Source organism: Camelus bactrianus, chromosome 1 (assembly GCF_048773025.1).
Source record: "Camelus bactrianus isolate YW-2024 breed Bactrian camel chromosome 1, ASM4877302v1, whole genome shotgun sequence".
NCBI lineage: Eukaryota > Metazoa > Chordata > Mammalia > Artiodactyla > Camelidae > Camelus > Camelus bactrianus.
Window position 1 is genome coordinate 107,311,172 of NC_133539.1, and position 72,089 is coordinate 107,383,260.

At 42.5% G+C, this 72,089-nt stretch overlaps 1 non-coding gene across 1 annotated transcript; it reads left to right on the forward strand.

Moving 5' to 3' along the window:
- Positions 1 to 12,540: 12,540 nt before the first annotated feature.
- Positions 12,541 to 12,613, forward strand: TRNAV-GAC (transfer RNA valine (anticodon GAC)). Its single transcript has one exon. It is a non-coding gene; the product is annotated as a tRNA-Val (tRNA).
- Positions 12,614 to 72,089: the final 59,476 nt, after the last annotated feature.

A 72,089-nucleotide genomic window follows, 5' to 3' on the forward strand; every position in this document is an offset into this window, starting at 1 on the left:
CTCCCCTTTCTCCATGTTGACTCCTCTCAGCTGCACTTTAATGACTTCCCTGCAGAGACTCCAGTGCCCAAGCATAGGATAGCCAGGAACTAAGCACTTAAGGCTTCTTAAGTTCTGCCTCCAAGAGTACTGAAGGATCTCATCAGTCAGGACTTCCATAATTCCTTGCATTTTGAAAGAGGATCGTAGAGAGAGGACAATGTTTAACTCAAAAGAATGAATCACTAATGGTGGAAATCACGAGAACAAACAGACAATAAACAAATCAGAGAGAGAGAGAGATTTACATTAGCTCAACGGGAAAGGAAAGCTATTGAAATCATGGGCTTGGCTGAACTTGCCTGCCAGGAGTGAGAGGAGGAAGAGGAGTGAACCCAATACGAAGCCCCAGGGATATCACCTTCGAGTCAGTGGCTTGGGCTTTCAGGAGAGAGGCTGAGGGGGAGCAGACAGGAAGTCCAGATAATGGGGAATGACCAGAGTGAGATGGTGGGCTAGGAGAACAGTGGGAGCCTTTGCCTGCCAGGTGAGCAGCCTGGCATCACACCTAAAGGCAGCAAGTGGGCACCACTCTAGGGTCTCAGGCAAGAGGATATTGTGCAGAAGCCAGGGTCTGAGGATTCTTCCAGCAACTGTGGGCTTGATAAATGGTGGAGGAGAGAGACCAGGAACAGGAAAACCAGCCAGTAAACTGCAGCAACAATAGATACTATTTACTAAGTATTCGTTGTGTGTCAGGCACTGTGTTGTGTCATGTATTGTCTCATTTAAAAATCAGCCCAGATTTATGTTGGAAGTATTATTATTAGCCCCATTTTATAGATGAAGAAACTGGGAAACAGAGAGGTTAAGTTACTTGCCTAAAGCTACACAGCTAGTAAGTAGCAGGGCAAGGATCCGAACCCAGAGGCTGAGCCCCTGCACTGCGAACTGCTGTGAGGATGACGACCTTGACTGTGGAGGCCATTCTGGCTGTGGGAAGAAAGAGCATGCATGCGTCACTCTGGGTACAGCTGTGTTCCGGAGCATGAGGCGGCAAAGAAAAAAATGAAGACTGTGTCTCAGGAACGTTTCAGAGATGGCAAAGGGGCCAGGAGGGGAGAACTGGGTGGTGTCCCAGGACCACAGCCCTTGTGTGTCTGACAGTACAGCTGTCTTCTGCAACTCACCAGACTGCTGTGTTACCCTCGGCACAGGCTCCGCCGGACTCCGTGCAGCTGACGTATGAGGAGCGCTAGTTTCCTCTTACTGAGCATCTATTCATGCCAGGCGCTGGGCTAGCAGCTTAACATGGATTGTCTCATTCATTTCTCATGGCAAAACTAGCTTTACTTCTATTTTATAGATGAAACAACTGAGACTCTGGAAATTTATGAGACTTGCAGAAGGCATGCAACCCTGACGGCACCAAGATTCGAGCTTGGGAGATGCAATCAGCTCCAAGGCCATCCGCATTCTGTCCGCTCCTGGCTAAAGATGACATTTCACCTTCTAGTCTTTGGGTCCTTCTTTCTCCCACTCCCCAGAAGAGGCCCCCTCCTCACCAAGGAAGAAAGGCTGAGCTTTCCCTTACTCAGACATGTCATCAACACTGCTCCCCACCTCCCTCCCTTCTCCATGCCCCCATCAGAAAGAAAATAACCTATCAGTTCCTGGACCTGTAGGCTGATGGATGGTTTTCCTCAATCCATGGCCTTGTCTGGATATTTCCTCCCCTTTGATGGGCTCCCAGGGAGCTAGGTCACTTGGGAACAAGCACAAGTTGTGGAAGGTTGTGTTGCAGTCCTGGCCTCTCAGCTCAGGGCTGTACGATTACGAGCAAACCTTAATTTCCTCATTGGGTTGTTGGAAGAACCAAGTGAAATGATGCATGGGAAACACTTTGTGAACTGGAAAGCCCTATGTATCTATTCCACAACACCAACCCATCCTCCCCCCTCGGTCAGGATTGAGTCCAGAATAACTGTCCCCCGAGTTGCCTCCTCCACATTAGGGGAGATGGAACTGTGGACAGGGAGGCCTGGGCATCCATCAGGCCGGCCGTGAGCCAAACCGCCTGCCTGCCGAGTCAGGGCTGGAGTCGGGGCTGGGCAGGACGGCTCCCATTTGTACTACAAAGTACATCCCCATCTGTTACTTGGTTGCTTCACAACCACCTTAAAAGGCAGAGGCTTTATCCCTGCTAGTCCAAAGAGAAAACTGAGTCTTCAGAGAGGTGCGTAGTTGCCCCAGGTCACCTAGTCATGGCCTGGAGAGCTGGGCTCCAGCCCTGGTCTGGAGCCCCCTGGGCCACTGCTGCTTCTGGCATTTGAAAAGCGGCCTGGGGTCAAGCGCGCAGCCTCATCACAGCTTCATGGCTCAGCTGAGTGGGTGCAGTGGAAGGGGGCTATGACGGTGCACTGTAGCAGTTACTTATAAATGTACCATTTTCTATAAATTGTGGATAAATGTATAATCCTGAGTTCAGCAGACGTTCACTGTGATTCTGCAGTTTTTTTGTTTTCATCTCAAGAACATCTCAAACCTTTTGGAAGACTCTTGTAAACCCCTGTCGGCCCTAAACGTGGTGCAATTGAGCCTAATGGTTTAAAGTGCCTGCTCCCCGGCCAGCCGCCCACGCTGTTCCAGCTCAAGGTGTTCACCTATCTTCAGTTCACACCCCTTCCCTCAAGCCCAGATGTGGGATCGCCTTCCCCTTAGTGGACCAGGAAACCAGGGGTCCCCTGCAGGTGGAGAGGCAGCCAAGGGCTGTCACAGGGACCACTCACAGCCTCCGTTCCTTCAAGTCTTAGTCTAACAGCCACCTCCCTGAAGGCCTGCCTGGTAATGCCAAGCGGATCAAAGTGCCCCTTTTCTGTGTTCCCACAGCGCCCAGTAACGGGCTCCATCACTTTGCAGTGAGTGTCAGCTGCTTGTGTGATCCCCTCCAGACAGTGAACAGCTGAGGTCAGGGATGATGTCTGCGTCATCGCCACCTCCCCCCAGCACAGGACCAGCTGATAAATGCTTCCCGAGTGAGTGAGGGAACGAAACAACCAATGGATGAATGGAAGGGTATTTACCTCCCCTCCAGCTCTTCAATTCTTCTCTCCTCCTCCTCCTGTCAGAAAGGTGAGGGGGAGGGGTGCAATTAAGGCCAGAGAATTAATAAATTTTTAAAAAGCATTGATGAGGGTGGAGGGTGTAGTTCAGTGGTAGAGTGCATGCTTAGCATGCACAAGGTCCTGAGTTCAAGCCCCAGTACCTCCATTTAAAAAAATTAAACTTATTAAAATTTTAAAAATTAAAAAATGGAAAGCACTAACAGAAAGTTTGGGTTTTCTTTTATGGGCCCAGCTCTTAGGAGCCCCCAGATCGATGGCCCACAACATGGCCAGAGAAGTGAAACGTGTCAACGTCCTCTCTCCCCTCCACGATCCTCTGCACCTGTGAGGACAGAGGATCATCCTCTCTCTGGCCCTTACCAGGTCACCAATGTTTCTGCTGCAGTGACCAAGTGTATTCTAGGCAGCAGTTTCCATTCATCCATTTCCTTTGCTAACTGCAATTTTTTAACATACCTTGGGGCTTTCTCCTTGACCTACAAAGCAGCACCATGTGCTCGGTGTTCTCTGGGGAGAAGGCCCCCCGAACCTTTATTTGGAGAAGCGAGTGTGTGCCGGAGCTTGTCGTCCTCGGTGGGAAGTTTGATTCATCTCACCAGGGGACGGTTGGGGGCCATGCCAGCCGGGGCTTCTGCGTCTTCCTTTAATGAAGTGGCACCTATTTGGATGATAAGGAGCCACTGAAAATTGGGGACATCTTACAAATGCAAAATGCCCTTTATAGAGAAATGTATATCTCAACTTTAGAATGTGTCCTGTAATATTATTCTAATATAATAAGGATTCCTACAAGGAGTTTATAATAACTTGGGGAAATGTTTATGAAATAATGTTTAACTTTAAAAGCAGAATGTGAAATTATACATACAGTATGTCCTCAATTCTGTTTCTGGAAAAGTGTACACAGGAAGAAGAAAGGCCATTTTCTCTTTGAATCTTCACAAAAACCCTGCAGTATTATGTGGAATTATTAAATCCTTTGCCCAAAGCCATCCAGCTCTATGTGCTGCCCAAGGTCACAATGCATGAACAGAAGTTTGACGGTGCATGTGTATTTCATCCAGAAGGCAATCTGGGGAAGGGGGCGGGGTATGTGGGGCTCTGCTGGAAGGCACGTGGCAGAATTGCCCTTCCTTCCCACCATGGAGCCCGATGTGGCAAATGATTGGCTTTAGCCAATGACATGTGACTGAGGTGATGTATCCCTTCCAGATGGAAACTTGAAGAGCCAGGGTCCATCCCCTAATGCTCTCCTTTACTTTTGTCCTAAAGATTGGTAGTCCAAAAAAAAAAAAAAAAGGACACAAATGAACTACTTATTATTTATAACTTAGATGATTGATTTCCTGAATATGTGTAAGTCCTTTATGATTGGATTACTGCATTCTGTTGACTCTTATTTTGTGGTTGGCTTTATTCCTTGGATAACTGTGTAAGTTTAAAAAGCTAAAGCTCTAAACTGTTCTTAGAAACAATGAAGAGTACATATATGTCAATTAAAAAAAACTGATTTTCTATTTGCACTATTAAAAAATAAATAAATAAGTAAACAATGTTTTTTTAATGATTGGCAGTCGTCCAGAGAAAGGCTGTGCTGTCAGCTGGATCCTGGAAGGAGGACAACGTGAAGTAGAATTCATATCACCCCCAGCATCAGCAACAAATGGTCCTGAGTTGTTTCAAACCACAGGGATTTGGGGGATGATTGACACCACAACATGCCATGGGAAAGCCTGGCCTACTCTGCCGGATTCAAGGGCACTGAGCACTGAGGCCAGGTGACTTGAACGCTCGCACATGACTTCTTACCGTTTAAACGGGAGGTGGTGTGATGCCATAGAGGAGGTTGGGTCTCAGAACCAGACCTGAATTTCAATATGAGCCATTAACCTGGTTACACCTACTTTCACAGTTTGAAAGGAGGATAGTAATACACTCTACAAAGAGTTACTGTATTAAATACTGCAGTGCATACAAAGTGCCTGCTACTTAGAAAAAAATAAAAACTGGCTATTCTAAAATTTTTCTACATGATTGATTTTTATACTGATGCCCTGATCCTAATGCATTTGTCACTCAGGGTATGACTGTATATTTTTGATTCTTAATTTGTTCTCTCTACTGATGAACAAAATATTATGATGACTTTAGTTTTCCCTCTACCAAATAGTAATAAATACACAATGTCTAACATTAATGTTCATACATATCTAAGAGGAAAAGCCAGTGGTTATCATGATTTAAAAGCTTAATAAAAAATTAAGATTAAGATAAAATTAAGAGAAGGAAGATAACATAATTAAAAATACATTTAACAAATATACTAATTGATGTTCAATTGTACATAACATCAATCCAAAGAAATAACAGAAAAACATAGGGAAATAATAGAATTCTAACTTCCTTTGATGCCTGCTCTGCCATACACACAGTCCCTGAACCTCAGCACACTGCCAGTCTGAGAAAATTAAATACATACCAAAGACTTGGCTCTAATGCTGTATGAAATTTTAGAATATTATGCTGCTCTCTTGCTACTGTATACTACTTATATAATGAGTCTACTCTTTTTTATCTCATTCCATGCTCCACCCACACACAAAAAGAGAACATACATGGGTACGTTAGATTGTGGCTATAATATAATACATATGAATAAAAATCAGATCACAAAGTTGTAGAGATTTCTGTAGGAAGAAGGAAACTTTCATCTCCTTTCCAAGGCTAGGTCAGGTCTTTGCACATCCTTCTTAGGACTACCCCAAGAGAGTGGAGTCCACAGGACCCCCCCCGCCCCAGGGCGAGAGGCTCCTCAAGGAGCCAACTTACCATGCCCCATCCAGGAGACATGCCAACAGGAAGGTCAACTCTAGGCCGGCCAGCCTCCTCCCACCCCTACCCTGTGCTCCTGCTTTCTGAGCTAAGCTTTACAGAAACACAGCTTTTACTCTGCTCATTCAGTTCTTTTCTTCTGTCGTGGGGAGCTGCAAAGTTCTTCCACTCAACACTCCTTCCTTCTGTTCCTCCACACCCTTTTGGAACCTATTTCTATATAAAGGTTAGTTCCCCCATCTCCCAGGGAGCTAGTATTTGTAATGTTCATAGATATTGAAAATTATAAAACAGGTGATTTTTTTTCTTTTTTTCTTTATCTGCCAGAAAACTCAGAGCCAAACTTACAGCTCAATTGTGGAAACTGAGTTGGGTCTTTTAGCTCACATATCCACATCATGTTTCTAATTTATACATCCCTCACCCAAATTTCTAATGTGTATTTCACTATTTTATTATATGGGTTTTGAAATGTGTCCTCAACTCTTGCAAAATCCAGAAAGGAATAGAGATGATATGTAGCTAGCTAGCTAGCTAGGTAGACCAATAGATAAACAGATAGGTGTTAATAGATCAAAAGAAATTTCCTACTCACTGGTCACCTTCAGCAAAATTTCTTCACTAAGTGTCCCATGATCGTCCAGGTAGTGAACCCTTGTTTTCTTCATTTCTCTTCCTCCCTCTGGACTATGTTTTCTCCTTCAGGAATTCATAGTCTCAGAGAAGGAATATTGCCCTTCAAGGCAAAGAGGTGAGCATCCTGTTCAGGGTCACATTTGTAGCAATGGTCCAGGCAGGGCCAACTCAGCTTGCCTGGTTTCCAGCCCAGTGATCTTTTCACAACATTGCTCTGCTTTTTGTGTGGTTTAGAGCATGGAAAGCCCACATTAAAGGCAGTCCAAACTAGGCATGTCTTTTTTGAGTCCTGGTCTAACACCATCTCTGTTCTTTCCCAGGTAAGGGATTTCTCCTTTCCTTATCTTTTCCTTGAACATTTTTACCTTTTGCAGCACATTTCTCTCTCTTCCATTTTCAATCCTTTACTTGTAGTATTTCCTGTTAAAAAAAAAAGGGGGGGGGAAGGAATCAACAATACTCATAACTGTCCAGTTGGCCTGCTGCCATAGGTACTCAGTAAATGTTACTTCTCTCCCAGACACACTTTGACACATGTTAACGGCTCCTCTCCCTCCTTCTACATCCCCCTGACTTCCTGTACTTACACTGCTCTGGATACACTGACCTGTGAACTCTGCCAAATGAACCAGCAGAGACACAATAGGTAGATGTCAAGTTCATTCTGGGGAGAAAAATAGACACAAACAAGGCACCAGTCTGCCACATTGGGGTATCAAAAAGCATTCCCTGTTTCCAGTAAGTCTTTTCTTATCTTCAGCATATCTGACATCTGTTTTTGCATCGCTGGGGAAGTGAGGTCAATCTTCATCACTTGATTTTCATTGTAGAAACTTGATTTCAATGAGGTCCTAGGGAGGAAGTTGATCATTTGTAATGGACATTTGGAGTAACTTCTTCAACATCCACTCCTTCCGTGTGTCTTTTCTTCATGTGGGGATTCATGTGGCTCCAAAGAAGCCAACTCTCCTCTCTGGCTTCAAGGGCGGAGCACATGACTTAGCCTGAGCAAATCATCACCTCCCATCCACCTGGCCATACTGACTCATCAGGTGTGTGACCTGTGACCTCAGGGAGCCCAATCAGAATAAATTTCAGGACTTTGATTAGCATTTCTGAGTCCAGGGCTTTCTCTCCTCCTGTGGAAATAGGAAGTCTGAAACTCCTCCAGCCATCTTGCTACCACAAAGCAAACCCACTTGAGAATGAAGCCAAAATAAAGAGAATTGCAAAGAAATGAAGCCAGGGCCCTGATGACATCATGAAACCTTAGGTTCGATCTTACCTAAACCTAGCCTTTTTAGTTAAATCAATTAATACATTTTCTTTGTTGTTTACACTCATATGTTACTCGCAAATAAAAGCTTTTTAACTAATACACTGATGTTACCTTAAAATTTGTGTAAATTACCCTTGTTTTTTGATAGATAGTTGTGATTCATCTTTGCCACTTACACCCTGTCCAATGTGCTAAAAGCACCGGGCAGGTGGAGGCTATGGTGATGGGTACGTCTCTGGAAATGTGTTTTCCCAGATGATCCACACCAACAATCGTCATTATCCCCATCGTCACTGCGGATGCGGCCATCATATGTAAATCAAACTCAGATGACCAAAGTTTACAGCAACACTTAAAATTTAGTGTCTCAGAAGCATTTCATTTCAGCCCCATAAAAGTTATGGTGTGCTGATTAAATACTGACTGGAGGCTGAAAGAGTGCTTCCTTGAGGTTTATGGGCATGGAAAGGATGCATTCTGTTGCCACCTAATTTTTTTCAAAATATTGCTGCCCGATGACAGCCAAATGCATGTATTTCAGATGTTTTAAGGGAAAGAGGTGTCATACTTTTTATTTTTTATAATGGTATTTTCTGCCAATAATAAAATAGGAGGAAGAAGAAATGTTGATTAAAGAAGCCATATTCCTTTTCCAAAGAAAGCATTTGTTGTCTTCACTTTCCTCACTTCTATTTTTGAGGAGAATTCACTCCCTCTAGTAAAAATTTTTCATGTGGGAGTCTCTCAACTTCCCTTTTTGTAACTCCAGTCCAGAGCTTCCAGTATTTTATACTTAATTCCTTCCTTCTCTTTGATTCTCTAAGACAAAAGGCAAGGGCCAAAACTAAACAGATTTTCAAGAAAAAATGAAGAAGTAAAAAGATGTCTCATCATGGGAACAGGGTATGTCCATAAGCACCTGCCAGAGGGGCTGCTCCTTACACAGAAGGCAGGAGGGAGAGACCATGATGCCGTGAAGGACAAAAAATGGGTTTTGTGGGTAGGAGACTAAGAGGCTGCTGGGAGTTCCGGGTGTAGAGGACTAAGCGTGCACAGGGGCTTTTCAAAGGATTGCTGTGGCCAAGTAGCTCTTAAGGTTTTGAGCCGTCTTTTGATGCAATATTGCTCCAGAAGTATACCTGGGGTTTCTTCACTCTGTAAACAATAAATACCTCCTTTGATGATTTATTTCCAATGTTTTACTATGAGTATTTTCAAACATATAGAAAAGCTGAAAGAATTGTAAAGGGTACACCACATCTAGACTCTACAATGAACAGTTTGCTGTATTTGTTATCCACTTATCTACGTATTTATCCATTTATCAGTTCATCTTTTTTTTTTTTTTTGGTGCATTTCACAGTAAGTTGCGAACATCAGTATACTATACTCCTGAATACCTCCTCATGCCTATCATTAACTGGAGTTCAGGGTTTATTTACAATACTTTTTTTTTCTAGGTGAAATTTACATAGGGTGAATTGCATGAATTTTAAGTACACTTAAAATGTACGTGCCTGTCAAAGGAAAACCCCCATCAAGACACAGAACATTGTCATGGTGATTTCTTTCTAATGTGAACTTTCAGTAGTGTTAGTTCTCCACTGCATTCATTTATCCAACAAAGATTTTCTGAGCTCCCGTACAGTTCAGGTATTGTGCTAGGTGTTACAGAGGTAAACGAGACATAGCCCTCCACAGGAGCTGACAGTTTAAAGAAAGAGATGCTTATAGCATTTGAATTAATTCATTAATTAATTAAACTAGAGTTGCTGTGAAAATCTGTTGACACAGAGGAGGGGTCAGCCAGTGCACCTGACTTGAGGTCAAGAAGGGCTTCATGCTGGACATACTGAAAGATGAAAAGGAACACCAGACATCTGGGGCCAAGAGCACAAAGCAGCCTGAAGTCCATGGCCCCTCATGACACGACTGGGGTCCAGGGCGAGGGGAATGGAGTGAGGTTGGAGACACCAGAAGGGCAGGTTCAGGAGGACCTTGAATGTTGAGCCATTATCTAGAAAGAGACGGGAAGTTGAAGAGCAACCTGCCGGATACCTGCGCCAAACTGACCTTGGTCAAGTTCACTTCATGTTGACCTTGAGAGAGATGAAGAAAGGGACTAACATGTATGTGCTGGTGATATAGAGACAAACACTTTGGATTATGTGTTAAATTAGGGAAAATTCTAGTCCATAATCCAGGCTGCTGGACCCCAAGGGCCATGGAGGCTCCAGCTGGCTGCCTGATGGAACATTTTATTATCAGTATTTTCAAACATATTTAAATGTTGAAAGAATTGTAAAGGATGCACTCCATGTACCCGCCATCTAGACTCTACAATTAATAGTTTGCACGGCCAAGGAGCCCTGGAGACAGCCAAGCCCCCGGCTCCTCTTCCCCTCTCAGCACCAGAGCCTCATGGACTAAGGAGACCTGCAGAAGCCAAGCTGGGAAAAGCCGGATTCTAACATATTCTTTTTTAATGTAGCCAGTTGCATTACAATCATCTAATAATGATCATGGAACAGCTTGTTTAAAGTATTGTAAAAGGTCCTGCCAGACTCTGGTCAAGAGACGAATCTTGTGGCTAAAACCATTCAGTCGCTTTTGTTTATACTGAAATTGAATGATCGCATATCCACAACCTGCTGCAATCAGGCAGAGTATTCCTGTATGTGAAAACCCTGCTAAGTAGTATGAATAATCCAGGGTAAAGTGTCAAATTCTCTTTCAATAGAATGTGAAATAATTGTGCTGTTGTATGACAAGCAGTAAAATCCACAAGGACGATTGAATCAATGGCTGTAAAATGTAGAAGACAGCTGGTTTCAGACAAACAGATAGTCAGCATCTCTCCATTGGAAGGGATGTCTTTTAAATGCCTAACAGATTCTATTTGTGATCAAGTTTGAAGGTGCAAGTCACACAGTAAGCAACATCAACAAAATAAAAGGGCAGAGGAGTGGATGAGGAAAGGAAGAGAGGCTTAATGAGAAACAAAGAAGAAATAATTTCAGAAGAAGATATCACACCAATTTTTTCCTGATCTTTTCATAGAGCTAGAGTTTTACAAATCAGCTGGAACTATCTTGCTTAACCTGCCAAGAAGAAGAGTTACTCTTAAGGACTGAATGTGTCCCCCCCAGAATTCATACATTGATACCTAATCCCCAATGTGATGGTGGTATTAAGAGGTGGGGCCTTTTGGGGGGTAATTAGGTCATGAGGGTGGGGCTTCCGTGAAAGGAATTAGTGTCCTTATAAGAAGAGGTCAAAGAGCTAGCTCGCTCTTTTCCGTCACTTGACGCAATGAGAAGTTGGCGATCTGCAGCCCAGAAGGGGGCCCGGGCCGGAACCCAACCATGCTGGCACCCTCATCTTGGATGTCCAGCTTCCAGAATGGTGGCAAATAAATCTGTTCTTCATAAACTGCCCCGTCTGTAGTACTTTGCCAGAGGAGCCCTGAACTGAGATAGGACCAAAAAGAGTAAAAGTGCTGAGTTTTAGGACTTCATATCCTGCACAGTGGAAAGCTGTCCCATGGGAAGTTCTCTTCTCCCTTTTTCTCTCTGTCTCTTTTAATTTTGAGACTTGCACTGAGCCCTGATCAGAGGAACAACAGGTCTCTAGTTACTTGAAGAAATCTGAGGAGTTGCCTCATGTTTATACCTCATTAAGCCAGAGACCAATCTTCATCAAAGGCAAAATCCCAATACTCACTCCACCTTTTATTTTAACTCTAGGTTGTTAATTAGAAATAATTCTTAATTGACATAAGCACATTTATTGGCCCATGTGCAGGACACAGCTCCTCGCTCTACTTTTCTAGCCTTTGTGTTGACTTTATTTCTTTGGCTGGTCTTTCCAGGTTGAGGCTATAGCATCTCCAGCCTCATATTCTGTGGAGTAATGAAAAAATTTTTGTCCCCAATAATTCAAAAAAAAAAAATTCCCCATAACTGAGTTCCATTGGACTAGCTTAGCTGGCATGCTGATCCTCAAATGAACTGTGCTGATTGGCCAAGACTAGGTCATGTGATGGCCCTGTAGCTGGGGAGTGAGGCTGAGCACATGGCTTGACGTCGGGGAAAGTTTTCCCCAAAGAAAATAGAAGGGTTACTACCAAGATGGAAAGTGCAGTGTGGGAGAGAATGGATTGGAGGCTACCAAAGACAAAGGATGTTCACCAGGCTTTTGAAGACTCAAGTCTTGGAATGCTAGTAACAACAGAGCCCAAGAAACACGCAGACAGCACGTCTGCATCTCTGCTGGTCAAAGTGGGGAGGGAGAGCATGGGTCCCGGGCTCTGCACTGAGAACCACTGCTCTGCAGCTGCTTCTCCCCAACATCCATACAAAGTGACCAAAAGCCTCCCTGCTGGTCTTAGGAGCAGGACGCTGCTGGGAAAGTCAGAATGACAAAGTGCACCTGTGGAGTCTGCCCTTAAATTTTGTTTTCATTCCCTTCCAATAACTGTTCTTCCACAGATTCTCGCCCTGCTCACACTACCGTGCACCCTTCTCTTGCCTCTATTTACAAGTGTTCCAGTGATTCAGAAGCCAGCCCTGGAAAGTCCTCTGGCTATTAGTCCAGGAATCCCCGTTTTTTCAAATAGTAATTGTGTGGGGTAGTCATAGATGCTGTGCTCAGAAGGAATTCTGTGGTCCAAAATAGTGTGGGAGGTGGGGAGGGTATAGCTCAGCGGTAGAGTACGTGCTTGACATGCATGAGTTCCTGGGTTCAATCCCTAGTACCTCCACTAAGGGAGAAAAAGTGTGGAAAACACTGGGTTAAACAACGTTAAAAGATTTATTTAGTGCAAATCTTCTAGTCCTTAAAGTGTAGGTATGTATTATGAATCTATCAGAGGAAGCTTTGGTAAGGAGCATTTCCCACATTTACTTAAATAAGGGATTTTATTTCAAAAGACGTCAAGAGAAGTCATTGTTTCTACAGAACACATGTTGAGAAAAGCTGGTTTTGCCTCTCACCCCTTCACTTCCCAGATGAAAAACTCAATTCTCACAGAGTTTTAATGACCTGCTCCATCTGTAGCTGGTTAGCAGGAGGGCCACCAGACTCATCTCGCAATTCCAAGTGCCGAGACTTGTCCCTTGCACTGAATCTTTGCGGGGGACACCCTGTCCTTCCAGGGCCATCTCGCTCCCCATGAGAACACGCAGGGTCTGCTCTGTGTCTGGAGGCGGGGCTGGAGTCCCCAGGTGCCCCTACTTCTGAGGCAAGGCTGGTGGGCTGAACTGGTGTACTTTTCCACCAGCACCTCAAAGCTGAGGCAGCAGTGAAATCAGACAGCTGGGAAACAGGGCAACAGTTTAGTAAAGAGATTGCACAGTGCTCAGTACATAGGAAGTTCTCAAAGTTAATTAGAAATAATTCTTAATTGACATAAGCACATTTATTGGCCCATGTGCAGGACACAGCTCCTCACTCTACTTTTCTAGTCTTTGTGTTGACTTTATTTCTTTGGCTGGTCTTTCCATGTTGAGGCTATAGCATCTCCAGCCTCATATTCTGTGGAGTAATGAAAAAATTTTTGTCCCCAATAATTCAAAAAAAAAATTCCCCATAACTGAGTTCCATTGGACTAGCTTAGCTGGCATGCTGATCCTCAACTGGGAGCCCGGACCACAGACAACAGTAAATACTGTCTCAGGTTGGGATCCCCAGAGGTATGCACTCAAAAGGATTTGAGTGCTAATAGTTATTTGGGAAGTGACCCCAGGAAGCAGATAGGTAGGATGTGAAGAAGTCAGCATGAGGGGAAAGAAGCCAGTCCAGGGTGGCTTCGTGTGACGGTTACCAAAGTGGGCAAGGTTGTCTAGGGAAGCAGTATATAACACGTCTCAAAACGCCCTGCCCAGCGTGCAAGGAACTGGAGTATTTATCACCAACTCTCATCCATGGTTGGCTGGAGACTCTTACTGGGGATGTTAATGCCCCAGCACTCCTGGCCTCCAGGGGACCAAGAACGTTGCTGTGGTACCACGCCGGGTGCTGACAGCATCAGTCAAGCCCTGTGGGGGTGTCCCCGGCACAGGGCTGCGGTGGGAGTGTCCCCGGCACAGGGCTGCGGTGGGACACATTGTCTCGCTCAGCACCAGTGACCCGGCCCCAGCAAGTCCATTGTGGAGGCTCTGAGGATGCAGGCCGCACCCGGAAGGCAGTTCTTGTATAATCCTACCTCAGAAGTGACATCTCATCACTTCTGCAGGCTCATACTGGTTGGGAGCGAGTCAGTAGGTCCAGCTCACCCGCAGGGAGAGGAGATTACAGAAGGGCAAAAATAGCAGGACATGAAGGTCGTTGGGGGCTGTTTGAGAGGCTGCCTGCTACATTGCCCTCTGCCCCCCAGCAATTCCTGACCCTCCCCACATGCAAAACACACATCAGTTGTTCTCACCCACAGAAGCTTTAGGTTTTTCTCAGTTACAATCTTTTCTGCAAGCACTCGCTAACTCCATTGGGTGTTTGGCAAGAAAATCATCCACTTGAACTCTGGGCGCCTTCCATCATAGGCAGCACTGGGTTTTGGAAGTTTTGGGACTCAGATTCGTGGACACCCTTAGGAAACTGATGACAGGGATAATCCATCAAGGTAACATGAGAGTGAGAGGGGGTCATGGAACTTAACTGGCTTGGTAGGACGTGGTCAGACGGAGTGAAGGAGGTGTTATCTGAATTCCCTCTGGGAGCAGGAGCCAAGAGGGGCACTTTGAGGACCAGCGAGCTGGATGAAGGATGCAAGGCCATGCATGGATTGTGCCTGTGCAGTGTTCATTGGGCATATGAGTCATAATGTCCATCTTTCAGGTTTAGACAGATGGTAAAATATAGGGCTAACAGCTGGGACTAAGGTGACAAATCATCCAGATTTGCATCCCAGCACCAACCCCACAGTGTGATCTTGAGCTAGAAGCCCCACTTCATCGAGGTACCGTGAGGATTACATGAATAATGGCGGTAGGGGGCTCCGCACGATGCCTGGCACCTGAGGAAAGAGAAACCATACCAGTTACTGTCGTTTTCACGCATTCTCTCTGCGACTTTAGGTGTGGCCCTGACTTCACTCTTCATTCACATGCTGCAATCAATTGTTAGGGAAGCTGCCAGACGGCAGTGCTGCTCCCGCGGCTGACTCAAACTTCTAGCCTCCCGGAGGGCCTGCCGTGCCTGGAGGAGCCCTGGAGAAGCTCTTATTTGCCCCAGGTGGTCTGCACACCTGCTGCCGGACAGCTGGAGGCCAAAACTCTGATTGGAGTCTAGTAATCATGCAGCTTCTGTCACTGGAAATGAGAGAGAGAGGGAGAGAGAGGGAGAGGCAGGTTCTGGGACTAACCCGAACCCCACTCCACAGAGACCTCCTGCAGGCAGCCAGCCCCGACGTGCAGGGCCCAGGCCTGAATTTTCTATCCTCCAGCATCAAGCAGAACCCTCACGGCTCACAAAAGGGGCAAGGAGCACCGGACGAGGGTAAGTCCCATCTTCTGTCCTATTTGGGGCACCTCCCCAGTCCCCAGTTAATAGCGAGTGCCATCTCCTGAGGGCCATGCCCTGCGCCAAATGCTTTCAAATCCAGTTACACTCTCTAGGTTCCCCAACCAGTCCTCCATTAAAAGGATGTGGAAAATTGGTGACAGTAAACAGTCTATCGGGCAATGAAGGCCATGCACATGTCCCTGTACCAAACCGCCCCGAGCACACTTGAAAATGCAAGATGGAACGTTCTTTCACCCGCCTCCCCCACTCTCCCAGGGGTTGGACAGGGACATACCCTTTACTGGTCCCAGATGTGTTCCCACCTCACCACCACACACACACCAGACATCGTGCAGAAGCTCCTGGAAAACCAACTCTAGGCTGAGCCCCAGACTTACCTCCGACTTGACCACAGGCAGGCAGGCAGCTCACATGGGCTGACAAGGGTCTGCATCTCTTCCCACCTCCTCATTAGTAGTTGGAAATCAGCCAGTATGGATTCTTTACACCCTGGAAACTGGTGAAACTACATGTCAGGACTTTTCCTTTATTCCTAGAGAGCAGGTTCTTAAACACTGACCAGCACACCGCTGTTACAGATCGATGAGTTATAAAATCCTACCATCCCAAGACAATGTTCTCATCAGTGTGCAAACACTTTACGCTGCTATGAAAACTAGGAACGTGTCAGATGGAGTCCTACGCAGCCTCTGGGATCCCAAACCTTCCGATTGCCTTGCTTTAAGGATTACAGCTGTCATCTTGGAATTTTTCATTCACCAGCAGAACCCTTAATCCACCTCTAAAATACGACTCACATAATGAATCCAGGTATTTCGCCCAGTGCTAAAATCCAAAAGCAATTAGCCTTTTTGTTTATTTCACGTGGGAGTTAGACTCTAAAAGCTAAATGAACACTCAAAAAAAGGAGCCAGGCATTGGTCCAAATGTCTGAATGATGTACTAATTAAATTGTATAACAACACCACTATCTTTATACATACACTTTATTACAGGTTGGGGAATCAGCCCGGGCCTTGCACGTCAGCCTCCGGGAGAGGGACGGCGCAGGGCGAGGCGCTGCAAGGGAGACGGAGCTACACGTTCACAAAGAAACTGACAAGACTTTGGATGAGATTTGGAAAAGCTTGGTTAATTTTTTTCTCTCTTCTCTGCTGTAAGATGATTTTAATCAGGGATAAGAGTTTAAAAGATGGCTTATTCAGGTACTCACTAAATAAATATGGTAAAACTTGGAATAGATGCTAAGGATAATATAAAACTAGTAAGGCCTGTTCCAGGCCCTCTTAAAGTCCTCAGCGTGCCCCAGTCTGGCAGAGGAGAGAATGTTGATGACAGCATGTCCCTAAATGTGACAGAGGACTCACGGGTTCCTTGTGGGGCCAGAGAAGGATGGTTCAGAGTGTCTGGGTCGAGGGTGGGAGAGTGGGTACCCAAGGCTCCCCAGCGGAAAGTGGCTTTGAGCCGATTTCTCTCGCATTTCCTTCATCCTACTTCACAAGCTTCCGTGAGGAGCTCATGAAATATGTATTGTTGAAGTAGCTTGTTTCCAAACTAATGCTGGTTGTCACAAGGAAAACCTAGAAAGAGTAGTAATAGCAATAATGGCTGGTGTGCACTGAGATTTTCCACAGGCCAGGCGCTGCCCCGAGAACTTTACGTGGCCTGATTCGTTGAACCTTCACAGCAACACTAGGATGTACAAGTGAGCAGAGCAAAGCTTAGCGAGGAATGGGGTTGGCATTTGAATCCTGGGCTCTGGACTCATGGTACAGGATTACGTGGCCAGGGGCAGTGTGCCACCACGGACCCCCCCCTACTTATCACAGCATCATCTCTGTATGCTCACTGTCTTTAAAGAGATTGTCTGGTACAGCAACATGAGCCTCGGGGTTCATCTTGAGTCCTCCTCCCGGCCACATCACTAACTAGGCTGTGACATGCAGGCAAGTTGTCTCTTCAGTCTCTGCTGCCAACTACAGCCCAGCTCAGGCCACTAAATCCAAGCCCCCTAACCCACTCACCATCTCCCCAATCACAAGGCTCTGCTGGGTCTCCAAACCTCTCCAGAGTGAGTGGATGACTCTAGCACAAAATTGCTAGCACCTTCTAGCAATGTTTCTCTTTCTGGGGACCAAACTAAGGTAAATCTGCTCCGCCAGCACCCAGCCTCACCCAGAAAACAGCAGTGAATGCTCCAAGTCACTGTGAAAAACAACATGGCAGCCAAGGTTCTGAGGGGAGTGCTCAGAAAGAGGAGAGGTGGTCCCCGAAGAAGAACAAGCCACTTAACCTGGGCAGAGAGGACAGAGAGCTGGACGACAGACTATGCTGCCATATGTGGGGCCCAGCACACAGTAGTTGCTTAATATAATTTTTCAAATGATGACAATATTCTATCTAGTGTCAAACAGGTACTAGGGGCTATTTGCTAGTGATAACAAGGTGTTCCATGCAAGGCGGGAGGGGATGGGGATGGTCTACCAAGGACACGGAGAGAACACACCTGGCTGCAGCAGAAGCAGGTCTGTTGAATAGTGGGGAACAAGATTTGGGCCTGTGAGCCTGACTCTACCAACTAGAAACCAGAGATGGGACAAGAGACAGAGAGAGGGGAGTGGTTCTTCACCTGGGGGGATGCATGCAGACCCCTTGAGTATTAAAATTGGATGTGCACACCCCTCACTTGAGGAATCTCATCAAAATGGAAGTTCTGATGCAGCAGGTCTAGTTTGGGGCCTGAAAGTCTGCATTTCTATAAAGCCCCCCGGTGATGCTGATGCTACGGGACCACACTTTGAGTAGCAAGTCCTTAAGGGTCCACAACAGGCTTCAGAGGTCTGTGAAGGCCTTAAAACCATTTGCAAAGTTTAATATTCTGTTCACGTGTGCACTTTTCTGTAGCAAGATCATAGTTTTCCTTAGATTCTCAAAGGGATCTCTTTAGGGTTGAATTGTGTCCCCCAAAAAAGATATGTTATGGTCCTAACCCTAGCACCTGTGAATGGGACCTTATTTGGCAATCAGATCTTTGCTGATGTATTCAAGTTAAGATGAGGCCACTGGGTGGGCCCCCAGCCAATAGGACTGATGTCCTTAGAGGAGAGAGATGTGGACACAAACACACAAGGAGAACTCCCTGTAACAACAGAGGCAGAGACTGGCCAGCTGTGAGCCAGAGAACACCCGGATTGCTGGCAAACACAGGAAGCTAGGGAGGGACAAGGAAGAATCCTCCCCTGCAAGTTTCCAGAGAGGACACAGCCCTGCTGACATCTTAATCTTGGATTTCCAGCCTCCAGAACCATAAGACAGTAAGTTTCTGTGTTTAAAGCAACCCAATTATTTGTGGTACTTTGCTCTGACAGCCCTGGGAAACTAAAACAGGGTCTGAGATGCACACACACACAGAGTGAAGAATTAATCATAAAGATACAAGAAATTGTTGATGATTTTGAGATTAAGATTTGCAGCCATAACTGGCAATTGGCAACTGCTACATTTCCCATGTGCATTTGCTTCCTTCCTTAAACCCTAAAATTGGCTTCTTTCCTAATCAAAGCCTTCCCTGAGGTCTCCAGCTTTTCCTTCCCCTTCAGCCTGTAGGAAGACACACGCTCTTTCTGGACTTCCAGGACTGAAAAGCCCGCCATTTTCTTCTTCATATCAAGTGTGGAGAAGCTGAAGCTTCTGGCTTTTCTTCCTCCCCAGGTCCCACCTCTGCCATGGTTTGTCTTCAGCTCAATCCACACAATCTCATTCTTCCTTATTCTCGTCTTTCCTCGGCTCTGAGGAGAGAGGCAGCCTTCCCTCTTTTGATGAGTAGATTTAATCCTTGAGGTATTCTACCCCCATCGCTTACCTGGACACCCAGGCTCTCTGGATTAGGGGGCACGATTCAGATAACCTGCTGTGTTTCCATGGCAACTGCCTCTGCCTCCAGGATGCTTCCTGTCCCCCACCATGTCTGGGCTCTGAGGAACTCCGGTCTGCACATCTGTCATGGTGGTGGCCACTGTTCACTGTTCCCATTACACTTCTCATCTTCTGCTGAAGGAAAGAAGAAAGCAGACGGAGAACTAGCATTTACTGAGTATTCAGTGTGTGGTTTCACATACATTTTCCTCCTTAACCGTCACCTGCACACTTACACACTCAAAATGAGCATGGGTATCAGCATGCCATTGAGCTCATCTTCCACGTTAGGACACTGAGTCATAGGGCTGGCAAGGAACAGAAGCAAGATTCCAGTGCAGCTCTGTCAGCTCCAAAGCCCACGCTCTCCTCACCGCTCTAAGCCGCCTGTCTGTGTCTGAGCTAAACAGCTAAATCAGGGCTATATATAAAACCAGTCAGGCTCAATTCTGTTGTTGCAGAATATTGTCTTTAAGACAAATATTTTAGTGTCATGTAAACACAAGCACCATCTGTCCACATACATGCTATCTGTCTGATTCACTTACTCTGGCTGATGCAAAAATAACCATCATCAGCTATTCAACACACGAGACAACCAAAGTGGCACTTTCCCACTGGTTGTTATGGACACAGTCATAGCTTTAGCTTTTCAACAATAATCCCCAACTCTGAATTTGCAACACCCCAGGGTATTTCCAGTCACTGTAAGGGATTTTAAAAGATTCTTAAATATTCCCAGAACCAAATTAGTGTCAACATCCTCTAAGAAATAAAGAGGCTCGCAGCAGACTTTTCAGAAGGCAGGGAGAAGGCTGTATGGTGGAGCCCAGCGATGCTGAGAGCTGCTATAATGAGCACAAGGTAGGGCAGATCTGTCTCCCATCTCTTCACTCAGGTGGCCTTTCCCTCAAGGAACAGATGAATATGTCATTCTTGCTTGTAAATAGGCATGAAGACCTTGTTGTTATGGTATGAGAATGTTTTATTTAAAAAAAAAAAACCTCAAGTGACTGTAAAGATTTCTGCATGAAAGGTAAAAGGACATGGAGCTAATTTTATCTGGAGAAAGGAAAGCCAAAAAGCAAGGCTGCCAGTTTTAGTTGGGAGGAGCACATAAGAAACACTTACGCCCCTTACCTGTGGCAGCCACCACTCGCTAATAACAACTCTAGCAGGGAGCCAGAGCTGAGCCTCAGAATCCTTCTCAACACAACTCTCTAAGGAAGCACATGAAATCGACTGGCCATGTCCCTGATATGGAGCCGGCTGCAAATCAGCACGCTGGGATTCACTATCACATCACAGATGGCGGAGCAAGTACCCAGACACTCACTCTCTTCCCCTCTTTTTATCTTGCCTTTAACCCACTGATTTCTCACTTCATCATTTCTAGAGAAACCTATCCTTTTCAAATGGTTCTGAATTTGTGTTCATTTTTTGCCACTGGGCATCCATCCATCCACCTACCCTCTCATAGGTATGCAACTGTTAAACTGGCATTTGTAAGAAATGGCCCCAGCGCGGGAGTCTGAGGACCTCAGCTTGAATCTACCAAGTTCCAGCTCTTTGGCTCTGGGTGAGGCCATTTCATCATCTCTGATAAAGAGGATACTTGCAGCAACCTCTCCACATGGTTTCTATGAGTATCAGATGAAATACACAAAAAACCTCACACAGTACCCTGAGTGAATAGATTTAATAAACGCTAGCTTAATCTAAAGAACTGGTAGACATAGCTATTTCAAGACAAATTCGCCACCGCCATTGAGGAAGCATCCTGATCCACCATGTCACTGGTATCAAATATTCTCTTGACATCCAGAGTCAGCCGGGGCTCCTTGTCCCTTGAGATTTCAGTAAAAATTAACCTGAGCTCCACCCTGCAGAGCTACATCCCTTGGAAGTCCAAAGCCCTTCCTACAGTCTCAGTGGATTCCAGGGGCTCACATTCTCCCTCTTGGGCTCCTGTGATCTCACATGTAGACTCGGCTCAGAACCTCTTCAGCTCAGACACAAAACTTAGCTCCTTCCCCATCTGCTGAAAAAAAAATGTGTGTGTGTGTGTGTGTGTGTGTGTGTGTTTCACAGAAAGCTTTTGGGAACAAAGGATCCCTTGTCTCTTCCACTTTGTCGCTGACACAGCCCCCAGAAATGTAGGATTCAGCTCTAGCTTTTGTCTTCTGAGCGCCATCATCCCACCCATCCTAGAGCACAGGACATAATGCAGCCTCCTGCCAACTGTCTCTCATCTGCCACTGATATCTGGTCCACAGTGGGCACTCACACATTTTTAGCCCTGAAAACCCATGGAAGTTTGGGGATGACCCCAATATGGCAGTTCAGCCAGCCTGAGCTTTTTAGATTTCTGAAATGTAGTCTGAGAAAGTTGGAGTTCAGGTCACTGTCTTGCCCCATCCCCAGCCACCTGCAACCTGCACAGAGCCTGAGCCTTCTTGAAAGTCATTCTCTCTTGAGATGAAATGGTTGTATCCTGCCCCCCTCCAAAAAATGACTGCTTTAATGTTATTGGTTCCATTTGCTCTTCCTAAACCATGCCACTCCCCCATCAAGAAATGAAGACTTTCCCTCTCCTTGAAATCAGGCAAGCCATTATGATGCTTCAACCAATAGAGTATCAGTAGAAGTAACACTGCATGACTTCTAAGACAAGGACATAGACAGGAATATGGCTTCTTACTGGATCTCTTTATCCAGGATTCTAAATCGTGGTATCCAGCCGCCATGTTGTAAGGAAGCCCAGGCTACACAGAGAAGCTATGTGTAGGTGTTGTCACTGACAGACCCAGCTAAGATCTCAGTCAGCAACCAGCATCAACCACCAGACAAGAGTGAGACTTCAGATGATCCCAACCCATTTCTTCAAGCTGTCCCAAGTGATGACAAATGGAGGGGAAAAAAACAGCTATCCCTGGCAAGCCCTGCCCTAACTGCAGATTCATGAGCAAAATAAATGTTGCCTTGTCTTAAGCCACTCGGTTTTAGAGTGGCTTACTTTGCAACATTAGATTACCTGCCCAAGTATGCCTACCAATTACTGGAGATGATATAAATGCTGACACTCTATACTTCCACACAAATTGGTTAGTCACTGATCAGTCCTGAGAGTTAGGAGTCAGAACTAGGGAACCAGAATTTGTCCCAGTCCCAGAAACACAAGGGCCAGAACCTCAGTTCATTCATTTATTCTCTGACCCATGCTAGCTGGAATTAACCCAACTCTTAAAGCCAGATAAGACAGGCTCCAATGTCCTCCTTAAGATTTCCATGAAATTCCATAAGACCTATCTTCTCATCGTCCTTCCTGGCTCTGTGCTTCTGTTTTTGCAGACTTAGTTTTGTCAGTGGGTCATTTCTCTGACTAGCACGTGCTGGTAGAGAACAGAAGTCATCCTCTTTCTCTGATATTTACAAAAAGACCATTCACATAAGTCTTGGTCTGTGGATCAGATATTACTGCCTGTGTGAGCAAACTAAGGTGATATATTGCAGAATTAGAAGTGAAATTACAGGCATCCCTATTCCTTCCGTGCACCCATTCCGGCCACCTCACCCCATCCAGAGACCTGAGTCTCGTCAGATTCAGATTTCTCTCTCTCCACTCTCCCCCTCAACATTTTCCCCTCATCACTACTTTTCCCTCCAGTTGCCCCCAGGAATTTCATGTCCAAACACGGTACTTTTCTTTCTGTTGTTTAGGCCTGCCTGTGGCTCTCAAACTTGACCATGAATCAAAATCAATAGGAGAGCTCATAAAACAGATTTTTGGGCCTCATCCCAGAATTCCTGATTTAGTAGGTCTGGGATAGGGCCTGAGAAGTTGCATTTCTAAGCAAGTCCCTGAGTGATGCTGACGCTCCTTGTTGGGGAATCACACTTTGGGAACCACTGGCATACATTATCTGTCTCTCTAGCCCTTATTTTAAAACTTGTCCCCAGGTCTACCTTTGCTCTTCAGCTGATCAGAAAAGAGTCACCACCCAATTAACTGCCCAAAGGATGCTTGACAGCATCCAGAAATCACTTGTGCTGTAGACACCAGTTACGGTTTTAACTACAATCATTTCCTCCTCCAATTTGCTTCGGGGGCAGTATAAACTAGGGTGGCTGGCTCAGAGCTGGCTCTACCCATTACTAGCTGTGTGACCTTGGCCATGTGACTTAAACTCTCTGAGCCTGCTTTCATCTATAAAGCTATGGATGATAATGCTTACTTCTTAGGGTTGTATGAGCATTAATGGAGGTAATGCACGTATAGTACTAACCGATTCCTGGGCATGTGAAAAATACTCTATACATGTTAGTTATTTCTCAGTTATTCCACAAATCTTGACCAAGCCCTTGCCATATTTCAGTCACCGTACTCGGCACTGGGATGAGAGCTGAAACCACGCGGTAGGAGAAGGGAGGGACAGTAAACAAAACACAGGCTCTCAGGTTTACACCAGAGATGAGCTTATGAAGGCCTCTGATAATTCAGGACTAATTCTTCTTAGAAACAAATGCAAAATGGGAGCTGTATTCTAGGGGCACATAAATCCACCACATTGTAGAATGATGTGCTCTAATGCTGCTTTTTGTTTTCTCAGCATTAGCTCTAATATTTTGCAGAGGGCTTGCTCTTACATTAATGGCAGTTGTTGGGGCTTCCTGGTAGCATTTTATCACATCTAACTTCTATTCCAAAGTTATGGATCTTTTCGGTATGCTTTTCATCACTTGCACAAACGTCACCTAATGAATGTTTGGATGACTTTGCTAAATTATAACAACCAACTGATAAATATGAGGACAACTGTCACCAAAAACGACTCACAGAAGTTCAGGCGTCTGTAAACAACCGCAGGGTCGACAAATGCTGACGTCGGAGATCAGCTAAGATAGCGCCGCCCTGTGGCTGCATAAAAAACACACGTCGTTTCAAAATTCCCTGGGTCCTCCAGTTCATGATGGGCGCTTCCGGTTTGGGTTGTTGCTGCTGCTTATCTGGGGACAGTTGCATAACTTTACATTTTGTGCATAAAGTGAAAATAGTGTCTCTCTGTTCAACTGTTTCAAATCTGTCACTCAGATTCCCATGACATGTGTGTGCCCGAATCACGATGATCTGACTGGGAGGTGGGAGACCCCACTCTGGTGATCTGATCGCCGAGTGGCCGGTTCCACCCTCCGTGCCTGCAGCTGCCGCCTTTCCCCTTTTAGGTGTGCCCTCATCAGGCAAGGTCCCTTCCGGCCAAAACAAAAGCAATGATCCCAGGGGATACATTTTGTCTTGGGCTACAGTCTGGGGCAACACCTAGCTTCGGATGGTGAAGGCAGACTATCCACTGGAATTCATGGAAATTAGAGAGAAATGTGTATCCTGCCCAACACTTAACTGTAATAAAAGTATTGAAAGTAGTTAACCCTCTTCTGGTTTAAATATAGCCAGCTTGACTTACTTTTCAAAGGGATAGAATCTCTGTGTATGTTTTGAATGTAAGTTTAGGCTTATGATCCAGAATATTGTCAATTATTTAGTAACTAAAATTAGAATAAATCCAGTAGAACTCTAAAAATTACATTTTATGAATGTTAACATGTGCCGTTCCACTGATGTCTTATATTTTTCTTTAATAGCAGTATTTCAGATAGAAGGGGAATGCATTCTAACATTATTTAATGCCAGCATATTTAAGATACGGTAAAAAGAAGATTACTTACTAAGAGTCCTGATTGTGAAGATGTACAGAATGGAGATAATACTGTGTAAGATTCCAGACATCCTAGACTTTGGGGAGTATCTGATGTTCAATTAAGGATGTTCAACAAGAGTGTGTGGCAGGAAAATGACTGAGCCATTCATCTGTGGCTTGTTTTCATTGTATCTCTCCTCCTCACTCCACAAAAAAAGGCTAAGTTTTTGCGTTCTCCCGTCTCAGGGGTGTTTGTGTTACAGGGCAGAAGGCTGAAGTCAACTGAAAAGGCCCTGCTCCTCACTGCTGTTCTGAAAGCCGAAATTCTTTGAAGAGATTACCACCATCTCCCCAGGGGACGAGGGTAAACTGCTGCCCCCTAGGGGTGGCAAGAAGGAACAGCCAGAGCACCCTCTAGCGGTGGGGACAGGGACTGGCTACTGCCTGAGCTCATTCAACAGTCACATCTTTTTGAGTTTTTTCTTTAGAGTACTATATTAACATGATGTTGTTAAGAAAATGATTAAAATATACTGCACTCAGCGTGTGAAATATGCGATGAAAGTGGTAATGATCAGACATCAGAGCCAGGGAGAAAGCAGTCTCAGGAGAGAGCCTTTCGGGTTTGTAGCGTCACCCTCTGCCGCAGACTGGCCACGGAGGCCACCACTGGGCGCTGCAGGGCTGCTCAGAGCCGCAGCCTGGTGCCTGCCCTGGTGTTAGAACCTGATCTGGCCCCCAGGCAGAGTTGAAAAAGTTTGGCCGAGACTGGGGCCTTTCTGGGGACAGTGCTCTCAACCGAGTGTGGCCCAGAGCAGCTGAGACGCCTGCCTGCAGGGAGCCAAGGGGCCCCGGGGGGTCTGGGCACTGAGCATCTCGGCAGCAATCCGAGCACTGATGATAAAGCTCTTCCTTGTACATTCTGGACCTCCTACAGTCAAGACTTCTCACACTTTGGACCCTGGCAGTCTGGCAGAAATGCCTACACATTTAACAACTATCTTCTTAGGAAATATCACATATAACTAACCCGAGTTATCTTTCTTAAGAGGGGTTGGGCCCCTTATTACAGTGTCTTAATACATAAAAAGTGGTAAGGCTAGAGAAAAAAATTAATTTCTTCTGTATAGCACCGGGAACTATATTCAATATCTTGTAATAATCTTTCATGAAAAACAATATGAAAATGAATATATGTATATATATATATGCATGACTGGGACATTATGCTGTATACCAGAAATTGACACATTGTAACTGACTGTACTTCAATTAAAAAAAAAAAGTGGCAAGGCTAATTAATCCTAGACAAAAGGCCAAAGGCAAGCACAGTTTATAACTGTCAGATGTTTCAGGTACTGGTGTTTTAGATCCTCGGAGGATCTAAACTATGTTATAAAATGATTAATTTGAGGATATTTGATGATTACTCACTCCTCTAGCATTTACAGGAGCTAATAATGTGTTAAATACCATGCAAAATGTTAAAATCTTAAATGCACAGAAAAAATTTTTGTTCCTGCCCTCAGGGAGCTCCCAATCTAGACTGGGAGTCAAATGAAAATTCAACAGAACCTAGAAAATGCTTTATAGAGGTAAGAATATATTTCCTCGGGGGCTTTGTTAGGAGCAGAAGAGCAAAAGCTGGACCAGTTCTCTGACTTGAGGGACTAAAAGTGAATTCCTAGATTTTATTCAAACAATAATAGAAACAATACACTTTTCCCTCTTGTTTCAGTTTCAGCCCTTTAGGAATTTCCTCAGCAAAATTGGTCTTTCTTTAGATTAAGAGTTCATGGGTCTTTGCCAGAAAGAGAAAGAAAAATACCATATGAGATCGCTCATATGTGGAATCTAAAAAAAAAAAAGAAGAAGAACATAAATACAAAACAGAAACAGACTCACAGACATAGAATAAAAACTTGTGGGTTCCAAGGGGGAGGGGGAGGGGAAGGGATAGACTGGGAGTTCAAAATTTGTAGATACTGACAGGCATATGTAGAATAGATAAACAAGGTTATACTGTATAGCACAGGGAAATATATACAAGATCTTGTGGTAGCTCACAGCGAAAAAAAAAGTGACAATGAATATATGCATGTTCATGTATAACTAAAAAATTGTGCTCTACACTGGAATTTGACACAACATTGTAAAATGACTATAACTCAATAAAAAAAGTTAAAAAAAAGAATTCATGAGTCTTTGAGTAGATTTTAAAGAATTAGTGAAATAGAGAAGAGAGTTGTCATATTTGAGCTCCTTTCGAATAGTTGAAAGATTGTCTCTGTGGAAAAAATTAATTGTTGTCAAAATTTGTTCTTAAGAAATTGTTTCATACCACACAAGTGTAGAATGGCATGGATATTATATATCCCTGGAACTAAAGTGGTCTTTTCTGGTCTTAAAAAGAAGAGTGAGAGAGAAGATCTTATTCAGTATTTAAAACAGGCAACATCTTCAGGAAATGCTCTTGCAACTTAAAAAATGTTAGTTATAAGCTAAAATTTTCCAATTTCAAATATTGCAAGTTTAAAGAATTCATATTTGATCTTTCTTGATCATCCTGTAGTAAGTTTAACATTTTAAAATAAAGGTTGATCCCTTTTTGGAAAAAAAAAAAGAAATTGTTCCCTACTGCACGAGTGTAGAATGGCATGGATATTAACTCTATTTCAGGTAGCAAAGAGTCATCATCATCGACGTGCTTTTCTGTTGATGTATATTTTCAGCTGTAAGCTTCTATTATGATTATGAGCATCAGTCCTTAGAACACAGCCTGGCTTAGGTTGGAAAACATCAAAGAAAATAAAGTAGAAGAAAATGTGTCTCCTTGAGTTTCATCTCAAATGTAACAGTCACCAAAAACATGGTCCGTCTTGTACAGAGAGTTTCTTGCTTAGTGGAAACATAAAGCTAACAAAATCAAAGGAACAGTTGGCATCTGTCTATTGTGGGAACACCCAGTTCAGAATGGATCGTTTTCATGAGAAGATGGGTCGAGTCAAAAAAGACTAGAGAAATGTAACAGCCTGGACTTAGAGCATCCCGCAACAACATTTATTTCATGGCCATGCAAAAGAAGCCTGGCAATTGGGCAGACCTTGGGGTCGTTTGCCCTAAAGCAGTCAGGTGGATCTATAGCCTGAGAAGAGAAAAAAATACTGAGGCAGGGCCTTTATCAAGAAGTGTTGCCCTGTCTAGAGTCACCAGCTTTTCTTCTGTTTGAGGAAGGGCTCAGGGGAATCTAAGCCAGGCCAGTTCCCTTCAGCATGCAGCTGAGTGAATGCCCTGGCCGGTTCTCAGTGGAGTCAGATCCTAGTTTTCTTATTACATGCATGCAGATGTCCATTTGGTGAGCCCCTCTTTAGAAGCATCAAATGCTCAGGGCAACTTTGAAATAATGAAAAAATTCTTTGCCAAGCAAAACTTTGGAAGAAAAATGTTGGTGCTGTGGGTAGAGGTGGACATATTGCTGTTCCGCAAAGCCTCTGGCTTTCCCATGTTGCTGAAAAAGAAAGTCCACACATCATACTGACCTCTTGTTGTCTACATCCACATAATGGAGACAGTAATTCTAAAATAAGTCTTGTCCACATTAACTTAGAGTCAGGACCTTGAATCGTGCCTTCACAATGGGATTTGTCAAGAAATTAAATGGTGAAGTTCACTGGCTTTCGAAAGTACAAGTTTTGAAGCAATTGATTAACTTCAGGCAGAAAGTTTTCCCTTTCTTAAGTGACTAGCAAAGCCCATTCTCAGATTGATTTGACGAAGAAGAGTTCATTCATGACTTGAGTGACTTGATTGACATCTGTGGCCATCTGAATGAGCCATAACTCTTGACTCAACATCCAGCAGATCCATTATAAATGCTGCTGGAAAAAATGTAGTCTCCTGACCAGGCTACCATTGTGGAAGAGGTGTTTGGAGAAAGATGGCTGTGTGCTTCTTGCACTGTTGGAGAAAGGGCATCAGGGGGCCAGAGCCAAGAGTGAAAAGGCTTTGCTGGCTTTTGTGCAGGTGGAAATGAGTAGACAAAGAAACCCTTGAAGAATATTTCTGTTGGATGACTTTAAAATTGAAATGTACGATCCTGATTCTTTCCTTAATGACAAAGACAACATTTATGATTCAGACATTGACAAAGCTGACCTCACTGAATTGAAGACAGAGAAAATAAGGCTACATGAATTCAACTCAAAGTGTTTGAGAGAATTCTGTGTTCCTTGACACAAGCCTACCAGAAAAACCTGTGAAAACTCTAACTCATTTGGTAGCAAATACCATTGCAAATTAGAATTTCCTGTCCTTGGTATGTCAGAAAAGGAGAAGTCTAAACTGATGGTACGTGAAAGACACGTGCATTATCATATTAAAAAAAGACACTCTATAAGTTCAATCTCGTTCTGATCAAACAACAACAATCTTTTTATGAAAGTTACTTCTGGACTAAATTATATTTTACTTTTATTTCACATTTTGACTCACTAAGATTTTTTTAGAAAGCAGCTATTAATTTTTGCATACAATATGAGATTAAGAGGATCATTAGTTTTTTTTTTAATGGAGGTACTGGGGATTGAACCCAGGACCTCATGAATGTTAAGTACGTGCTCTACCACTGAGCTATTGCCACCCCCATAAATCTTTTTTAAGTATTGTTTTAACATTCTAACTATGTGAAAGATATGTTTGCAATGCAGCAAATTAAATTGTGTGCAGAAAATATATGTAATGTGTTCACATGCATTTTTCTGGAGAAGGCATTTATAGCGTTCATCAGATTCTTGAAGACCACCCACTCATTCACATATACCCCTAAAAAGGATTAAGAGTCACTGACCTAGTTAAATGTGTATTTTCTGACAGGCTGTGAATTAGTAGAAGGCGCAGACCCAAATTCATGTTTGGTAGCTTGTCATAGCAAAGTGGACTTCTTTTAAATCAACAGTCCATGGACCTAGGTTAAAGCAAAGTTCTTTTTGAAGTTTAAATAGATTGAATTTGAGGGGACGGAGGGTGTAGCTCAGTGGTAAAGCACATGCTTAGCATGCACGAAGTCCTGGGTTCAATCCCCAGTCTCTCCATAAACAAAATACCACAAAGATAAATAGATTGAATTTTTTAAAATTGAAGTACAGTCAATTACAAAGTGTCAATTTCTGATGTACAGCACAATGTCCCAGTCATGCATATACATACATATATTCATTTTCATTGTTTTATTGAAGGTTATTACAAGATATTGAACATAATTCCCTGTGCTATACAGAAGACACTTTTTTAATCTATTTTTTTACATAGTGGCTAATATTAGGTTGAATTTTTAAATGAAGTTCTTACTTGTTTCTTTTCCCTCATGGTCCACAAAGTCCATGTCTGTATCTTTGAGGTACAAGGCAATACTAGCAGCCTAACCCTAAAATACATGAGATACTTATTAGGGATCTTATCACAACAAAACATACTTAAAATAATTAGTCCTGGAAACAAACATTAAAGCATCATAATATATTGCCTTTCCATTTTCCAGAAGGCTCATAGTTAAATAAGGAAAAAGAAAGACTTGAAGGAAATAGAGACGGATGAAGTCAAACACAGAAAAGACATCACTCCGAACAACTTTCCCAAGGGACTCAGTATGGGTACACACAGACTGGGGGCATGCCGTGTAGCGGTGTGTGTGTGCGCGCGTGTATTTGTATGAGCATGTGAAATGAGCAAACAGCAGTGATTTCTTCCAGCCAAATGCATATCTTTGAAAGTGGAGAGTCAGCCCTGGTGATGCTAATGGAGTGGAACATAAATATTGGCAAGCTAGTTGTCAAATAGAGGCTTTTAAAGGTTGGAATTTTTCAAGGAAAATGTTAACTGTATTTAAAGGGCCAAAGTGGTCTTAACCTGATCTCAGAATCTAGAATTTTCACTTGAAGTTTTAAATATGCAGGACACCTATGCTAAATTTAGCCTTCCCAGCTCTACAACTGGTATTTTGGAATGTTTGGTCCACGATGATAAATCATCACACTTGCTGAATACAGGGTTCGAAGGGGACTAGCGGACATAACCAATTAATGTATCAGCCTCCCAAGCAGCGCAGGAACAGAGTTAAGGGTGTGGGCCAGTAATGAACTGTTTTGCCACATTTCAAATACAAGTGTGCTTGCCTCTTGCCAGACCTCCCACCCTCCCCCACACATCTTTGCTTCTCGCTACTTCCCCAGATTATACCCACCCCAGGAACCAGCCTGATTTCTATGTTCCTGAGGCTTTCTTTCCCAACTCCCCACAACCACATCAACCTCAACCTTCTCTAAATTCTTCTACATCCTTCATCTTCGTCCCACTCACTGGCTAACCCAGGCTGCTATCTCTTCTATAGTAACAGCGAACACGCGCCTGGATTTTCACTATGTACCAGGCAGTATGCTAAATGCTTTACAGGAATAACCTCATTGAATCCTCACCACAGCCCTAGGTTGTCATTTTTATTATCATTCACAGAAGAGAAATGTTTATATGAGGAAAGTAAGGCTTAGAGAGGTAAAGCAACTTTCCCGGGGTCCATGACGAATAGTAGTGGACCAGGCAATCAACCAGGTTGTCCTGCTCAAACGCCTGCCCTCTTAATGGCAAAATGTACAGCGCTGATGTCTGATGTGCAGATACCATCCACCCAGCTAGATTTTAAGCTCTTCGGAGCACCTGTATAACCTTTCCTTCATGTGACCCTCAGAGCTGGCATTATGCTATACCAATAGTCAATCAACACTTACTGAGGGAGTGAATGAATTAATAACTGAATAAAAATCAATGCACCAGCTGCAAAACCCAAGAAAATTTAATTGATTTGGACCTCCAAATAGCATGCAGAATCAGGGGAAATGTTCTTGATACTACGTTTAGCAGTAGAAAGCAAATAAATTGCTGACTCACTGCCCTTGGGCTCAGGGTTAGAGCTGGGAAACAGGTCTCTGTAAAGAGACCTGATGGCCCTTGGCTTTGTCCCTGGACGTCCTCCAGCCCCCTAGGTCGATCCTGACCCTCAGAATCCACAAAGTTAACTGGGAGAGAGGAACAGTACTTGAGTTTACCAAGACCAAGGCCAACTCTTCCTAATATCGCCCCCACGCGTGCACATGTGCACACACATACATAAAGATGATACCAGTTCGTTCACTTCAATCAGTGCTTTTGAGTATCTTGCCCAGAGATTCACAAAAGGGGCTGCACATCACAATCATCTGTGAGATTTTAAAGATTGCCAACATCTGGGCCCTATGCCAAACCGAGTCCGAGCCCAGACACTGGGATGCATCAACAACTACCCACGGGAATCTCATGTGCATTTGGGGTGAAGAATCACTAAAATCCATGCCAGGCACTGCCTGCCAGGAGCTGAGTTACAGAAATGTGGGTGTGAAAAGGGAAGTTTGCAGAATAGTAGGAGAGTCACAAAAGTAACTCTAATTAAAATATTTGGACAGCAATAACCACAGGGCACCATGGGAGCTCCGAGGAGGGCTATCTACTCTCCCTGGAAGATGCTGGGAGGCAGGAGTGGAGGATGCTGGTGAATGAAGGAGGTGTGCTTTACAAAATGAGGTGCTGGACCAGGCAGAGGTCTCAAGTTGAAGTGTTATGCGTTCCTGGAAGAGAAGGTTAGATCTCCTTAACCTCTGACATGTAACCTCTGCACGTTTCAAATGCCCCCACTCCCTGGTGGCAGCTGTGACTGCCTCTCAGAGGCCCCTGACTCCCTCCAAATTCTTTTGAATCTCATAAGCAGAATGGAAATGGCAATTATTAAATATTGGTCCTTGGGGTTTAACATCAGATTTAAAACTTTCCCTGGTGGCAGCTGTGACTGCTTCTCAGAGGCCCCTGACTCCCTCCAAATTCTTTTGAATCTCATAAGCAGAATGGAAATGGCAATTATTAAATATTGGTCCTTGGGATTTAACATCAGATTTAAAACTTTTCAGAACTTTTAATCAGCCATCAGTGGAGACTGAGAGATTTTGCCCTAAATTTGTTCATCTGTAAAATAAGTAGAATAATCTACACTTTGCCAGTGATTGTGAAGATTCATTTAGTCATTCAATAAACATTTATTGAGCCCCTGCTGTATTGTAGGCATAGTGCTAGGTACAGAGATCCATTGATGAACAATCACAGATCCAGACCCCGTTCTGGACCTCGTAGTCTAGTAAGGGAGATGGACTGAGGAAATAATCACACAATCTATGTAATTACTTTCAGAGATGAGTCCTACGAAGGAAACATATATCCCTCAAAGCCATGAGAGCATCCAACAGGGGAACCTGGCCTAGTCTAGGGGGCTCAGGAAGACACCCCTGATAAGTAAGACCTAGGCTGATATCTGAAAGGTGTCTGAGAGTAAACTAGATGAAGAAAGAAGCAAGAGAATCCAGCAGGGGGAATCCTGGGCAAAGGCTCTATGGCAGAAGTGAAACGTGTGCAGAGATTAAGAAAAGCAGGCCATTGTGGGTAGAGCACAGAGAGCAAGAGGGAGAGTGGGCAACACAAACTAAAGCGAGTCGGGGTCCTGCCAGCCACATCCTTATCCTCGGAGCACGGGGAGGCTCCTGGGAGGCCCTCATCTATGACATGATCAGGTATGAATTTTAAGAAGCCCCTTTGGAAACTCTAATTTAAAAAGGTACATGCACCCCAATGTTCATAGCAACACTATTTACAATAGCCAAGACATGGAAGCAACCTAAATGTCCATCGACAGATGACTGGATAAAGAATTTGTGGTGTATTTATACAATGGAATACTACTCAGCCATAAAAAAGAATAAAATAATGCCATTTGCAGTAACATAAATGGACCTGGAGATTGTCATTCTAAGTGAAGTAAGCCAGAAAGAGAAAGAAAAATATCATATGATACCACTCATATGTGGAATCTTAAAAAATGAACACAAATGAACTTATTTACAAAACATAAACAGACCCACAGACATAGAAAACAAACTTATGGTTACCAGAGAAGGAAGGGGGTGTGGAGGGATAAACGAGGAGTTTGAGATTTGCAGATACTAACTGCTATATATAAAATAGATGAACAACAAGTTTCTACTGTATAGCACAAGGAACTATATTCATTATCTTGTAGTAAGCTATAATAAACAAGAATATGAAAAAGAATATATGTATGACTGAAACATTATGCTGTACACCAGAAATTGATACAACATTGTAAACCAACTGTACCTCAATAAATAAAAGAAGCCCCTCTGGCTGCTCTTTGGTGGATGGATTTTGGTGGGGGATATGAATGGATATGGATGGACCAGTTAGTTTGTTATTGTCCAGACCATAGGTGATCAAGTTTGGTTTTGAACATACAGAATTAAAGATACCAAGTATAAAAGAAAATTGAACTTGAGATAGCCTATGGCACATAAATGATTGCTATTTAATTAATGCTACATAAGTATTCAGGTACATAGAAACGTGGCTACTATTTGGAAAGGGAAGATTAAATCTCTTTTGATTCTGTAACCTGGATCAGTGTGCCAATTCCACCATCTTCAGACTATCGTCCTGAGCAAGGCCATCCATCTGTGTGAGAAGTTTGAACCAAAAGCCCAAGACCCCTTCAGAGAGTTCTTGGTAAGCAAAGAGGCCAAGGAACTGAGCCACATTTCTCATCCTGGGACAGCTACAGAGATGCTGCTCTTGGGCCCAGTAGCTGGACTTACAATCCCAAACCTACTAAGGGATAACAAATTCCAAACTAGGAAGCATTGACTGATCCTGGATGAAGGAGATGAGGAAGTTGGAGGGCACCATTTCTGGTGCAGAGAAACTTTGGGTGGAAAGCTAATTAATAAAGATTCCTAAAATCATAATAAAGGCAAGTTGCGTGCGGTCAGAGAATCATGTCCCAGAAGGGGTAACCAGGGATGCATTTCCCTTACAAAATGGCCCATCTTTTCATAATGAACTTTACCTTCTGGGGAAGGTGATTCCATAAGTTTGTGGATGGAGGCACCCACACCCTACAGGGGGTTCGTGGCACAGGAGCTGTTGACAGAGGAAGATAGAGAGCCCAGAGGCTCCTGATATGGTCACCATGGCAACCAACCCAAATCTGGTCCATTTTATTCACAGACAAAAAACCCAGTTCAGTGAACACTGTGGGGAGGTAGGAGCAGCTTAGAGTCACCAGGCTATCTTCTGGCCCCAAGCCATCTGCAGGATAAGACCTTGCATTAGGCAAAGGTCTTCACTGTGACAAAGCAGAGGATTTGTTAAGCTCTTTGGATCTCACTGGGCCCATTTAACTTCTAGTGTGAGATTAAAAAATTACTCTTCTCCAGGCAGGAGGCCTGAAGTGTCACATGACCTCAGTTTGAAGTGGTAATGGTCACGCCACAATGAACAATCATTCAGAACCATTCTCTTCGTCATCACCTGGGAGGTCAGGAGACTGTGCAATCAGCACCTTCTCATCTCTGGCTTACCAGCTAAGAAAATAGACCACGTTTTATAAATGGAAATACGTCTTGAAATTGCAAGGAGTGTTAACATGTAATTTATATGTACAGTTTTCCCTTTTTTCCCTGGTAATGAGAACAAACAAGGTCTCTGTGAGAATGGAACTAAGAGAAGGAGCAAGAGTCTTTTCAAGGAAATTTCATTCATTCATTCATTCATTCATTCATTTATGTTTATTGAAAACCTACTCTGTGCCACAGAGCTACAGAGATGACTAAGCAAGGACTCTGCTTACAGGTCAGTGAGGGAGAAGAACTCCATTAAAAATAAATTAAAATGTAAATGTGTCAAACTGTGTAAGATAAATTACAATTAGGGTAAACTCAGGCAAAGTAGAGAGTAAATCTTGCTCATGAAATAAGTAGTCCAGGACAGACGGTCCTCCACTATTCTGACAAGAGAATCCACCATCTCCAATACATGGCCGCCATGACACTCTGGTTGGCATCACGGGAGGTTTCATGGGCCAGACCTGGAAGGGACACACATCACTTCCACTCATATCCATTGGAGAGAATTTAACCACATGTCCATACCTACCCATAAGGAATCCAGGAAATGCGGTGCACCTGGGTACCCGCGTACTGCACCTGTTGCCATGGAAGAGGGACAGCGCAGAACTTGGAGAAGAACAAGCCATCCCTGACAATAACAAAGCCATGTACAAAGTTTTCTAGAAACAGAAAAGAGAGACTAGGAAATACTTATCACACCCAAAAATCTCAAATATCTACAAAAGAAATATTGAACTGTGCTTGTCGTTCAATAAATGCTGGTTGTAGCAATAATGAAGTATCAATCTCCCCTATTAAACTGCCAAAAATTTAAAAAGTAATAATAATAGTGATTATTGTTGGCAAGGGTCCAAAAGAAAGAGGCATTTATAACTGCAGAAAACACCAATTAGTACAATCTTTCTGGGGGGCAGTTTGGAAGTATGCATGTAGCAGATAGTTAAAAGCCACAACAATAAAGGAAGTCAGGTGTATAATACTATAGCAATCTTCACTTAAATATATTCTAACCTAGCTTCTAAGCCCCTAATTCCACTCAGGAGGGGGGAATTACACCTGTCAGTTCAGCATACCAGTGACTTCCAATTTAAAATGCAACTCTTTGTAAGGAAAAGTCATCAAAGTCAGGATTCCCTCTACTTCTGACCTCCAGAACTCTAAGAGAATACATTTGTGCTGTTTTAAACCATTCAGATTGTAGTGATTTTTTTACAGAAGCAAAGGAAACTCATGACCCTTTCCTTTGCTCCACGGTACCCTCTCACTCAGTACAGTGATCTTATAGGACAGACTGATCTTCTGCGGGAATTTGAAGCCAGGAGTAGGCAGTGTGGCCAAAGCTGGTCTGTGAGACATGCCCAGGCAGAGCCTTGACCAGACCTGTCAGATCTGAATTTGCTGAGTTGGAGGCAGACACTCAGATCACAAAGGGCAACTGCGTAACCAAGGCGGGAAGGTAGGGGTGATGGGATTTATGGATTATGGCAGGTGAAGACAACTGGCCAGCTCAAAGTAGTGGCTCAAAGGAGTTCAATAGATCTGATGAAGAAAATCTGATGAAAAAAGCTGACACCTTCAGAGTATTCCTAATGCTTTTTGAGATTAATATCTGGACAACCAGGACCCATGCTGTCTGCTGATGGCCAGTGCCAGGGGCGGAATCCTGGGTGGGAAAACCACAGCCATCTGAGTAATTGTGCACATGGGATGTGTAAGCACCTCTTCCTTTGCCTAGGACTTCCGGTCCCCCCACACTTTGCCCTCTCAACTACACAAGTCACTCAACTTCCTGGGCTTCATTCAACTCTATCAAAAAAAAAAAAAAAAAAAAAAAAGACGACGACGACGTGGAGAGCACAGGCGCCTAAGCAGGGCCTGAGGAAATCCTGAGGTTCCTTGAAGCTCTCTGGGGCTTGGTTTCCATATTGGAAATAGATGTGATTGGTTTGGACACACACAAGGCCTGGCCACGGCCTGGAGAGCCCAGCTCCATCTCTTAGGCAGCAATGTCCACATAAGCTGACGTCAGTGAGAGGTGAGCGGGGCTGGGGGGAAAGGTGATATTTTAGGAAGTCTGAGCTGTGGGTACACAAAAGAGGAGAGGGTCAGGATGTGAAGAGCAGGGAGGAAAGCGCTGGCTGGTGGGGATTTGTAGAGTAAGTCGCTTGGGCGGGAAGTAGGAGCAATGGCAACCATATCTCCAAACATCAGTAGTGTGAGGAATTATTCAAAAGGCTGGACTCTGGCCTCTTCACACCCACCAGTAGGGTGCCTTGATCACAAAGCTTACTGAGACGGAGAACCAGACTAGAGAATTTCCATTCTTCTTTTTTCTTTAATTACACATATTTAACAGCTAAATGTAGTACACATTAATGGCATCAGCGTTGATTAAGATATTTAAAAAATCAGTTCCGATGTCTTCTGATGCATTTCTGGGTCATCCTTGCCATTGACTACAGCCGAGCCTGATCCCTTGGCATTCTGACAAGGACTAAAAGTCAGAGCAGGCAGAGACCCAGACGTCCCCAAACAGAGACTGAGAAACAGTCGGGACTCAGAAATCAGAAGAGTCTGCAAGTCAGAACCGTGGGTGTCAGACAGAAGCAATATAAAGCACAGGCCAGCAAGATCCTAAGGAGAAGTTCTAGCCTAACCTGAGGGTGTTTCCACACCTCTTATCTGGGGTGGACCAAGCTCAGGGTGTGAGCAGCACAGGGGCACAGGGCCCTCAGGTCAAACCGGGTAAGCAGCCACACCTGAGGAAGGGGCAGCGAGGCCACAACTGCAGAGGAGACACTGTCACCATCCCTTTCTAATTCACTTTACACCTTATCATGGAATCAAGTTCCTTCCAGGCTTGGAGAACAAGCCTGAGGATTCAGAACAGCATGACATCAAAAGCCCCTCTGAGCCTGGTCCTCCAGTTGCTGGTGACTTCTCTGTGTTCCGGGCTTCTTTCTCAGCCCTGAGAAGGGGCTGTCAGAAAGACGGAGACATGTCTCCTCTCTAGGTCCCTCTCCTTCTGCTCTGTCTTTCAGTTGGCAGAAGCAGAGAAAGGAGAAAAATCATGCCCCTTAAGCGTGAACATTCCATGACTCATAGTGTTCTTCAATGAAAGGAGCTTCCTTCTCAACTTCTAGAGACATCTGCCCTCCAGTTAGGTGTTTCCAGCAGCAGCTGCTGGCTGGGTATTATTTGAAATGTGTATCCTCTGCCACCCATGAACCCTGCCCATTTGAAGCTATTTCTGGCAAAAACTGTTCCAGAGGTCTCATATAAAGTATCTGTATGTCTTGCCATGGAATATTTTATCCCAACATTTAAACATGGGTCTTGAAGTACAGAGTGACCTCCTCACGGGGATGCATCCTTGGAGTTCGCAAGAAAGAGCGAAGAGGTGTCCCAGGGACCAGAAGGCGCAGATCTGGGAGCATGCACCAGCAGGGCTCCGCCTCTCCCTGAAGGCACATGGAGAGGTTTTGAAGACATTTGGGCGTGGCTTGAAAAGGAAGCCCTGCAGGAAGGGAATAGTATGGATGAAGCAGCAGATATTTTTCCTAGACTCAACATGGTGAAACCTCCGTTTACAGGGCATCCAGGATCTGGAAAAAAGCAAAGCCTGAGACCCTGGGTATTGGCCTCAGCACATGAATGTTAATGAGGCCAGATGTTCTCTGCAGCAGGACTCACCAAAGGAGCAAAGGAAGCCATGGGCTCAGACAAGGTATGCTCGAGAGGCTGGCAAGGGACTCTCACAGGCTATAAAAGACAGCAGGCAGCCTTGAAGGAAAATGTCCAGAATCCTCCAGGAAAACCCAGGTAGCCAGAGGGAGGGTAACAGTTAGGGTGCAAATAATACAGTACAAAGAATAATAGAGGTGATTTCCTACAAAGCACTTAGCCCAGCACCTGAAAGCAGCGAGGGCCGGGGTCTGGATCTGCTAGGAATGGAATGGGAACTGTGGGATCTACTCAGTTTCTACTAAATGGTAAACACTGAGAATGCAGCAAATACAGTCTCCCTGCAGAGAAAATCATGAAGGTGAACAGCATGGGCTGCCTTTACAGTCTATAAATCAAATTACCCTGTAGTGTGAGAAATTACCCACGTCCCCTAAGTCCTGAAGCCAAAGCCAAGAAAAAGGACATAAACTCCAGAAATTTACGTTGACTTCAAAAGCCTTTGGTATACATATTACACATATTCTGGGTAGGCTTAAGACTCAAGAAATCAAATTTTGAAAATATATATATTTGAAATTATGTACCAAGAATTTCATAGACTTGTTTTCATTGAACTGCTTTTGCCATGGTAGGTCATTAAACACAGCATTTATCCTTATAAATGAAAATATCTGCTGGTCTGGAACATTGAGACTTATTTCCCAAAAAAGAAAAGAAAAGAAATCAAATTTTGGTCCAGGATTCCAGGATTAGGCCCATTCCTGCCTGAAAATAATAATTCACAATTATATCAATAAATATGATACATGTTTTATAATATAAACATTTAGAAGTCAGAAAATCAGAATGGGCACTCTTGTAATCTGAAAATGACAATCCTTTTCTATAAAAATATATTAATATATTTTTCTATATATAAAGTAATTTTATGGTTTTTAAATTTAATTTTTACAACAACCCTGAGAGACCCTGGAACAGGGACTGATAGCCTCTCTTTTGGGAGATGGGGAAACTCAGCCCTAGAACAGCTGAGGTCACTGAGAGGAGGCTAGACCCCAAGCTCCAGCCTGCCTGGCCATCACCTTCCACCACCCCACTGGCTGCTCTTTCAGCTTGACCTTGAGATTGTTCTTTTATGAACGAGGGGACCTTGACAAAGAGCATGGGGCCAACCGGCGTAAGGAAGGAACTGACTTGGGGCAATACTGTGGCGGTTGAGACAGGGATGTCTTGGAAGTGAAGGCAACACGGGAGGCCACTGCATCTCTGCCCGGCAGGCAGCACAGGGGGCTGCCCAGGAGAGGTGCCCAGTGGCTGTGGTCCAGGGCCCCCTGAAGGCCTCCAATCCTCAGCTCAGGCCTGAGGCTTAGCCACACAGGGACTCTCCTAAAGCATCTCTGACTTCTCACAAGCCCTTCTGGATGTAGCAATGATAAAATCTCACACGTTTATGCCCCAGTGCTGAAATGTGTTGATGCTCTCGAAGTGAAGGTTTGTAATGGGTTTTGCTCACGGGAACGATTATTTTAGTGCTGACTTTAAAAAAGGCAATTGATAACAAGTTTACCCAGCCAAAAGAGCTCTGCCAATTATCTGCAAATTCAGACTCCGTGAAGAGCCAAACCAGATCATTTAACACCCCCTGAATCCATTCCAGGGCCAAGATTATCCAAATTGACAAGCTAAAAATGAGATAATTTATGCTAAAATGGTGCTTATGAAATCAAGATGCTACCCTGGATGGCTGCTGCTGGAAGTTGCCCCCATCCCCTTTTCCCTTATTCTCCTCCATCCTGGGCTTCTTCCCGCTCCTCTTCACTTCCCCAGCTGAGGTGATAGGGAAGTGGCGGGGAGGGGTGTGGAATGTCTTAGCCTGAAAACTTCCTGGGATAGTTTTTAAGCTTTCCATGTGAAGCCTTGAGCACTTTGTAGAGAGCACAATGTCTCCATGGTCGGGGCGTTTTGCTGTTGTTCGTTAGTTCTTAGTCACAGCTCTGGGCAGGGCCTGGGGGTGAAGAAATGGAAAGGAAGCAGGGAGGGTGTAGCTCAGTGGTAGAGCACATAGTTAGCTTGCATGAGGTCCTGGGTTCAATCCAGTACAGCGCCTCCATTAAAAAATAAGAATAATAAACAAATAAACCTAATCCCCACCACCACCAAAAAAATAAAAGCAAAAAAGAAAGAAAAAAAAAGAAAGAAAGACAATCCCTGAGATTGCTCCTCTCTGCCAGGCTCTTCAGCCCACCCTACAATTATCCCTCCAAGTGATCTTGGCCGTAGACCCGAGCACTGAGGCTCCACAAATGGGAGAAGGGAGACTGACCTGCTCCAAGCTTTCCCTCCGGATGCTCTCAGGGCTCAGAACATTGGAAGAATCCCTGGTTCTGGCCACCAGGGTCCTCACCCACCAGCCTGGTCAGAAACAAAGTGGGCAGAGACCTAGGAGAGATTGAGCCAACTCTGCTCTGGTCAAAGGTAGTGGATTAACCACACACCAGGATCTCCCCCTCTCCCTGCACTATCTGAATGAATGTAAAGGAATAAAAAAGTACCAACCAACAGAGACCAGAAGAATGGGGAGCTAGGAGATAGTGGAGGATCCATTCTGACAGGTTTTGGAAGCAGAAAGCAGATGGATGGGTGGTGACTGCCCCAGAGGAACAGAGGAGGTAAAGCCTTTGTGCCCGCGGAGGAGCCATATGGAGGCAAAGCAAACCGCTTTGTCCTGCTGTTAGATGAAGAGGCTTAGGCCTTGGAAGCTCCAAGAGTTCCGGAAACCAGGGCAAGATGTACAGCTGAAACCCATGAAGTTGTTGGAAATCTATATTCCAAGCCCCCTCAGCCATCCCAGGCCACCAGGCACCATCCAGATCCCCTCACCTCTGCAGGAGACAGGAGGTTGATTCTCTGGAAAAGATAAAGCAGAGGCTTCCACTCAGAAGTCAGGGATAAGGTATGACACTGAAAACAGGGGATTAGACAGAAGCCTACATACTCACCTGTGGGGCCCCCACACCCAACCCTCACCTCACTCTCAGGGGCAGGCAGCCAGGAATATGTGTGCCCTGGCAAGAAATAGGAAGATTATTCTCTAGAGGTAATTAATAAAACTCCTTAAGAGAAGATCTAATTACTGATGTTTGGGGGCTCCCCTCTAATGTGGCAGCTCACCCCCTGACTACATCACAGTAAGCACAACCAGCAATGAATTGATGAAGCCATGTTCTCTCCCATACAGGGCTTCTAATTGGTCTTAGCTCTTTGCTTCAGTCAAAACAGAGACACCAAAACAAGGGGGGAGAAAAGAAGAAAGAAAAAAAATGAGGGGGGGTGTTGAGAACAAAAACAATAACAGAAGTAGCCCAAAAGAAAACTTGAAAAAAGTAATCTCAAAGATATAAAAGTTATAAAGGAATAAAGAATGAGAAGGTATGAGGTTTTTTAGAAATAGAAAGAAAAAAGATATGACAGCTAAAAATTTAAAAATCAGCAAAAGGAATAAATAAGAAATAAAAAACTCAGATATAAAAAAAGATTTAAAATATGAGAGAACTATTGAGAAAACTGGAGAATTAACCCAAGATAGCTAGACTTAAAAATAAAAACATTAGAAGATATTCTCAGAGAGAGTATACAAGAATGGAAGGACTTGAGTTTCCAGATTTAAGTCCATTGAGTACCCAGCACAATGAGGGAATAAAAAGCACACTTTATTCTAACATTTTAGAATATTGGGTTAAACAGAACACCATAAAAACAAAACAAAACATAGCACATTCAAAGGAATAAAAATCCAAAAGACCTCTTACTTTCCAATAATAAAACTGAATGCTAGAGAAGAGAGGGCAGTGCTTTACAAAGTCTAAAGGGAAAAGGTTTTCAACCCAGAGTCTATAAATAACTACCAATAAATCATAAGGTAAAATAAAAAATCAGACTCAGAGTTCATATGTTTTTCATTGACCCTATCTCTCTTAGGAAGCTACTAGAAGACGTGTTTTGGCTAGTTGCAGGTGTAAACCAAAAAATAAAACCAAAAAGGAAGACATGGAGGTCCAGAGAAGAGAAGGGCCAACACAGAAGTAAGAGGACAGGACATTCCAGAACCATATCCCTCAGCAGCCTTGTGAGCAGTGAGTCCTGGTGGAACTCTAGAGAGGACTGAGGAGTGGAGAGCATGGTGTCCTGTTATGCTCAGCTGTGAGCTGTGTCTGCATGTTTATCATAATATAAACACTGACTATTAGAATGGTTTTGGAAGAGTAAGGGGTGGAGATGTAGGGAGCAAGAGGGCTGAGTCTTCAACTACAGAAGTAAATAGATCCGTGCACAACAGATCAATGAAGAAGGAGGACAATGATCACAACGTTTAGGTATATGGAGGAAATAACAGCAGAAGCATTTCAAGAGTGGGCGAGGACCGGGCAGGGACATGCAGGAGACTCCTGTTTCTCAGTACTTAGTAGTGTGTAAGTATATTACACTGGTAAAAAATAAAACTTATATTAATTTTTAGAAGTAAATTCAAAATGTCAGTCCATTTTAAATATGCATAGGAATAATTAAGAGTCTCCATTTAATTCCGTTATGACCCCTGAACATCACAAAGCAGGTGGAATCTCTCCTCCTTTTCCACTATTTACAGAGCAACTGTAGGAGTCTTGGTCAGTTTCTTGGAAGAATTTTTTTATTTTTCCTCAGTGGCAAGAGGAAAAAGAATGTTCGTTAAAAATATGTGAAGCTTAAGTAAGGCAAAAGTGAGATTCCAGGCCCCTGCCCCATCTTCCTAGCAGACCGTATAGAACAAAATCAGTAGCAAACCAGTCTCCAACTCCATTTCCAGGGTAAACTAGCCTGCAGGCTAAACAATGCGTGGTTGTCTGCGTGTATGAGACTCAACTGGATGCCGGGAGCATCAGAAGAAAGAAGCCCCGAGATCAGACTCCTCCCTATCTTTCCCCTTGTCAGGATCACCAACAGGAAAATGGCCCCGAAAGACCCCTTCCATCCTCGCCCTGATGGTGCCCAACGTTGCTGAACCCTCCCATCCACAGAAGAAATTCACTGGATAGAAACTTCTTCCTCTGTCTCCAGGAGGCCATAGAGACAGGCCATCACCCAAGAAAGCTAGAAAGAAGAACACAAAAGGACCTCTACAATAAATTTTGATGATAAACACATATGGAGGCAAAATGCCTGCAAATTATGCTGAGGGCAGGGTAGGCAGAAGAACATTCTACAAAACCAATGAGCCATGCACGTACTAATCTCATCCCCAACAGCCCTGAGTAGATATGAACCACTTAGTTAGAGGGAATAAAACACCTTCAGAACAAGCAAGGAATTTGGCCTCCTTACGAGGCCAGCCAAGGGCTCTGCCCAATCCTGATGGTGACAGAGATGGGGCAGGAGCTCCAGCTCTCTCAGCAATAGTCCCCATTCATGAGGCATTAAATTATATTCCCTTTTTTTATATTCCCTTTTTCTATTTTCCTCAATCACAGAACTCCTGACCTCAAGCCTCTGTCTTTTGTTTTTGTGGGGATGCTGGAAATAAGTTGGTTCACATAACAAAAGAAACAAACCTAGAGGAATAAAAACTAAAGGAAAACAAAATAAATTATAAGGAACAGCCATTAAAGGCCCTTCAAAAGGATAAAACAATTTCAATTTTACTCTGTCTCACTCACTTCTCCCCACTTCCTCCCCAGATATATCAGCAAATCTACACATTTATACAGATATTTTTTATTATTTAGTTAATATGAATTACAGGCCTTGTGCTTCCTTCCTTCTAAATCCAAAATGAAGAAGCTTTCTCTTTTCTCTCGCTCCCTTTTTTCCTCCACTCCCCCTCACCAACACGATTTACATTCTCAATGTAATGTATTAAAAAGTTGACAGGGACGAAAGGATTCACACGATGTCTGCTAAGAAACCCAATTTCCATGATGAATTGCCTGGAGCCCGTGAATCACAAACCATTTTTTCCGCTGCTCAGAAGTTGGGTTTTTTTTTTTTTTTAAATCTTCTTAAAGCCTCTTTCCTAATCTTCAGCTAGAAGAGATGGGTGAAAGGATTTTTTTTTCCCCTAAACTAAGGAAAGTATTAGCATCTTGGTTGTTGTGCATCAAATTTGAAAATGCAAGGTTAGTAATATTTCAAATCGGCCATGGTCCAAACCTCTTGATAAGTGAGTACGCTCTTTCGTGTTCTCTCTCTCTCACCCCCTTCCCCACCTGACCTCCCAGTCTCATAACCAGTAATAAGGAGGAGCTTCAGGAGAAAAGGAAAATTTGGAGTGATTCTTCAAACATCTACCCTACTCCCCGGTTTTTGGAAATTTATAGAATTCCAAATAAAAGATACCCACTTTCTTAGAATTGGCTGGCTCAACCAACTCTAAGTGAAGGTTTCAGCAGCAAAACCCTAATGCTACTCACTCGACACACCTGTCAGCTCAGGAGCAGAGGCTGCGTGTACATCACGCTAAGGATGTTCCCCTAAGATTCTGCATTTGCCCAGAAGAATTCCCCCTGGGCTGCCCATCGCCAGAGAGGTGAGCGGGGACACACAGTCCATCTGAGCTCTTGCTACGGTTTTTGCACTTTGAAAAAAAACCCACTTTTTATCAGATATTCTGGAAATGTGGGCCTCTCCTGACTATCTGCAATTTCAACTTCACATTTTTTCCATGTGCTGTAAAGAGGTGAGTCAGGTGCCCGTCCCCACATGGGGCGGAACTGGGCTTTCCCTGCCGCCAAGCCCTCTGAATTTCCCTAGGACACCTCCCCCAGAAAACTTACCAGAAAGGACAAAGCATTCACAGAACTTGAAAAGAATTGAAGAAATTTTTCTTTACAGAACATACTCAACAATATGCAGGGGAAAATGTGGTCTCCGACATGGCCTACAAGTTGCTGAGACGTTTGTCGACGTGTTAAGAGAATGAAGAGCCCCTACTCTAGGGGTTAAGTTTGAAGTCCCAAACTCCAGATTTGGGAGACACAAGAAAGCTGTGAATTCTCTCTCAAGAAAAATTCACAGTGCAGATATTTAGAAAAGTTTTCAATTTAAGTGGGGTCATGAACTTGGATCTATGACAGTAAGAATACACATTTTGCAGGTGAAGAAACTGACATTAGAGGGAAAGAAACTGGCCTCAGCTGCACAACTAGTGAGTGACAGAACCAGGTCCTGGTGAGACTTGGTGACTAGTCCATATATTTCCAAATATGTAACTGACATACAGATCATGCATCTGGGTGGCTGAATAAGGGCTTTACAACCACACAGTTCCCCCCAAGGGTTATTTCTCTTGAACATTGCGTTCATCTAACCAAAGAAAAGCAACACAGTAGAAAGGGACAGGTCATCTTGCTACCTTTCTAAACCAGCGTTAGCAAGAGGAATTAATGGGCCACCTTCCTGAAAAGTCTTCCAGTTGGCTCAATTTAGGGTTAACAGGATATCGTCCAGACTCAGTGTCTCCCCAGTACTCGAGGGGAGAGGTGGGTGAGTTTGCTTGAATGTGTACACAGTATCAGTTAAAGGAAAACCATTGGGTTGATCCCTTATATTTGCCTCCCCAAACAATCCTTATAGGCTCACTATTCTCCTACAACCTCTATCCCACAGCCAAAGAGATAGCTGCAAGGAAATTAAAATTAAATAAGGGGGAGGGTATAGCTCAGTGGTAGAGCATGTGCTTAGCATGCAGGAGGTCCTGGGTTCAATCCCCCAATACCTACATTAAATAAACAAATAAGTAAACCTAACTACCTCCCCTGCCAAAAAATAAAAGAATAAATGAGTTGGCAATACAATGGAGAAAGATAGTCTTTTCAACAAATGGTGCTGGTACAACTGGACATCCACATATTAAAAAAAAAAGTGTAGGCACAGACTTTACACTGCTCACAAAAATTAACTAAGTGGATGATAAAACTAAATGCAAAACAATAAAATTCCTAGAAGATAACATAAGAGAAAATCTAGCCTTGGGTATGGCAGTGACTTCTTAGATATAACATGAAAGATAATACTCATGGAAAAAAGTAATCAATAATCTGGATTTCCTTAAAGGCATCTGTCCTGCTGTGATATTGTGATACAAGAAATATACATATTTGGTGTTCGTCTCTGGTTCCTGGTATAAGAACTTCTAAAACCCTTGGAATTTTCTAAGTGAAAAGAGTCAGCGGACCATATTTTGTTATTCAGAATAAGCCCCCTTTAAACCCTACCTGGGTTTATGAGGTGATTCTTGTTGGGCTCCAGGATAGTTTCAGGATAGGGGCTACTGCCAGAGGAACCAACAATGTGATTAGGGGGCTGGAAATTTTAGCCCCACTCTTTGACCTCTGGTGAGGAAAGGACTGGAGATTGAGTTCATCATCAATGGCCCATGATTTAATCAGTTGTGCCTACAAAATGGAACCGCCATAAAAACCCTAAGCAACAGGGTTTGGAGAGCTTCCTGGTTGGTGAACACTTTGAGGTACTAAGAGGGTGGCACACGCAGAGAGAACATGGGAGCTCCGGGGACCACCCGCCCATACCTGGCCCTATGCATCTTTCCCATCAGGCTGTTTCTGAGTTGTGTTCTTTATGATAAATGGATACTGGTAAGTGAAGTGCTTTCCTGAGTTTGTAAGCTGTTCTAGAAAATTATCAAACTTAAGGAGGGGGACGTGAGAACCCTCCAACTTTATAGCCACTTGGCCAGAAGTACACTTGACCTGGACTTGTGACTGGTGTTTGAAGGTAGGGACAGTCTGGTGGGACTGAGCCCTTAACATGTAGAGTACATGCTAACTTCTGGTGTTTTTAGAAGTGCAGTAAGAAAAAAAACAGATCTGTGAAAGATACCATCAAAAGAATGAGAAGGAAAGCCATAGACTAGGAGAAAATATTTGCAAAAGACATATCTGATAAAGAACTGATATCCAAAATATACAAAGAACTGTTAAAATTCAACAATAAGAAAATAAACAATTTTTAAATGAGCAAAAGACCTGAACAGTCCCCTTGCCATAAATAAACCCTGACAAATGGAAAGCTGTTCCAACATCGTATGTCATTAGGGTAGTGCAAATCAAAACAACAATGAGCTGCCGCTACATACATATTTGAATGACCAAAATCTAGAACGCTGACAACACCAAGTGTTGGTGAGGATGTGAAACAACAGGAGCTTTCATTCATTGGTGATGAGAATGCAAAATGGTACAGCCACTTGGGAAGAGAGGTTTGCAGTTTCTTACAAAACTAAACATGCTCTTACGATAAGATTCAGCAATTGCACTTTTTGACATTTACCCAAATGTGCTGAAAACTTATATCTACACAAAAACCTGCACATGGACGTTTGTAGAAGCTTTATTCATAGTTACCAAAAGTTGATAGCAACCAAGATGTCCTTCAATAGGTGACTGGATAAATATTTTGTGGTACATCCAGATAATAAAATATTATTCAGTGCTAAAAAGAAATGAGCTATCAAGCCATGAAAAGACATGCAGGAAACTTAAATATATATTACTAAGTGAAATAAATAGATAATGAGGGAGGGATGAAAAAGTGGAGCACAGAGGATTTTTAATGCAGTGAAACTATTCTGTATGATGCTATAAATGATATGTGTCATTTAAAAACCCACAGAATGTACACCACCAAAAGCCTGTCCTAATGTAAACTATGGACTTTGGGTGCTAATGATGTATCAGTGCAAAGCCATCAATTGTAACACATAAACTACTGGTTCAGGATGTTATCAACATTCAGTGGGGGAAGCTGCACCTGTGTGGGAGCAGGGACTACATGAGAATTTTCTGTACTTTCTGCTCAATATCTCTGTGAACCTAAAACTGTTCTAAAAAAATAAAGTCCATTGAAAAGGGAAAAATAAATAAAATAAATGAGTTTTACAAGGCAGGTGGTACTTTCTAATGTCAAAGCCTATGGAACTGTGAATTGTGTTAAGACCACAGCAAAGACCCGCCTCAAAAAAAGGATAAAATTCAGAGGTCACACAATCACACAATGACAGGCATAAGAAAAAAGTAAATAGTAGTATATTTGACATAGATTCATCTTCAGTGAAGTGAAGCGGAAAGAATAGTCTGACTATTCTGAAATTAGACTTCCTACATAGGTTGAAAGTAGCTAAAATTGAAAGGGGAAAAGGGTACGAGACAGAAGTAAATATCTGTATTAGAAAAGAGAAAAGGAAGATCTCATCTCATTGGCTGGTAAGCTGGTTCACTGTTCATGGAACAGTAAGAAAGGCAGATTCTACCATGGCAAAGAAATGGCCGTACAGAATGGAAGTTCCATGAGAACGGGGACTGTTTTTCACTCACTGTTGTATCACTAGTGCCTAGATAGTAGCTAGCACCTAGTAAGTGTTTATTAAATAAATTATTTAATAAGTCAAAAGGCTAAAGTTGAGCAGATTATTGTGGGATAGAACCAAGATGGCACAAAGATAATCACCAGTAACCAAAAAAAAAAAAAAAAAAAAAAAAATCAGGTTTATGATTGAGGGTTCAATAACCGCTGTAAAAAAAAAAAATCCCAAGTTTTCAATGATGTAACCAATGAAGTTTTCTTATTCCCATCATAATCTGATAACAAAGATTGGTGGAGACAATTCTGTTCCACGTAGCCATTCGGGGAATCATTTTTTATTCATCTATTGACTCCATCGCTTCTAGAGTCTCAACCCCTCCATTAAGTCCTTGGTATCTAGCTGGTGACAGCAGAAAAGGGAATTCATGGAAGATCACATGTAGGGTTTTTAAGGGGTCAGGTTTGGAAGAGATATCTATCACTTCTACCTACACTCCACTGGCCAAGACTTAGTCAGAGTTCCCACTTACTGCAAGAGATACTAGAAAATGTACTCTAGCTGCAACCAACCAGGTAAGCAGCATGCCAGAGCATCAAAGAGACAGTTGCAGATACCAGAAATACTGATTCTATAGGTCGATGTCTGGGCCTGTTGAGAGAGTGAGAAGCCAAGGTCAAGAATTCATACAAGGTAGAGAGTCTTGTCTGAGATCTTCCTCATACTAATTTGAGATCCCAAAGAGTTACACCTTTAGGGAAAGAAAATCAAGTCTAGCTAGATCTGCCTGCTCGGAACGGTGGAAAGAGCTACCCTGATAAGCAGATCAGAAGAGGATCAAAGAAGCCATCTTTGGTAGGTCTTAGCTACAGACGGGACTTATCTGCAGTCAGGTTCTTCAAGAAGCAGGCCCCGAGTCAGGGATTCAGTGAAGAAGATTTTTTGAGAAAGTACTCTCAGGAAACACTGGTGACTAAGAGAAGCAGGATAGAGAAAAGGAAGAAGCCAACCTAGGGAGGAAATTCAGGTGAGTCCCAGCCTCAGCCTGATCCCTCAGGGAGCGCTAAAGTATAAATTGCACTTCACAGATTTTCTTACCTCCAGGCAAGGGAGCGGGCTTTGTACTCCTGCGCCAATTATTCTTTGGCTATAGACTTTCTTGAGGGAAAATAAACTCCCAGGTATTTCTGTACAAATCAGTTGGTGGTTACAGGTAACCCTGAGGGCATATACTCCCAGAAAATTCCAGCTACCTCAGTGGGCAAAGTGAATCCAACTGTCCAAGGGCAATGCTCTGAAGAATGTTACAGGTACTAGCTATTAGCGACAAAGCACAACAATGTTGGGGGATAAACGCACAGAAACAGTAATAGAGATTAAAAAGAATTTAAAAGGGTCACCAACAGTGTCCATTATAGGTCCTCATGCACAACTGGAGACCAACACCCCCATTTTCAGGGTGACCCAGAAACCCGCAGTCCTTGAACTTATTTTGTGATGGTCCCAAAGGGTAGGGCACCTAGGTCCCTGGAAGTAGCCAGCATGGGGTCCCTCTACAGGGGAGCACTTCCATTATAGATACTGGGGAAACCCCACAAATTACATTTGAAAAGCAATGACCAGCAAGCAATCAGAAATTACCAGGCATATAAACATACAAGATAATATAAATAGATATAAGAACTAAGAGAATCTACAGAGAGCAGAAACAGATCCACACAGACTTCAGATATTGCAACTATCAGACACCATTTGGTAAGATGCTTATATCATAGTTATTTACCATGTTTAAAAATATAAATGGCAAACTTGAAAATATCTGCTGGAAACAGAAGACTATAAAATGTATCATAGCAAATTTAGAAAAAATAACTAAATAGAGTGTCTAGAAATAAAAATAAAATAACAAAAGTTTTAAACTCAGAAGAGAAAAAGACAAAGAGATAGATGTAATTTGTAAAAAGAAAATGGCTAAGAAACTTCAAAACTGATTAAAGACTTTACAGATTCAAGAATCTCAAGCAGGTTAAATAAAAAGAAATCTACCTCTTAGAAAAAAATCATTGAAAATTTGAAGAAAACTAAAGAAAAATAAAAAATCTTAAATGCAGCAAGTAAAAATGAAGTTTATCTTCAAAGACAAGACACTTAGACCAACAACTGACTTCTGAACAGCAACAATGAAAGTTAAAAAGAAAAACAATTGAATATCTTTTCGAATTCCCAAAGGAAAAAAAAAAAACCATGCAACCTAGAATTCTATATCCAACAAGAATATTTTTTGAGAAAAGACAAAATAAAGACATTTCAGAAAATACAGAAAAAATTCATCACTAGTAAACCCTCACTGAAAAAATTCTAAAGGACATACTATAAGCAGTAATTCCAGATTAAAAGTCTGAGACACAGGGAGGTATGAAATGAAACTGAGTTGAACTACATGGGAATTGTAAATAAACATTGATGTTATAAAACAGTAATAGTGTCTACAGAGTTAAAAACTAAAAAGGCATTTTTACCAGATAGTAATAATATATAAGTCAAAAGTATGATAAATGGAATTACAGTATTCTAAGGTGTTCTTTGGAAGATGGAGAAGAGTTATTAACTTTTTCATAATTTAAATATGCTTTTTATAATTTCCAGAGTACCTGCTAAAAGAATATAAACAGAGCACATAATACCTCCCCCCCAAAAGTTAGGAGGAGTGGAATAAAAACTAATTAAAATTTAGAAAGAGAGAAGCAAACATAAATTGATATAGAAAATAGCATAAAAAATTCCAAATATATCAGTAATCATGATGAATATAAATGAATAATCCTTCAACTAAAGAAAAATGATTTAAAATATAAAATCCAACTATATGTTTACAAAAATATACAATATAAGGATATAAAAAACTTAAAAGTAAAAGTTAACATGAAAATACTAATAGACAGATGGTATAGCTATGTTAACATCAAACAAAATAGAATTTGATGTAAAAATCATTCCTAGAGATAAGCACAACCTCTTCATAATAATAAAAAGGCTCAATTCACGAGGAAAATAAAACAATTTCACTCTTATGTGCATTTGTAACATGGCCTAAAATAATGTACAACTTAACAAATAGAAAAGTAAATATCCGCAAATTGTGAAGATTCAACACTCCTCTTTCAGTATTTGATAGACTATGCTGATACAAATCAGTGAGGATATTTTAAAATCCTGTTTGAAAAACAGAATTAACAAGCTTCACCAAATGGACATACAAAGAACACTGTGCCCAATAACAGAGAATATACGGTGTTTGTGAACTTACGCATACATTTACAAAAATAGACCATATAACGGACCATAAAGAGTCTCAACAAATTTCTGAAGACTGAGATCAGAATATATTCTCTGACCACAGCGCAATTAAACCAGAAACAATATTAAAACATTCTTAAATTCTGAAGTATTGGGAAATTAAAGTTTATTGATAACCACAGGTAATGGGAAATAATAATGCAAATTTGAAAACACTTAGAGCTAAATGACAGTGAAAATATTACACTGAAACCTTTAGGAAGTAATAGCCTTAAAATGCATTATTAGTAAAGAAAATAATTAATGAGCTCAAAAAGTCAGGAGAAGAAGTGGGGAGGGGGAGCCTAGAAAAGAGAGAACAGCAGAAATCAGTGAAACATACAGCAAACATGAAAAAGAAAAAGGGAAAACAAAGCCAAAGTTGATTCTCTAGAATAAGAGATGGCACCGATAACTAACCACAGGAATGAAAAGGAAATGAGTTCAGGTGCTGAAGACATCAAATAGATAAGAGAAAGTTATGAGCAAATCAATGCCTATAAATTTGAAAATAAAAATGAAATGGACACGGTGGCACATCTGGCATGTTTGGTACCCAGATCAGATCATTTCTAACCCTCCAACTTCTATTCAACAAAATTGTTTTCAGAAATAGTCATGGACTCAACCAAGTAATACTAATGGCCAGAAAAATACATAAGTGGTGAAAATTTATTTTATTGAGCTATATATGCTAGTAAACACACACACATACATACCCAAAAAAAGTTTTAATAAAATAAATAAAAGAAAAAAAATTTTAAGTAGTAGAGAAATACTTTCAGATTGCCTGGATGTATTTTTAAAGAATAAGTACTCTTTTCTTTTTTAATAGAAGTAAGTTCAGTTACAATGTGTCAATTTCTGGTCCCAGCATAATGTCCCAGTCATACATATACATACATATATTCGTTTTCATATTCTTTTTCATGAATAAATACTTATAGTTCACATTGATCTGTCACAGTAATGAACACACATATTATAATTTCTATTTTTGAGCCTAAACTTCTAAGAGTTTGTCCATGACTTCATCAAAATTGATCTTGCTCACCTACTCATGTCCAGAGACAGTCTAACCAGATTTGTCAATCTGTCTTCACTCAGAGTTGAACAAAAAAAAAATGTTTTTTGTTAATTTTAAGTTTGAAAACTGTCTTTCATATGAAGAAACAGATATACAAGCTAGTCAGGAAATGTCTTAAACACAGTGTTAATTATGGCCAAACTTCATAAAAATATCACCTCACAATAAAGTCCTGAAATTGCAATACTGCCCATGCCTTTGTTCTTTGAGAGCCATTCTAGGTGATTTCAAACATCTCTACAGATGTTTACAAAGTCCAAGGGGATCACATGGAATGGCAGAATTTATGTAACCCCAGTTCTGTTTCTTTGTCTTTCCAATCACTGCACTATTGTTGTTGGTTTCTAATCTGCTATTCAGACCCAGGAATGTGTAGTATACCACAGAGGTTAGAGAAACACCCGCACCCAAGGCAGGCAAACTCGGATAATTCCCATTTATTAACAACCTGGCTGTCAAAACAAAGGTAAGTCCAAGAGCCCACCCTTTAAATTGCGAAGTCTCCAAATTAACTTTCACATAGAATATAGTGATTTTTAAAGAATAAGTTTTTTTTAAGTGCCAGTTTGAAGCTCACATATATATTATTAAAATGCAGCAGAAATCTCAGCCATTTTTTCTACAGCCAACAAAAGATTGGGAGGGGGTTTGGAATTGCTGGCATTTTTGTTGATTTTATTACTGTTTTAAAATTCTTTACAGACAACGTACTCCCTTATTGCATACATCTAGGGTGGTTGTTTCCACCGCCTGATTTTGGTACTAAGTGGACAAATGCCTAGCACATTGCAACTTATCAAACCTCTCTGCCATCAGAATACACACATAAGAATGTTCATAGCAGCACTGTTCATAATTGCCAAGCATATCATCCGATGGAATACTACACAGCCAACTCCTTTCTAATACTGCCTTGTTTCTTTATAACACTTACACAATTTGTTGCAATATCTCTGTTCATTGCTTACTCTTGTCTATTGCCAATTCCCCAACTGGGTGATAAGCTCCACAAAGGCAAAGCATTAAGTCCCAATCTTCACTTAGCATCCAGCCTGGTGCCTGAGACATGGTCAGTGCTCAGAAGTCATTTCATGCATGAATGAATGATGAATGGTTACAGTTGAGTTCTGCTTGCCTAGAAACCATTCTGTCACTTGGAGGTGACTTAGTTGATCTATTATATATTTATCTTTTTACAAAACAAATTTTCTTCAATTCCCAAATCCTCGAGGACCCTCACTATATACCCAAATACTAACATGGGCAATGGTGGGTGTGGAATTGATTTACTCTGAGGACACTGGACATCAGTCAGAATATAACAAAAATTATTAGCATTTATTGAGTGCTTACTATTTGCAGGCCAACTCTAAGAGTCTCGGTATTCACAGCCATCATATGAAGTCATGCTCGTGTTATTACCATTTTGCAGATAGGGAAACAGAGGCGCGGAGTGGCTTTCCTAAACTCATACAGCTGGGTAAGTGGTGGAGCTAGATTCAAACCCAACAGACACACTGTGCTATGCTGCATCAGATATTCAGGGTTGAAACTAAGAGTATGAATTTCAACTCACAGCACAAATAGGTTGGCAGGTTGAACACCTTGGCCTGGGTTGTGTGGTGAAGAGAAGACTGAGCTAATGGCCACCGCGTGGGGCCTGTGAAGCCGGGCTCTGGAAAGCCAGTGCCCACGTGGGCTTCCAATAAAGAACCCTTCAGATCCCACCTTTTTCCTATGCTGGGTAATCGCAGGATTTACCTGGAGGAGCCAGGATTGCATCTCTTGTGATCCTGGCTGGGGGCTCAGAGTGCCTGTTGCTACTGGAGTCATCTATAATTAGAGGATTAAACCTTCTCACATTTGGGCTGACTGCAGGCGTCCTTGACAAGCATCAGTCTTACAGATGGGAACAGATGTCTGTGTGGCTTGTGGCTCCGTGTACAGATGGATAGAACTTCAGAAAAACAGAACAGGAAAATCAACTGCAGAGAACTTTCAAGTTTTCATTTCTGTCTGCACAGATTTTTATTCTCTTTTTTGAACATGTTATGCTCCCAGGGTGTAAAGCCATCCTTCCTTCCTCTGCCACCCCGCCGGCTGTGCAGTGCAACACCTGCCCAGCTCCGCTCCACTGCACTGGATTACATGCCGTCTAGGTACATGGTCATTCACACTCCAGGTTTGTTTGGCATAGGACAAGCATCAAAGGTCCCTTCCAAAATTGCCCATCCTTTCACTGGCTCCTAGGCTGAGGCTCGTGGTCTGCATTTTGCCCTCCAGGGACCCAATGAGGTCCCTGGAAGTACTAATCCACAGCTCCCAGTCTTTCTGACCTCCCTGCTGGTAAGCTACTGGAATATTACTGAATTATAGCATGTTTATCGCCAAGACATCAGACAACATTAAAGTGTATTAATGTTTTTTGAAGGTTTCAAATGTACTTTATTTCTTCAGTCATGACATATTTTAATAGGTACACCATGTTTTTACTTGGCATCAGTTATGAGTTGGTCTTGAAACAATTCAGTATTAAACCAGCTGTGATGAGCTTTAAAGTCCATTAAGGAAAGAATTAAAGTCCCCAGTCATTCTACCCACACCCTCTAGGTGGCCATCGTTACTAGCTTGGTGCCTATATTCACAAAACCCTTCAAAGCATCTAAGATAGATAGATAGACAGACAGACAGACAGATAGATGTCAACAAATTAAAGAAATTATATCCAGTATTTTACTGTCTAATTTGCTTAGTACATGTTATGGACATTCGTCTGTCGGGAAAAATTGAAAGATTGATCTACCTCATCCTTACCAATGACTGCATAGTATTTTATGGTCGAAAAGCAAACCCATTGCAGTGAAGAAAGTCACCATCCATCCATGTGAAAACTGGCTGTCTTCCCTGACACCTCCCCAAATCCAATTATTTACCAAGTTCCAGTGAATTTGCTTCCTGAATTCACTCAGATGCAGCCCTCCTCTCCTCTCTGTCGCCTCCACTTGAGTCTAAGCTATCATCTTCTCTCTTACATTTCTGCAATTGTCTCTCAATAGGTACCTTTTCAAATTATAATTCTGATCATGTCATCAAGCCCAACATCCAGCCCCTCTGGCTTTAAAAGCATTGTGATGGCTTCCTTGGCTCTTGAGATACAAGATGCCTTAGTGTGGCCCACAAGGTCCTCACAGGGAGACCCCCGCTGAGGCAAAAGTTCATGCACATTTAAAATTGTGACAGTCATCATCAGTCTGCTCTCCAAAAAGGTAAGTGAGCTCACATCACCACCAATGGTATTTGAAAGTATGAGTGAGAAAGAGATTCTTTTAAACATCTCCTTCTCCACCCCACGACAACCACCATACCATACAAAAAAAAAAAAAAAAAAAAAAAAAAAGGAAAGAAAGAAAGAAACCAAAAAAAAGTAACAAACAAACAAACAAAAAACCTCCCAGGGTCTAAATGTTGATTTAGCCAGCATTATGTCTTACATCCATAAAATAATATGACTCAAGGCAATGTTAAATTAATAGAGAAAATGCCGCAGTCGCCTCAGCTCTGCCAGCGATGTTAACCACACAAAGGCTCAGCTGGGAGGTAATTACAAACCATAGACTCCCTGGCCTCCCGCAGGCGTGAAGGAGGGAAGGTCTGCTTGGCTGCTGAGCACTTCCAATTTCAGTATCTCTCAGGCAGCCAGCTGGAGGCTGCCATCTGGTTTGCAACGGGAGATCCCTGGATGGTTCTTTCTTCAATCTGGAAAAGTGTTCGGTGTTCATTTCCTCTTTTTAACTGTTCTCTGGATCAATTTGGGGCCACGCCCTCCCCACACATTTTCTCCAGGGTTAATTCTTAACAAACACTCAGCGAACCATGAGGTCTCTGATCTAAGAGTAGAATCACATTTTGAACCCATGTTTATACCAGATTCTGGTTTAAACCCAACGTGGTACTGCCTAACTATTCAGATTTTTCTATGGAAGCCACAGAAAGAAGCAACAGCTTAAAATTTCCCCCAAATAGAGCTCCCATATTTCATTTACTCATTCACTCCCTCCCTCAATAAAGAACCGTGGGACACATAGTATGTGCCAAACACTGAGTACAGTGCTAGGAAAATAGCAAAGAAAAAGACAGAAACAACCTCTTTTCTCCTGAGGATTGCAGCCTAGAAAAGCAGTGTATGAGATGAATAGGACCCCAAGACAATGGGTCATTTCCGACTTTTATTCAAGACCCCATTTCTGTTCTCATCATTTAACTTCGGGTCTCATCCTGAGTTACCCACAGAGCCTGAACTGTGCTTTCCCAGAGATAACTTACCCACATAAGACAGAATCTTCTCAATTTAATACCTTTTTTTTTTTTTCAGGGCATTTAGGCTGTTTTTCTTGTCTGCTTTGAAAAAGAAATCTTCCTACTCCTTGTGGTAGATTAAATTATTGACCCCAATTCCTCACCCCTCCTTGCACTCATCCCCTTTGCCCGGGAAATTTGTGATTCCTCCCACTGGAGGACCTTGACCTTGAGCTGAGCCATGTGATTGGCTTTGACCAATGAATGTTAGCAAACATGACACAAGGAAAAACACACGGACCTGCTTGCATGGCTGTGCCCTCTTGCGCTTCTACCATTACCATGAAAAGAACATGATCAAATCAGTCTTCTGATGCAAGGAAGGTGAAGGACACCTGGAGGACACCTAGACCCAACCTACAACCTAGAGCCAGGCCCCAGAGAGCACAGCCTAGATTACTGAACCCCAGCCTACTCGTAGGTGCATGAGTGAGAACAAATGATTGTTGTTTGAAGGCACTGAGTTTGGGGTGGTTTGTTATATAGCAACAGGTGATCAATAAAGTCTCCTGCAACTGATGTAAAAAACCCTAAGTCCCTCTCTCCTATAGCTCTGTTAGGCCTCCTTCTGGAGACCGTAACTAAAAGATGACCATGTTTTAAATTTTTGAGGGGAGTCTGTTTCTTGGGGAACTATCACAAATAGGATATTTTTACCAGTAAACTGAGCTGTTCCTCTGCCCTTTCTTTGCCTGGTGAAGCTGTCATCTGAGCTCCTTTCTGCCCTCCCACCAACCAAATAGCACAGGATTCTTCTGGGTTCCTTCTAGGAGGAGAACTGGAAGAGAATTTTGGGTTTATAGCATCACAGGCCTGCATTTAAAGCACAGCTCTCATATTTATTAGCTGTGTGACCTTGAGCTTTAAGGTGATTTAAAGCCTCTGAATCTCATGTTACTCAACTGAGAAATGAAACTATTACTCATCTCAAACTCAATAATATCATCTGTGAAGATCTTGACTTTGGTCTCCATTGTAGGATTCCAAAAAAGTTGTAAGGGTGTTTTTTGCTTTGTTTAATATTGTTTTATACTTTTTTGTTTTGTTTTGTTTTCTATTCTTGGTTTATCACCATTCTTTACTGTATCTGAGGAACTGGCAGAACTAAAGAAGTAACAAGAGGTCTCCCTACACTTTCTAGAAGAGAAAAGTCCATTTGAAAAAAAATGCCTTATATTAACACTTCAAAATCTCAAAGTAAGCAACGAACTCTATGACTATATAAAAATAAAGTATGTCAGGGCTTCAGGGGAAAGGTGGCACAAAGAAGCCAAACATAGTCTCCTTCTCTCATATCTTATGAAATAATCCAAAATTAGAAAATAATGATAATACCAAAAAAAAAAAATCACCAACAACAATCCAAATATCTACAGACTTAACAAAGTGGTGTCCAAGAAGTGAATCAAACTTACAGTGTGGCTCTGTAAAGCTCTCAACATTAGCCTCAGCTCCCAGAAACCAAACTAAGAGGGAGAAAATGTGAGTCAACAAAATCCCGAGACTTCCTCCAGCAGCCTTGAGTCTGGAGAGATGAGGAGCTGAGCCAAGTAAATATCTATGGTGTCAAATAAAAGACCCCTACTATACACAGTGAAATCTTGGGGTAACAGTAGAAGCAGTAAAATGGCCTTCCAGGGTGCCATGCTGAATTGAGGGGATGATTTGAAACCTGTGGGGATCCTCCCTAGGAAATAGACACACTGTCATGAGGAGGTATATATTCAGAACAGGGCATTGTAACAAAATCCCAGAAGACAGCCCAGAGCCCAGGTCATGCAGCAAAACTTGCCTGAAGTTCCAGAAGACTTCTCCTCCTCCACCTCCCAGCTCCTGCCTTATGCCCTTGAGGAAACTGAAAAGTGAATTAAACTGCACTATCTCAGGATTTAAACAGCAGCTAAGGAGAAAAACAGATCTCAGCTACAGAGGGAAAGGAGATTCATCCACACTCAATCAGAGAAATAGAAGGGTGAACAGAGTTGCCTACGTTAACATGAACAACGTAAGAAGAAAAGGTGTGGCAATTATGCAAATTTACCACATCTAAAGGAATATAGCATGCTAATGACAAAATACCCATTTAGAGGAACATTTTATACAACTATTTGGGCTATAGAGGGGTTTAATAAAAACATGAAATCAATAATCAAGAGTATGGAAAGCAAAATTACAAAACAGCAGAATGAGACGGAAGGAGAGATCACCTTGCTAATGAAATAGCTTGAAGACCAAAATCACATCATTAGAGAACTAATAATCAAATTAGAAACATCAGCAAACAATCCAGGATTTACCAATTGAGGAATGATATGAAATAATTAAAAACAAGTTTTGGGGGAAAAAAGAAAAGGCATTTTAAAGCACTTAGAAAATAATAGATGTGAGGGACAAAAGCCATCCAACTGAAGAAGAGCCCAAAACAGAATAGAAACATAGTTAGAGATATAACACAAGAAATTCCTTGCTGTAAAGGAAGGATTAGTACCATGTGCCAGAAAGTTCCACTATGGAATTATCAATAAGATATCACCTTCTTGCATTATGGAGATTGAAAGACTGTGAAAGAGTTACTTAGCATCCAGAGCCCCCCAAAAACACATATAAAATCACCTGTAAAGAGGAAAATATCAGACACATAAAGGTAATAGATAAGTATTCTTGACATGAAACAACTTAGAGAATAAAGCATCTAAGACCCCTCCTTGAAAAACCTAATAATGAATCCAGCCAATCAGGAATAAATCAAGGAGCAGTGATATAGGAAACAGTGCAAAATTCAGTAGCCAAAGGCAGTGGAACAATGCCCACAGCCTTATTGGGAAAGAGATTGGGACAACGAACTTTTCTACCCAGCCAGATCAATGTGGAGGAAATGATCAGAAATGTTTAAGTAGGCAAGAACTCAGAGAGCAAGGACTATGAGCTCATCATGAAAAAAGCTTAAGAGAAAATTCAGCAAACCAAAAATAAGTTATAATTTTTCAAAGTAAATAATTCAGGAAAGCAGAAACTGTGGTACAAAGACAGGTAGTAAGCAGCAAATTCATTTAATTGTAGATGTAAGACTAAACCATGATAATTGTGGAATTATAGAATTATAAATGTAGAATATAAGTGCTTTCAATTCTAACATTTTTTTAAAGTAATGTTACTAAAAAGCTCCTAAGATGAAGGGAGTGGGAAATGAGGTGAGAGGAAGATTAAAAGTTTTAATTTCCTTATCTATCATAGCAGAGAGTCAATCAATACGTCTAAAATTAAACATGGATCTTTTTTTTAAAAAAAACTCTAACTTTCTTAATTTTTTATAATCTTTTTTTTATAACCTTAGGGAGAACTTTTAGGATCTAATATCTCTGTGGTTACAAAAAAAAAAAATTATCTATAGTTCCATGATTCTTTTGGTTTTTCTTTGGTTTCTTTTTCTTCTGTTAAATTCAAGAAGAAAATCAATTTAATGCTTTTTTATTTTTCTAAAAATGTATAATGAGGCCCAATTTTTACAAAATTATTCTGCATTTTTCATTCCTTTTACACACTTAAAGAGTTATCTGGAATGATGTTCACCTGAAGTTATTAGGTCATTTCTTGGCAGAATTTGAGGCAATATTTTTATTCTCGTCTTTAATGTTTTGCTTATTTTAAGAAAAATAAACTCATTTAGTCTTCAGTGCATAAGCAGAAGATAGCAAAAATTGATCACAAAATCCTCCCATCTCGTCCACATGCTCCTTTGCAATATGACTTTGCAGCTTCACCATCCTGGGGTAGATTCAGTTTCCCCATCCCTTGAATTTGAACTGGCCTGTAAGTTGACTTCTTCTATCCAATAGAATGTGGCAGAAATAACCCACAACTTCCAAACATAGGCTTTAAAAGCTTTGTAACAGCTTCTCTTACCTTGTCAGAATACTTCCCTGAAACTGCTGTGTGATGAAACCCTGGTTAACTTTCTGAAGGAGGAGAGGCCACATTGCAGAGTTGAGCAGTCAAAGCCCCACAGACTTGCCAACTGACAAGCTGCGCCATTCACCACATGTGTGAATGAGGACGCCTTACACCATGTAGCCTCAGTAGAGCTGTCTGATGACCGCAGCCACTAAGTGACCCCAGATGAGGTTGCAGAAGAGCTGTCCAACTGAGACCAACTCAAACTGCTGCTTCACCAAATTGTGAGCAAGTAAAATAACTATTGTTTCAAGCTGCTAATTTTGGGGTGGCTTGTTATGCAGCAATAGATAACTGATACATATTAGCATAGGCTCTGTTAAAACACAGTCAGGCATCTAATTTATGTGGAAGACTGAGCACATATATTTGTGTCCTCAAATCCATGGAGCTGACATTGAAGAAATATAAAAGGAATAAAGTCATAAGAAAAAATCCCGAAGGCCCCACCCAGGTCTAAACTACTCCCTGGCAGACAGTGAGAACACAATGACCTTCTCATGTATCATGCTTCACCCCCTAGGTCTGGAAGGAGACACCTTCCCTGAGCACAGGACCTAGCAGATGCTAAGTATCTAAAATAGGAAAGGAAAAAATGAGGGTCACTCACATCTACCAACCAATATTATGAAAAACATATTCCATCAAAACTTCTCTAAGAAATAAATGAGCTCTTCTCAGTGAAATAAACACTTCTCATAGACTCAAACATCAAATCCATATTTATAGGATAAAGAAGTGAAAATGGAGCCAAAAAAGGAGACAGATACGGAATATTCCTGGAAACAGAAGACACTTGCAGTGTATTCATTCAACCACAAGTATTCATTTAGCGTCTACTATGTGCTGGACATTATACCTACACCAGAAACCAAAAGAAAGCACTACAAGAAAGAGAAGACAAGAATGTTGTCAAATGTTGTAAAGAAGTCAAAGAGGATGAGGTCTGACAAAGGGCCAGTGGCTGCAGTGAAGGAAGGGAGTCCCTGACTACCCTGCAGAGTGCATTTTTCATGGAGAGTTGGAGGCGGATGCAGACAGTGAAACTTACAGAGGGAGGAATGGGGAGAGAGTGAGTACAGGGGTTAGAAGACCACTTATGTAGAAAGTTTGGGGGTCACAAGCAGGTAGGGAATGGAATAGCAATCACAGGTAGCAGGTTTGTTGAAGAGAGAGAACTTGAGTTTGAATAGAGGGAAAGCAAGCAGATGTATGTAAAGATTTTGATGTTCTGAGGTGAAATGGGCAGAAGAAAAAAGCCATCCCATCAGATAGCCCAGATGCTCTCTCAGCAAAGGAGATGAGCTTATTTCAGAAAATAGATTCCTTAGACTTACCATATGACCCAGGAATCCCACTCCTGGGCTTGTATCCAGAAGGAAATCTACTTCAGGATGACACCTGCACCCCAATGTTCATAGCAGCACTATTTACAATAGCCAAAACATGGAAACAGCCTAAATGTCCATCAACAGGTGGCTGGATAAAGAAGAGGTGGTATATTTATACAATGGAATACTACTCAGCCATAAAAACCGACAACATAATGCCATTTGCAGCAACATGGATGTCCCTGGAGAATGTCATTCTAAGTGAAGTAAGCCAGAAAGAGAAAGAAAAATACCATATGAGATCGCTCATATGTGGAATCTAAAAAACAAAAACAAAAACAAACAAACAAACAAAAACAAAGCGTAAATAAAGGACAGAAATAGACTCACAGACAGAGAATACAGACTTGTGGTTACCAGGGGGGTGGAGGGTGGGAAGGGATAGACTGGGATTTCAGAATTGTAGAATAGACTACACTGTATAGCACAGGGAAATATACACAAAATGTTATGATAACTCACAGAGAAAAAAATGTGACAATGAATGTGTATATGTCCATGAATAACTGAAAAATTGTGCTGAACACTGGAATTTGACACAACATTGTAAAATGATTATAAATCAATAAAAAATGTTAAAAAAAAAAAAAAAAAGAAAATAGATTCCTCTATGTGACCAATTCAGAGGATCTGAAGCCTAGAGGGTGGATATAGGATGGTTTTCAATGTTCCTCATCCAAGAAGATGGAAATTCTGACCCAGGCTAACAAAGCTGTGGCCACCTATGTGTTGCACAATCAGAGATAATACTTAACACACAATCCCAGAGGAGAAGACATCTCAAGTGGTTCTAGTGAGCTTCACCTCCTAAAATACATGTCCTCGCCTAATGCCTTCCTCTTGAGTGTATGCTAACCTATGGACTCATGTCTTATGAATAAAATATGACAAACGTGATGGGATGTCTCTCCCAAGATTGGGTTACCAAAAGATTTTGGCGTCCTGTTAAGTGTGTCCTCTTCCTTGCTCTGATGAAGCCAGGTGCCCTATGGTGAGCTGCCATCTGGGGAGGCCCACGTGGCAAGAAACTAAGGAAAGATTCCAGCCAACAGCAAGCAAGGAACTGAGGTCCCCCAGTCCAACAACCCATGAGGAATTTAATTCTCCCCAAAGCATTGTATGTGAGTTTAGAAAGTGAATCCTTCCCCAGTGGAGCCTTGAGATGACTGCAGTCCTAGTCGATGCTGTAATTGCAACCTTGTAAGAGACTCTGAACTCAGGAAAACCACACCTCGATGACTCACATAAACTGGGAGAAAATAAATATTTGTTTCAAATTGCTAGGTTTGGCGGTAATTTGTAACATAGCCATAGACAACAAAGACACTTGGAGTTACAGTTCTGATAGGATCTACCAAATCATCTCAACAAAGCTTCCACTGTACTTCTGATGACAACCTCTACTAGTAGAGATAATCTCCAAAATACCATTTATTTCCTCTTAAGAGCGCACAACTGAGATGCTTTCCAAGAACAGACATATATTTTGTTTAGGCTCTGTCATTCTCTATGTTTCTGAAATCTCGGAACCATCTTTACATATCATCCAAAGATGAGCTCCTTCCACAGGGAAACTGCCCCTCATATAAGGTCTCCTCCCCTTTCCCATCTCCATGGTCCTGCCCCTGTATACTGATCACCTGGTCCCCAAAGCCCCCTTTTATCTTTAGTACTCTCCAGTATTAGTCATCTATTGCCATGTAACAAACCACCCCAGAGCTTAATGGCTAAAAACACCATGAATATTCTTTTTCACAATTTTGGGGGTTGACTGAGCAGTTCTTTGCTGATCTCACATGGATTAATTCAGGGGTCTGTGTGAAGTTTAATGCAGCTGGGGTGGTGAGGACAGCCAGGATTTCTGGACCCTCTCTTTGTGTACTCTTTCATCCTCAAGGAGACCCTACCAAGCTGGGCTTGAACACATAGTAGAAGCTGAATTCTAAGAGGCTAAACCCTAATGCACAAGCACTTAACAAACTTCTGCTTGCTTTGTGCTTGTTGATGCCCCATTGGCCAAAGCAAGTCACATGACCAAGCCCACAGCATGAATGTGAGCAGGAACTACACAAGAGGTTGGGTAGCGGGAGGCTGATTCACTAGGAGTGAGTTAGGAGGAGCAATCTACCACACCGCCTAATAGTCCTAACCACTATACCTAGATTAATCTTCCCCAGACTTCTGTTCCGTTATCCCAGATCCTTGCTCAAACATCTCTCAGATTCAGTGAGGCATTGGACAATTTCTCTCATATCCACATTGTGGATAAAATGTGTAATAAATGTTACCTTTAGGAAGGAAGCAGTCCTGCTGTGCTACATGCTACTGATTGATCACATCTGAGAATTACAACCAATCAGGCAACAGAGGACAGTCAGAATGGGGAGGGAATCTTGAAACCCCTCTTGTCTGAGAGCACAAACTGTGACTTTCCTGTCTTTATCCTTTGTCCCAGTCTACAATGTGTTAGGCTGACAAATATTTGATGTATAAATGAATGGATGGATGAATGAATGGGTAAATTAGAACATGAGAGTTGATTGAACAAAGGATTCTTAGCCTCAGGCAGTGGTTCTCGAATTTGAGCCTTCATCAGAATCACCTGGAGGACTGTCGAAGCCCAGATCACTAGGACCCATGCCCTAGGTCGGGCGGAAGGGATCTGAGGATTTGCATTTCCTACAAGCTCCCAGGAGATGCTGATGTCACTGTTTGGGGACCACACTTTAAGAACCCTTGGCCCAGAGACAGGAAGATCACGGAAAGAAATGCTGTTGTTCAAATATCTAAAGAACTGATCAAGCCAGAGAAAGCTGATTTGTTCTGCGTGATTCCAGAGTGTAGGATCTAGAAAGTTACCGGGTGACAGATTTTGATTCAACATTAAAAGACGTTTTCTAATAACTGGAGGCGTGTAATAATGGAATCGGCTGGTCCTCTTCACCTTCTCCTGCCTCTTTTCCTGCCTTCCTTTAACTTCCCTCCTACCCCCAGGCTCTTGTTCCAAAACCAAGTTTACATGGTTGAGAGTATAGATGTCAAATTTCCACAGTCAGAAATGTCCCTCTCCTAGGAACCAAATGTCAGCAATTTTCTGAATATAATCTTAGCAGAGAAAGAATCAGGCTTTAAAATGTCCATCTGTCTCATTTTGTGCTGTAATATTATGATGAGTTTTGGCTCAGGTAGGCAAAGCAATCTACATTGGGCCATTTCTGTATGTTTATCCCAGACCACTAATTTCTAATAAAAAATCAAATCCCATTTTAACATGACACCACTTTTGTTTCCCTGTGGAATTATACGAACATTCATAACAATTTCGCTTTTGAACACGGTGCCACACAGGAAATGCTGATAACACAATTTCTTCACACACACCCAGGACACAGGTTACACAAAAGCGGATTCTATTTTAGCTTTTTTGAGAGGCTATTTAAAAGTTAAGTTCCCCTAATGAAACAGCAAGAAAAGGGGCTTTGCTTTTCTTCTCTCAGCATCCCGGCTTTCCCCTCTTTGTGGGCTTATGATGTTTTCCTTCTTCCATGTGTTATCTGTGTTTCCTGCTCATCTCAACTTGATGGCATGTTGCTGAGACAACTAAGTCGCTAACCTTCTTAACTGGGCTTTTGTTGTGTGCTCGCGTGTGTTTAGGCGGGTTATTTTCATTTCTCTTAGAACACTTCGTGTCTGCTCTGGGGAGGGCTATTAGACCTGAAGGTGGAGAACAAGGGAGTCTTTTTAAGTGCTTGGTATTCAAATCGCCTTTTTACCTCCTTTAAGCCCAGCGTTTGTATGTGGGAGGGCGCTGGAGGAAGCTTCCCTTGCCGCCTATGGGCAGGATTAATTTACTCAGGATGTCACGCGCTTTGCAGCCCCAGCTCCTCTAGGGGAAGGGACTGTCCCAGTACAAGTAGCACACAAAGTGTCCATCGCCCCCATTCCTTTATTTTCTCTCTCGTCCCCTTGCCAAGAGAAGGGAGCCAGCTTGACTGCAGAATAATTACTCTGTGCTGTCCCTTCATCTACTTGGTTATCCAATAAAATAAAGTAAGGTTCAGACATAAACAAAACCCCTGTTGACGTAGCTCCACACTGAGCTGTGTGTGTACGAAAACCACCCTTTGTTTATCTGCCTGTGCACCTCCCTCCTCGCTGCCACCCTGCGCTGCCCTCCCCTGGGGCTCTGCCCTCTGTCTCTTCTGTCTTTGCCCGTCTCACAGAGCCGCTCAGCAACAGCCTTCCTCCTGCTGCAGAAGTAAACGCAGACGAACAGCAGATCCTAGAAAGTCGTTTCTTAAGACACAGTTAATTAAATACGGCTTCCAAAGCTAACGTTTAACTCTGTCGGTAGATACAAACTCACCTAACTAAATCTGAATTGAGATAGAGAAATACTGAATTTAGAAACAATTTTGTAACCCATCTTTGAAATATGTGTCTGAGTTTCCCACTTTTCAAGCAGATTGTGACTTTGGTTATTTGTTTATTTTACAAGTGGAATTCAGGTGTCATCTCCATCAGTGTCTCCAAATATCCAGACTTCAGGGGTTTTCTTTCCCACATGGGGAGGATGTCCAGCGGGGTCACCTGGATTCCTGCTAATACCTAAAGACCTTGTTCTCATGGCCACCTCTGACTCCAGTTTCCTCCCCCGGCCAACGCTCATGTGTCTCATCTCCTGTGCTGAATCTCTTATCTAAGCTTTCAGTTCATTTAAAAGTGGGACACAGACCCTGTATCTCTACTCCTCCAAGTCAACACTAACCAAGATGCGTATACTGGAGACTTAGGGAAGTCTGGGCTTGGGGTCTGTTAGGTCACAACATGTACAACAAACACTTCTCACTCCTTTGCTTTCCAGGACCAGATATCTCCTCCAGCACTGAGCACTGAGGCAGCTCCAGCTCTCTGTGGACACCCCAGGGAGGGCTGAAGAGACAGAGATTGACTTCTGGGCAACTGAAGAAGATCTTGAAGTTCCTAGAAAAAGCTGAGCTTTGGGGGAAGGAAAAAGAATTGTGATTTCCAAGATTCAGAGCCTTAAACATTATTTGTGAAATAAACTCGTGCAGGGTAGAATGCAGTAATGCAGTAATGACACAGCCATTTTCCTGCCTGACAATGAGTTGTTGGGGTTTTTTTTAAATAAAAATAAAAAACCTTCCTGGTCCTGGGGGAAAGAGCTTAGTGAAAGAAAGAACCCAAAAAGGAAAAAGAACCAGTGTGCCACTTTCCAGGGCAGAGCCTGCGAGATAACGCCAGACTCAGACAGAGGTCGTGCATCTTAAAGGCCTTCAGACGACCAGGGGAACCAAGGTAGGAGGTGGGAACATGGCCACAGGGACCCCCTTAGAAGGAGGAGTTCAGTTCTCAGTGAAACGACAGCATGAGCTATACAGGCACTCCAGAATGTAACCACTTCAGTTACAAATACATATATATATAAAATTTCTTTTTGACTGAGACAAAATTTGCCATTTTAACCATTACTATCAGATATTGGTGGCATCCAGATCCTTCTATGGTCCCAGAGAAATTGAGATTCTTGGAGACTGGGCATGAAAACACTGAGAGTCATTTTGACTTATCAAGGCCCACTTGCCCTACTGAAAGCTAATGTACTTTTCAAGCACTGGTCTCCAAATTCCCAGGATGATAAAACTTTAGCATCTCCTATGACAACATCACACCAGAACACACGTCTCTGGCCTGACTCAGTCAACCACTCTTCTATTCTCTGTATTAGTCAGCTTTGCTACATCATGCTGTAGTGACAAACAGCCCCTAAACTCTGCAGCTCCCAACAAAAAAGTTTTCTTTCAACATGTGAGAAATTTCAGTTGATGGTGGTGATAACTGGAACTTAATCAGAAAATATGTGAAAAAGGTCCTACTATCTACCTTGTCCCTTTATTCTTCCTTATAGGTGAGTGTTATTTCAATACTGGATTTTAAGTCCTTTGAAGGCAGGGAATCAAATGTACCTAATACTCACGTTTCTCTCACTTCACCTGGTGGATGCTTAATTAAATATTTGTTGAATGAACCAATGAATAAATGACCCTACTGAGGAACAGTGAACAGGTATGTGAGTTAATAGGCATGAGACTTTACATTAAGCTTTCTTGTTAAATGGCAATTAAATGCATTGACATTCATTATAGCCTGACTATATTGAGAATCTAATTGCTCACATGTTGCTCCTGCAATCTCCAGTTATTTCAACAACTTGATGTCTTTCTGACATACTTATTGTACCTGGATCGATGGCTATTTACCTGCTAATTGATCTTTTATTAACATATAATAACTCATTAAATCTAAATTATAGTCTCAATTGAGACACTTTATCTGCAGTGTTTCAACATACAATCCTCATAACATAATGGATAATCGACAGAAAAGCTAGTAACATATTATCTGTCACCTTTACCATTGACCTGAGAACAAATTTTCAGCTGGAAGATTTTTTTTTTTTTTTTTACTTCATTAAGAACCCTGAGTGGCAGCTACACCCAGGAATGCATCAACATCATCCAGTTTCTTTGTTTTGACACAGAGAACTAGTTCCCCAGCCTCTGCTTTCTTCCTCACCCCTCAACTGAGGCCGCTTGGCCCCCAGCAGCAATCAATGAGCACTATCACTTTAAACACAAATATGGCTAGTGCAGCTACCAAAGGGGCTGCGGTCGGTAGTAACTACACCCTCCGCTGCACCCCAGCAGCTCCTTCTTGGCTTCCTGCCTTCTAGCACCGAACTATCCTTTCCTTCATCCCAACCCACCTCTCCCGACCTGGCCTGCTCTTCTTACTGTGTGACTCCCCCCACCCAGTCAATGGGATGGTCCTGCCCTCTTGGTCTGCCTTTTGGGCAGTAGCTCCCCTTGTTAGATCAGCCCTATTTCCGCTTACCTAATGCATTCACTGACGTTCCCAAACTCCACTGGCCCACTCATGCCAATCCTGACCTAGGCATCAGGTCACACTTGTGCTGATCTGGACCCAACCCTGAGTCCCAGTTCTTCTGTCTGGATTTCTGGCTGATCACCCTGTTCATGGACCATGGTTTTCCTATCTTACCTAGTTCCTGTTCCTTCAATAATGCCAGCCCTCACCTGGTGCCTAGGACTTTATGAGCTGCTCTCAAACTTCCCTGGTTCTCATCACAGATCTAAATTTCTGAGGGTCCTTTCTTTCCAGATTCCCCATTGTTGCGGATACCAGATAGCTTACCCTGCATCCATTCCCCACCTCATCCCCAACAAAACACCCTCTCCTGTGGGAAGCAGATGGCCACCCCCGCTCCAGTAAGAGGCCTGATGAATCCAAAGGAAATCCCAGCCTCCTTGCTAGTGATTGGTTTGAGAATGAGCCAATGAGGATTATAAGGGCTTCTGGGAAAGTGCTTCCTTGCTTTTCTGGAAGACCAACCCCAAAGGGATGCTCTCCCTCTTCCACTGGACATTATCATATTCATACACAGTGCCTGGGAGTGATTCATCTCCTTATCATCCATCTCAGGATGAAGCAGAATGAAGAAAAATAAAGAAATGTAGTCAAAGCCTTTGGATAAAATCAACCCTAAAGCTAGCCCTGCCTCTGGAGTTCCAGTTATATGACCAAATGAATTTCCCTTTTGTTTACATCTATTGTGTTGATGTTTTCTACTGTTACAGCTGAAAGCATCCTGACTGATGCACATGCCTCTCAGAACTCTGAATCCTTTAGGCAGACACATCACTCACCCCTCCACTGCCTGATACTGGCCATATTCTAATCAAGTCAGCATCCCACTTATCCCACTGTATCCAATGTTCTCTGCAGGACTGAACTGTCTTAGCCAGTGTAGATGGGCACTCAGCATGTGCTCTCCCTCAGGAAGCAGGTCTCACTCTAAGCCCCAGCCCTTCCCAGTTGTCTGAGCCTTGGTATAGGACATTCATATTTCATACAATGGAATACTATTCAGCCATAAAAAATAATAAAAGAATGCCATTTGCAGCAACATGGATGGCCCTGGAGAATGTCATTCTAAGTGAAGTAAGCCAGAAAGAGAAAGAAAAATACCATATGATATCACTCATATGTGGAATCTAAAATAAATAAATAAATAAAAGACAAATGAACTTATTTACAAAACAGAAACAGACTCACAGACATAAGAAAACAAACTTATGGTTACCGGGGGGAAGGGGATGGGAAGGGATAAATTGGGAGTTCAAGATTTGCAGATACTGACTGGTATATATAAAACAGATAAATAAGTTTATACTGTATAGCACAAGGAACTATATTTGATATCTTATAGTAGCTTATGGTGAAAAGAATATGAAAATGAATATATTTATATTCATGTATGACTGAAGCACTGTGCTGTACACCAGAAATTGACAC